General features: G+C 52.2%; 5 protein-coding genes across 5 annotated transcripts; all 5 read left to right on the top strand.

Moving 5' to 3' along the window:
• The first annotated feature begins 3786 nt into the window (after positions 1-3786).
• Positions 3787-8626, top strand: LOC125926538 (keratin, type I cytoskeletal 13). The gene is made up of 8 exons (XM_049636046.1): positions 3787-4314; positions 5767-5849; positions 6022-6178; positions 6355-6516; positions 6605-6730; positions 6826-7046; positions 7952-7977; positions 8318-8626. The coding sequence occupies exons 1-8, from the start codon at positions 3832-3834 to the stop codon at positions 8386-8388; spliced, it is 1329 nt and encodes a 442-aa protein (XP_049492003.1). The 5' UTR covers positions 3787-3831; the 3' UTR covers positions 8389-8626.
• A 9731-nt stretch (positions 8627-18357) lies between these two features.
• Positions 18358-22224, top strand: KRT36 (keratin 36). The gene is made up of 7 exons (XM_049636043.1): positions 18358-18900; positions 19621-19703; positions 19966-20122; positions 20662-20823; positions 20926-21051; positions 21230-21450; positions 21836-22224. Exons 1-7 carry the CDS (start codon positions 18442-18444, stop codon positions 22029-22031), a joined length of 1404 nt encoding a protein of 467 aa, XP_049492000.1. The 5' UTR covers positions 18358-18441; the 3' UTR covers positions 22032-22224.
• A 5744-nt stretch (positions 22225-27968) lies between these two features.
• KRT35 (keratin 35) lies at positions 27969-32621 on the top strand. Its single transcript, XM_049636044.1, has 7 exons — positions 27969-28873; positions 29735-29817; positions 30013-30169; positions 30304-30465; positions 30778-30903; positions 31330-31550; positions 31840-32621. The coding sequence occupies exons 1-7, from the start codon at positions 28403-28405 to the stop codon at positions 31985-31987; spliced, it is 1368 nt and encodes a 455-aa protein (XP_049492001.1). The 5' UTR covers positions 27969-28402; the 3' UTR covers positions 31988-32621.
• Positions 32622-37623: 5002 nt separating this feature from the next.
• KRT32 (keratin 32) lies at positions 37624-44315 on the top strand. Its single transcript, XM_049636042.1, has 7 exons — positions 37624-38050; positions 38728-38810; positions 38988-39144; positions 40429-40590; positions 40693-40818; positions 41532-41752; positions 43972-44315. The coding sequence occupies exons 1-7, from the start codon at positions 37652-37654 to the stop codon at positions 44099-44101; spliced, it is 1278 nt and encodes a 425-aa protein (XP_049491999.1). The 5' UTR covers positions 37624-37651; the 3' UTR covers positions 44102-44315.
• Positions 44316-56400: 12085 nt separating this feature from the next.
• On the top strand, positions 56401-60440 carry LOC125926533 (keratin, type I cuticular Ha8-like). Its single transcript, XM_049636041.1, has 7 exons — positions 56401-57096; positions 57289-57371; positions 58154-58310; positions 58701-58862; positions 58952-59077; positions 59526-59746; positions 60308-60440. Exons 1-7 carry the CDS (start codon positions 56605-56607, stop codon positions 60438-60440), a joined length of 1374 nt encoding a protein of 457 aa, XP_049491998.1. The 5' UTR covers positions 56401-56604.
• The last annotated feature ends 7218 nt before the right edge of the window (positions 60441-67658 follow it).

Raw genomic sequence — 67658 nt, 5'->3', positions numbered from 1 at the left:
AGGAGGATGACCACCGTCTGGGGAAGGTCTGCTTTTCATGAAAGGCTCCTCCACTGTGGGAGGTGGGTCGGCCATCCTGGGGTCTAGGCCCCTTGCGGTCCAGGGAAAGAGGGAAGGAGGGAGGAGCCTGATCCAAGAGCCAAGCGAGGAAGGCTGGATTAGGAGCTGGGGGACAGGATTTAAGCCTTAGCTGTGCAGGCGAACCATCTGGCAACTCTGGACAGATCTTTGAGAACCAGAGACTCAGAAAGCCGTTGCTGAAGGCAACGCAATTCAACGCAAAGCCCACAGTGAGCTGGTGCTGGAGCTGGAAACCCAGGCATTTCTCCTTGCTTCCCACCGCCTTGGGCCTTGGAATTCTGGGTCTTGGTTTCCTCACACGTGAGAAATGAGGGCATTGGGCCGGAAAGTTCCTATGACAATTCCGGCTTTGACATTCTGCACTGACTATCCTCGCAAGCCCCCAAGCTTCAGAGCTCATGCTAGGACAGACAGTAGACAGGCCGACCCATCAGGCCATCAGCTGCACAGGTCCAGCCACTGTGGGAAAACAGGACCATCCACCAGCTGGGCCTGCGGTGACAGGGAGCCCGGGAATGCAGAGAGTGACAGAGGACGCCCGTGCTTGGGTGGGGTGGCATTGATACTGGCCTGAAAGGGATTGAGCAGGCAGTAGTGAAGGGTGCAGACCCTGGAGACAGAGGTTCACAATGAATTTAAGCTTTCTGGACCTCAGTTTCCTCATCTGAGAAAAAGGGTGTGATAAAAACAGTAGAGTTGTTTGCGAGTTATGCACGTAGAGTGTTTACGAAATGTTAGCTAGTATTATTTTATTATCTTTGGTAAGTATGGAATGGAACCCTCAGAGATCACACACTGAGTTCACAGCAAGGCTCAGAGGCACCATCATTTGGGGTAGAGAGAGAGCCAGAGACAAGGTTTAAATCTTGACTTCATAGCGACCTCGAGCAAGTAGCTTGGCCTCCCTTCACCTCACTTGCCTCATCTGTAAAATGGGGCCAGTAAAAACCCTCCCCCGTTGTTGTGCGGACTCAGTGACAATGTGTGAAGCAAAGCCTTGATTGCAGGGGGTGCTTGTAAATGCAGCATTCCCCCCGCCCCCCGCCCTTGCTGAATTTGGTGTGATTTTGTCAGAAAGCAAAGAGGGAAGCTCAAGATGTGTGAGCAGTGCCTCAGCTCCCACACTCTGTCCTTCCTCATTTGGAGCAGGGCCAGTAGAAGCGAAACTGGGGCCCCAGGATGGGTCTCTGCCCAGCTTCTTCCAGGAGGGCCCTGGGGTTCACCATGGGTCAGAGGAAGGCATTCCTGCATCAGGCACCATAAGTACCTGCTCAGGAGGGGAGTGGTGGGGAGGGGCTGTGCCCTGACCCTGCGAGGGGAGGCATGTCATGGCCACCCTATGTTTGTACTACTGGGACTTTGGAGGATCTGTGGTATTGTTCCTCTAAGAGGCGTTGGCCTGAATCTGCTGTCAGCCCCGGGGGGAGGATCGTCACTCCAGGCCTGGCAGGTTTCATTAATCACCTTTTTGTCAGTTTTGATCCTCTCCCCGAGAGAGAGAAGAGAGAGACAGCCTGAGAGGTCCTACTTTGGGCTGAATCACAGCTTTTCAGAGAGAGAGAGAGACAGAGAGAGGGCAAGAGCGCTGAGCTATCAGTTTGGGGCAGGAGGGCTGGACAGGGTCAGAGGTCAGCCTTAACTACCCCCGCCCCAGCCTTTGTCTTCCCTGGGAGACCCCAAGCCTGCCCTGGCTCTCTCCCTGGTGCTGACACTCGCTGGATGAAACACAGGCCCTGCTTCCCTACTCACAGAAAACAAAGGGCAGGAAAGCGCTGACTCACAGTCCTCTTTCCTGGTCCGGGTTGCTGAATCAGCGAAGGGGTTTTGGGGAGAACCACAAACCTGTGTCACCCCACCCGAGCCCTTGGTCTAGTCCAGACCTCCTGGCTGCTGTGGGCCAGCAGTCTCCCCCTGAGAGGCCATTCATGACAATCCTGGCCCCCTTGGTGAGTGGGAGTTGGAGCCTGAGCCCACAGTCCTCCATTTTAGGCCTAGAAACTTCTCCTACCTTGGGCTCTGAGAGACCACTGCTAAGCCCTTTTATTCCAGCCTAAGGGCTCCTCGGGCAGGGTTACTAAGCAGTCTCCGAATTTTAGCTGCGTCCTAGGCTCCTTGGAGGAGACCCTGGCCCCAGGCCCTGGGTTACATCCTCCTATGGGGCCTCTTGGTCAAATGCTCACAAGCTGAGACAGGTGTCATGTGACTGGAGGGCTGGAGAGAGCCCTGTCAGGCATTATAAGACTCCCTTTCTGGACTTGACTGTGCCTCTAAGGCAGCTGGGATGATGGCATGATTGAACACATGGGTCAGGCTGATCCAGGGCTCCTCAGCCTCGACACTATCGACCTTTTGGGCTGGAGAATTCTTTATTGTGGGCTGTCCTGTGCGTGGTAGGATATTTAGCAGCATCCTTGGTCTCTGTCCTCTAGACAGCAGCAGCAACCCCCTGTGGTGACAACCAATGTCTCCAGACATTGTCAAATGTTCTCTAAGGAGCAAAAGAGTCCCTGGCTGAGATCTGCGGATTCATCTAGGGTAACAGTAGAGGGAATTGTGGTCTTCCTAGGGATATAGGGCACGGGTAGCTGACTGGGAAAAGGTATGGGGAGCTTTATGGAGTCCAGAAATGTTCTGGGTGATGGGTAAACTTCATACATAGGTAAAAATGCATTAAGCTGGGGGCACCTGGGGGGCTCAGTCAGTTGAGCATCTGACTTCGGCTCAGGTCGTGATCTCACAGCTCGTGAGTTCGAGCCCTATATTGGGCCAGCTTTGCATTCTCTGTCCCCCTTTCTCTCTGCCTCTCCCTGACTTGTGCTCTCTCCCAAAAATAAATACACATTTAAAAAATGCATTAAGTTGGACACAAATGATTTGTACAATTTACCGTATGAATAATATACCTAAAAAGGGAGTTTTAGTGTCAGACTGAACCAGACTTGGGTCTCAGGCCTGACTACCCTTAAGCCTCGGTTTCCCCATGTGTAAAATGGGGTTACGAGTAGGACCCACGTCATCAGGCTGTTGCAAAGATCGAATGACAAGTGAGTGTACTTAGTCCCGTGCCCACCCATGGCGAGGGGTCTGAGTGTGTTAGCTGTTATGATGTTCAGGGTTGCTTCCTTCCTCATTCTGTACCTCAGTCTCCCTGGGTTTTGATGGTCTTGGGAACTATTTTTTTCCCCCCAGTTTAAACACTTTCAAGGTAGTCGATTCTACAAGACCGAGCAGTTTGTCATCAGAGTCTCTGGGAGCACCGGAGTCGATGAAATGCTAAACAGGGGGCAGAACATTCCAGTCTGAAGTTTTAGAGACAGAAAGAAGGGAGTCGAGGGCTGCCGTGACCTCGTGAAGCACAGGGCCACCTTACGGCTCTGTCCCCATTCTAGTACTGGGTGGAGCTGAGAGCCCGTGGAGGGAGCTCCCACAGTACAGAGGTGAAGTTGAATTCAGCTGTCAAAAGGGTAGTCTCGGGCAGAACACCGTTCCCTCTGAATCATCCCTTTTGTTAAGGCTTAAAGCCACCCCCAAAGGCACAACCCACCTTGGAGAGCAGAGGTAACTGGCTTGTGGGAAACAGTACAGTTGGCACCAGTCAGAGGGTGGGGAAGGGAGGAGAGAAGATGGGGCAATCGTCCAACCTCGTAGAAGGCTGTATAAAAGGCCCCCCACTCCAGGGAAGAGCCACCGTCTTCGGCCCAGGCCAAGCCCAGCTGCTGTCCTCACCTGCTCCCCATCTTTGCTCTCACCATGAGCTGCCGCATACAGAGCTCCTCCGCCAGCTATGGAGGTGGATTCGGGGGTGGCTCTTGCCAGCTGGGAGGAGGCCGCAGTATCTCTACCTGCTCATCACGCTTTGTCTCTGGGGGATCAGCTGGGGGCTACGGGGGCGGCATGAGCTGTGGCTTCGGTGCAGGGGCTGGTAGTGGTTTTGGAGGAGGCTTCGGAGGGGGCTTTGGAGGTGGCCTTGGAGGTGGCTTTGGTGGGGGTTTTGGCGCTGGCTTTGGTGACTTTGGTGGCGGCGATGGCGGCCTCCTCTCCGGCAACGAGAAGCTCACCATGCAGAACCTCAACGACCGGCTGGCCTCCTACCTGGACAAGGTGCGCGCCCTGGAGGAGGCCAACGCCGACCTGGAGGTGAAGATCCGGGACTGGTACCAGAAGCAGAGCCCCAGCAGCCCTGAGCGGGACTACAGCCACTTCTACAAGACCATGGAGGACCTGCGGGACAAGGTGAGTCCTTGGATGTTGGCAAGGGTTCTTTTGTGCAGGCCAGAGCCGCAAAGGCCAGGAAATGCAGTATGGTAGAACCCTCACCCCCCGTAGGGGAAAATTCTAGTCTTTTACCAGCAAGTGTCTCTACTCCTGATAACCTTCCTTAGGCCACTGCTCCCCAAATACGTTTTCTCCTACTATCCATTTTTACTGTTATTACCACTCATGTCAACATTTTTACCACTTTTTACTGTCAACATTTACTGCTTTGTTATCAGTGACTGGATCCCTATAATTCTAACCCACTGAGTTGTTTCGAAACCATGACAGTTTAAAAAAATTTTTTTTTAATGTTTATTTATTTTCGAGAGAGAGAGAGAGAGAGGCAGAGCAAGAGCAGGGGAGGAGCAGAGAGAGAGGGAGACACAGAATCTGAAACAGGCTCCAGGCTCTGAGTTTTCAGCACAGAGCCTGACGCGGGGCTCGAACTCACAAACCGTGAGCTCATGACCTGAGCCAAAGCCGGACACAACAGACTGAGCCCCCCAGGCGCCCCAACCATGACAGTTTTAAAAGCTGCTAAGAATGACTCCAATCCTCAGAGAGGGATACGTGTTCATTCACTGGTCTCGGAATACTGGTTGATGTTGTAAGGGCCCCATTTAAACTGTTACACTCAATTAGCTTCGGCCAGGTGGGAAAGATGGAGAAGAGGCTCAGCCAACATTAAACTGAGATTCCTTCATCGAGGACTGTCCATCACGCTGGGACCCAGCTTGCTAGAACAGAAATCCACCTGCCTGGGCTATGTCCCAGCTATGTGCGGTGGAATTTGCTTTTTTAATTTAAATTCAAGTTAGTTAACATACAGTGTAGTCTTGGCTTCAGGAGTAGAACCCAGTGATTCATCTCTTACATATGACACCCAGTGCTCACCTGGAAAAGTGCCCTCCTTAATGCCTGTCCCCCATTTAACCCACCCCCACCCTCTCCTCTAGCGGCCTGCTTCAGAATATGGAAGTTTAGACAATAAATTCAAACCGTTGGGAGTATTTGTTAGATCTTTCCTCTGCTCAGCCCGGAGGCCAGCTCCAACGAAGTTACTATGAGCTGTCTGGAGCCAGGCTGACCCCCTCCTGACCTTAAGGTCACCTGCTCTCACAATGGTGGGCTTGCTAGTCTGGGGCCATTGAGACATGATGAACCAAAGATGTTCTCGGTAGGGTCATTCCCCTGAAATGTGCATCCCTATCTTCCCCACCATGACCAGGCGTAGAATGCCAGAGTGACTGGGCAAGCGGAAGGACTTGCCCCACCCCTCCCTTTACAAGAAGAGGAGAGAAGTGCCTTATTCTGGCTCGTGGGGACAGTACAGAGGCAGTCAGATGATGACAACCGTCCTGCCCACGCTGTCTCTTCCTCCTCCCCAAACTCGTGGACCCTCCGGTGATTACCTCCTATATTTTGCAGATCCTGGCGGCCACCATCGACAACAACCGGGTTGTTCTGGAGATCGACAATGCCAGGCTGGCTGCGGATGACTTTAGGCTCAAGTGAGTCCTGGCCTTTCCAAACTGTCTTTTATTTGACACAAATGCTCATCTGAACAGTGAGATCGGAGCATCCCAGGGGTGAAGGTCTTGGAGAAGTAGCAGAGTCCAGTACAGAATTAGGGGAGTGTCTAACTTCTGTGTTGCTTTTTACATTAAAAAAAAAATCATTTAGGTATGAGAACGAGCTGGCCCTGCGCCAGAGCGTGGAGGCCGACACCAACGGCCTGCGCAGGGTGCTGGACGAGCTGACCCTGACCAAGACCGACCTGGAGATGCAGATCGAGAGCCTGAACGAGGAGCTGGCCTTCCTGAAGAAGAACCACGAGGAGGTGAGGGCCGGCAGGGGCCTGCCATGGCTCAATGGCCTCCACTGAGAAAGGGGAGCAGCCAGACTTAGCCCTCCGTGGTGGGACCTGGAGGTGCTTCCTAGAACACGTTGGTAGCACACAGAGCCGAGGAGAGGGAGGTCAGGAGCTTCACACACCTTCCTTTTCCATCCCTACAGGAGATGAAGGAGTTCAGCAGCCAGCTGGCCGGCCAGGTCAACGTGGAGATGGACGCGGCCCCGGGCGTGGACCTGACCCGCGTGCTGGCCGAGATGAGGGAACAGTACGAGGCCATGGCCGAGAAGAACCGCCGGGACGCCGAGGAATGGTTCCACAGCAAGGTACCCGGCCCTCTCACCCAGTGGCGCCCAGGGATTCCAGGGCCTTCCACTGGGCTCCTCTGAAACCTTCTTCCTGCTCGGATTTCAGAGTGCAGAGCTGAACAAGGAGGTGTCTTCTAGTACCGCCATGATCCAGACCAGCAAGACAGAGATCACAGAGCTCAGACGCACCCTCCAGGGCCTGGAGATTGAGCTGCAGTCCCAGCTCAGCATGGTACACCTGCTGCCTCCTGCCCAGCAGCCAGCACCTCTAGGCCTCTGCCTGGCCTGGCTCCCCTTCTCACTTCTCTGTTACCCCCTCCCCCCCAGAAAGCCGGGCTGGAGAGCTCGCTGGCGGAGATGGAGTGCCGCTATGCCATGCAGCTGCAGCAGATCCAGGGGCTCATCGGCGGCATCGAGGCCCAGCTGAGCGAGCTCCGCAGCGAGATGGAGTGCCAGAACCAGGAGTACAGGATGCTGCTGGACATCAAGACGCGGCTGGAGCAGGAGATCGCCACCTACCGCAGCCTGCTGGAGGGCCAGGACGCCAGGTAGGCCCTCTCAAGCCTCTCTCTTGGGAAAGTGACCACAGGACCCTTGGACATTCGAACAGGCAAGGCCTTTAAGGATCAGGTCCTCATGTTCCATATGGAAGGGGACCTTCTGAGCTTAAACTGACTGGATGGAGATCCAGGACCAGGGCTTCCTGTTTTCTTGAGTCAGACTGCGGGGGGATTTCCTCAGCGGCCTGCGGGGTCAATACCTTTAAGCTTTCCGGGGCGCCTGGGTGGCGCAGTCGGTTAAGCGTCCGACTTCAGCCAGGTCACGATCTCGCGGTCTGTGAATTCGAGCCCCGCGTCAGGCTCTGGGTTGATGGCTCGGAGCCTGGAGCCTGTTTCTGATTCTGTGTCTCCCTCTCTCTCTGCCCCTCCCCCGTTCATGCTCTGTCTCTCTCTGTCCCAAAAAAAAAAAAAAAAAAAAAAAAAAAAACTTTGAAAAAAAAAAAAAATACCTTTAAGCTTTCCAATTTGGGCCTTTGGATTAGATTGGCAGGAATAGGGGCCATGGACAGAACGGCTCATATCGGAAGAATATTGCCTTGGGTTCAGGTCGGCTAAACAAAGCGATAAAAATGGCGATTTCACTGCCTTCAGACCATTTGCAGGGACCAGGCTGTCCTTGTGGGCTCGGTGGGAGTAGGGTGTAGGTTTCGAAGGAACCAGAGGGAGGACAAAAGATCTGGCAGATGTCCTGGATTTGGGGCCGGTACTATGTCCTCCTGAGGTCCCATAGGCCTGCCAGTTACCTGTGGTGGCCCTTGGGCTGGGGCACAGTTGGTAAGGAAGCCCAGCTTGGGGGCCTCTCAGTGACCTGAGTCGCTCGATCCAAGGGCAGATGAGGGAGCAGCTGTCCTTGGGGTGATTTGTGCTCACTTCACTCCTCTTCTCTCTCCCAGGATGGCTGGCTTACCCTCCTCAGGAGGTAAGGAAACAACCCAGTGGGAGAGGCGAGTTGGCTCCTGCTCGCTGCCCTGGGGGGGGCGGGTGGAGGCAGTGCCAGACTCCCCAGTGGACAGAGGGAGGGGGTTATGGTGGACGTGGTCATTTGCTCGTCTGTTTCTTTTCAGAATAGCTGGCTCTGCCCCACGGAGCCACTGGGAGGCTTTGGAGGCTTCCCCACCTTGGGGGACAATAACATGAGAGTCTCTATCAGCTAACGCCCAGCCTGACCAGTGAGGGGGCTTGGGGCCCTCCTAAGGGCCTTGACCTGCTGAGGTGGGTCTTCTCCAGCCTGAGTGTCTCTTGCCCCCTCTGTTTCTCAGGAAGCACCAGTGTCACTGTCACCACTGCCTCCCCTCCCAGTCGCCGCATTTCCGAACCCCGTAAGCCTTAAATCCACCTGGCTTCCTCTCCCTCTGTCTTCAGCACCCAGAGGAGAGAGATGACAGGTCCCTGCAGGAGAGAGGGAGGGACCGCAGGACGCTCAGGACACCGGCCCCCCGGCGCTCTCCCGAGGGCGGGCGCTCTGCGCTTCTCTCCCTGGGCACCTCCCCTTCTCCCTTATCTGGTTACTCTGATTTCTCAGCTTCTCTGCTAAAAAGAAAAGACGATTCAATAAAGTTTCCTGCCTTTCTGCATATGTATTTTTGACTCTGGCCTGATTTCTGAGGGCAGGACCTGCTGAGGCCCTGATTTGGGGTGACAGGTGGGCGGGTACTGTTGGGCCAAGTGGCTTACCCCAACAAGGCCTGGCCCAGGCAGCTCCCAGGTGGGCAGGACACGAGGCACCTGGGCCAACCATCAGGGCACAGACATGGGGGAAATGGGTGGCTCATGGGCCACGGTGCTCAGCAAACACGGACTAATGCAACAAACTGGAGACATGCGAGGCCACGTGAGCCAGTTCAACACCTTATAGGCTAGAAGGTGGCAACGGGACACTAATAGAGTCAGAGGATGGGGAGATTTGGGAAAGAGGTCCAGACGGCTCTGGGGAGGGCTTCGAGGGCCAGTGTTCCCTTGCAGAGAAACAGAAGGGGCAGGAGACACTGGGGCTGGTTTGGGGAAGGAGACCCAGGAAAGTTACCCCAAGCCCAACCTGCTGCCCCCTTTCTGCAAGGTGCTTCCTTTTAAGATGATGGACATCCGGACCTGCAGTTCCCCTCTACCCACTCCAAGGTCCTGCCATGCCAACCCGCTCAATGAATTGGCCACATGACTCAATGGGTGACCTCAATCTGAGCTGACTTTCCTCCCCAATTCCCCTCTGCACCCGTGTCCCCACCTCTCTCCATGTCACAGCTCTGATTTGCAGCCTCCTCTTGCTGGGTGCACTCCTTACATGGAGTCTGGTCCTCTGGATTCTGGCATGAGCATGCTTCTCTTTATCCTTTCAACCCTCCCCTTGGCTCATCTGGGACATGTCCATGGTCACAATTGCCAATACGTTCTGTTGGCACTCCAGTGAAGCCCCTCTCCTCTAGCCCAGACCCTCATGCCCGCTACCTCCTCTAAACCACTGTCCGAAGGAGCACCCTTCATGCTCCCAGATCTGTGCCATCCTGGCCCCCATCCCAGAGGCTCCGGAGGCCCAAGTCAGGAGCCCAGGAGCCACCTTGGCCTGCTCTCTCCCTGACTGCCCTCCCAGGTCCATCCTGTGGATGCTGGTAGCTTGTAATGTCCTCACAGCCGGCCCCCCTGGCCTCCCTGCCTCCAGTTTGAGCTTCCCCTGCGTCCTTGCTCCACACTCAATTGGGGATGATTCTTGGGACTGGGAAATCTTCCTCCTGGCCTAGTGATGCTTCCGTGGCTCCCCTGGCCACTGAAGAAAACCTGGACTCCTCCCTGGCAGAGGCCGCTACTGTCTGGCCTCTTCCTGCCTGTCTCTGGCCCTGAATTCTATAATCGCCCCCTCTTACAACTTGAGGCCCTGTTATGCAAACCGGTCTTGGTGACCCAGTCATGTGACTGGGAGCCTCGGGCCCTTGTTCAATGAGTGACCTCAGTCTGAGGTGACCTTCCTCCTCGCTTTCCCTCTGCGCCCCCACATTTGTGTTATTGGAAACTACCAGGTGTTTCTTTTCCGCATTTATTTATTTTTGCAGGGGGGGAGGGGCAGAGAGAGAGGGGAAGGGGGGGCAGATGATCCGAAGCAGGCTCCACGCCGACAGCAGAGAGCCCTCTGTGGGGCTCGACCCCGCAAAACGCGAGATCGTGACCTGAGCCGAAGTCAGACACTTAACTAAACTGAGCCACCCGCGTGTCCTGAACTACCGGGTTTTTATTCACCATTCAGACTGAGATGCACACCCCCTCCCCTGTGGCACCCGGACAGTGTGGGGTGCATTCAGGTGTGTGTGTGTCTGCACCTGCCTAGCCCGGTGTTGACCACGTGCTTGGGAGGGTGGGGCTGCCTTTCTCTCCCTGGACCAGCCTACCAACCGCTGGGGCACTGCTGTGGGCTCAGGTGGCTGGCTTAGTCCTACAAACATCACTGACATGCGGCCCACCCGGCTGACTAAGCCAGAGCATTCCAGATTCCTCCCCTCTCCCCGCCCACTGCAGAACGGGCTGGACTTAATTCTAGCTCACATGCCCAGGTCCGTGTGGTCCACGTGGAGCCACGAAATGAGCTGGACCCTGGGCCTGGTGGGGGCTCTGGTTGGGGACCCTTTCATCCAGGCGTCAGGGAGGCCATCGAAGCCGGACTCACACAAGGGCCTCTGTGGCCCTGTCGGGAGTCCCAGGGAAGCCAGAGAGGGAAGCCCAGGAGGGGCCGTCAAAGGCAACCCAGGAGCCTTCCTGAACCGGGAGAAGGTGGTCACCTCGGTAGGGTGGTGCGCGGGCTGGGAATCCGCCCTTTCCATCCAGGACTCAGTTTTTCCCCCTGTCATCTGTAGGGGGTGGCCATTTGAGGGAGGGCAGCTTTGAGGGAGGCCTGCAGGGTTGGTATTTCCCTCTCCCAGTTCGCTAGGTGCCCACACCCACCCCAGGCCCACACCTCTGCTTCCCAGGGCTGTGGTCACGAGCGTGTGGCTAATCACATGTGAATGCCAGAGGTGCCAAATCAGACGGGGTAAAAACAAAGGGGAAAGCGACAGTGTGTCTAGCGCCTGACTCTTTACAGAGCTCCTTTGCATTATTTCATTTTTGTCACAATCCCATGAGTCGGCACCATTGTGCCCATTTTACACGTCTAAAGACTGAGGCCCAGGCTGCTGAAGTGACCTGTCTATCGAGAGAGCTGGCATCCATGTTCCAATGTGCTTTTCGACACTGTGGTTGGCCTTTTGTCAAAGTCAAGCGTTCGGTTCCGGGCCTCTAGGGAAAGAAACGAGGCTCTCTTCTAAGCCCCAATGCTTAAGGGATAGAGGTGTCAACCATGCGATGCTCCTGTGGCGTCCCGTGCCTCAGAGCTAGTCAGGCTCTCGAGGCAAGCACCTCCATACAGTAGGTGCTGCACAAAGTTGGCTAATTTCTGTGCTGCCTCTGTGCCCTCTTCCTCCTCACCCTCAGCAAAGGTGCCTCCCTCTCTTTCAGGCTCCTCCCAATGGACGGGGCAGTCAACTTCTGCCCTCCCTGATGGGGGTGCGTGTCCTGTCTGGGTCCTGCAGGGGGCAGGCTCACCCCAGAAAGCAGATCAGTTCCTCTCGGCCACCTGCTGGGACCCAGGGCGGAGGGACAGAGCCCTAGACCTGATCCTACCTGGGTCCAGTGTCCACACCAGGCCTTGGCCAGTCCCCGGCCTCATGTTGGGCAGCTGGGCGCCCTGGTGAACGGGGCACGGCTGAGCCCCGAGACTCCTCGGGTGCCTGTTGTCTTTCTGTTTTGGGTGGTAACCTTTGAGGGTCCACAAAAGACTCAGAGTGTGAGGTGAAGGTGCCTGGGGCTTTCTGGGAAGGGGAGGCTCACGGTCCCTCCTAAGGGGAGCTTGAGGGAAGAGAAGGGAGGGATGTCACTCAAAGGCTGTGGTCAATGGCGTGTGATGATGTGCTGTTCCGGCTTTCCCGCGTCAGCCACTGGGGCCCTTCCTCTCTCCCTGCCTGGGTCAGCGTGCGTCTCGGGGCTGCCTGGGGACCTGCCTCCTATTGGATGGTGTTCCTGGGGCTTAGTGGCTGGAGTGGGGCAGGGTATGCGAGTGACACGCCTTTGAGCAGCTCCTCTGGGGGGTCCAGCATGAGCCGAGCACACATCAGACTCCATTCTGCAGAGTTTGGGAAGGATCAGGTTGCTGGGTGGGTCCTCAGACCCACACAGGCTCCTGTTGCGGGTGGGGAGGGGGGCGGGGGAGTTGGCCAAGAACTGGTATTCACTCTTCTGGCCCATTTTTATGAACGGCCGTGATGACTCTGTGGCTTCTTTCAACCAAGGATCTCAGCCTAGTTTGCAAGCAGAACCCACAGTATAAAGCCGAGTTAATTACAATCTGGAGCCCACAGTGCTTTGCAGACACGCCGTCGTCAGTAGGAAGTACTGAGACCGAGTGCACACGAGGCCCTGTAAATGCGGACGATGGAACTCAATTAAACAGGGTGTTTGGGAAATTTGCTTTGTAGTTCAGTTAAGTGGTACCTGAATCCAGTGGACGCGGGAGGCTGAGGTACCGCTTCTTTCTCCCACTGGGCCTGGCTCCGCATCTCCCACAAACCACAGGTTCTCCAGGCACTTGAGGGAAAGCAGTGACAGCTCTGGAATTTTCCATAAAAGCTGGGTGGGGGGAGTTAGGGGCTGAGTGGATCCGAGCAGGAGGCCCTGGACTCTTCCAGATGGGAGCTGTCAGCCGATGCAGCTGTGCAGGAAGGAAGAGCTGGCTGTAGGTGAGGGAAGTGGGTCCTGGGATGCAGGAACAGAGCCTGGTGACAGAGAACCGTGGAGAGGTATGGCCGCGGACTGGGGTCGGGGTGGCTCTCTGGGCCTCCCCCAAAGCAAGGGTAGTTTGGAGCAGAATCCAGAAGCCCCGGGCGATTGCCAAGTGACACCCGAGGGGGAGAGAAAGTACCTTTGTGTTTTGGGGGGAATGAGAGTTCTGGGGGAGTTCTGGAGCTGGTGAGGTGGGGGTTTCAAGTCCTGATCTGGGTGGGGCTCAGGCCCAGTGGGGATTCAGGGCCATACAAGGAGCAGCATGCTGGGAAGCCATGTCCCCGGGAGCCCGGTAGAGGCCTGGGTCCTCAGGAGGAGCCACTTCCCGGAGCCGTGGCCTCCTCGTCAGCTCTCCTGAGGTCCCAGGGCATGGGCTCCTGGTCCTATGGAGGGGCAGCCAGGGAGTGGGGAAAGACACCCCTCCCCTGCCCTTGTTCAATCAGTGTGTGTCCAGATTGTCCTGAGCCTGGCTAGGGCCGGATGGCAGCCTTGCCCAGTTAATGTGGAACCACAGACAGACAGTGAATGGTTTCAGGTACAAGTATGTCCCAATATTGTATGCAGTTTTGTTTGCTAATAAAATCTGGCAGCCCTGCCCTTAGCAGGTCTGGGAACAGCTCTGAGTCTCTTCCAGTCAAGACTAAAAAAGGCGAGACCTTTCTCTGATTCTTTGGATAAATCGAATTGGTGGCTCAAAATGTCTTAACTGAAAGATTCCCCCCCTCCCATAATGCTTCTGTCAACTTTGTGTACCTGTTACTGCGCGTCTGTACTAGAATCTCACAGCTGGCAGCAGAGTTGGCCTGGGGTTTTGATGTGGTTATTTGGCACAGAAATTTCTGGGAGGGGCCGGGAATCCCGGGTGCTTTGCCGCTTGAGTAAATTGAAAAAGCAGTTGTGTGGGGGGAAGAAATGGAGGTCAGTGTGGGTGTCCCCGTTTCTGGGTGGGTGGGTGCTGGGTGGGGTCTAAAAAGGTGAAGACTTGGGATCAGCATGTCCTAGATGCCTCAGAGTGAGAAATTCTGCAGGACCCGTGTGTATGGGTGTCAAAGATCAAACAGGTACCAGGAAAACCAGGAAGCTCAAGCCTAAGCCGAGAGAGAGAGAGAGAGAGAGAGAGAGAGAGAGAGAGAGATTGTATTTCTTGAGTGACCTTTTTCCTTTTGTGCCCTTTTGTGGAGACCTGGCTGCCCCATGGTCCATGGTCCGCTTCCTCCAATGCCTTTGGGGCACCATGTGATGGTGGAGGCTGGCTTCTAACTATAACACCAGCACCGAGAAGCAGGAAAAGAGGGACCCTGCTTTCCTCCTCGGGCCCACTGTGACAGGCCGTGCCCAGTCCCTTCTATGTTGAAGGGAATGATCAGCTGGGCAGCAGACTCATGCTTGATTTCTTAGGTCTTCGCCCACGGAGAACCTTGGCTATCAGATGGAAGCTCATTTGAGAACAGATACCCCTCCTCCTCCTCCTCTTCCTCCTCCTCCCCCTTCTTCTTCTTCTTCTTCTTCTTCTTCTTCTTCTTCTTCTTCTTCTCTTTCAACCAAAAAAGGATCCACAAACCCAGTGGTTGATTTTGAACTTGGTGGCCTTCCAAGGTGGGCTTGGGAAAAGCCAGGACATTTTATGTTCCTGCAGCAGCACCTCCCCTCCTCCCCTTGACCCTGAAGCTGGGGCCATAGTGGGCAGAGAGCATCCTGTCAGCTCTGTAGCCCTAAAGCCAGCACCGGTGCTGGCAGGAAGTGGGGGTAGCTTTTGGAAGGTGCTAGCTTCTCGTCAGAGGCCAGAGGGTCCTGGTCTAGGGGGCTCCTGCTGCTCTTTGATCAGCTGTCTTTCTTGCACAGCTGGGCTGCATCCCATGAAACCAGGGTGAGTGATTTGAGCCCCTGGATACAGCATTTGGCTGGAGCTTAGGCTATATGGGTTCTAAGAACAGTTTTGATCTCTCAAATCTGTGACACCAGTTTCTGTTCATCAAGCATGTTTACTTCTCACAATCCTGTGACCGTGGTTCCTCCTGGAAAAACTGAGGCTCAGAGTGGCTGAGTAGCTTCAACTACCCAGGTCTGCCTGAGTTCAGGCCTCAGGCCCCTGTGGGCCAGCCTGAGACCCTCTGAGCCCCTTCTTTGGCAAAGCTGTGTCCCTGGCTCAGTTGACCAGAGATGTCATTTCAGCCTGGACGTGCTGGGGTGCCGGCTCAACATCCCGGTGACTCTGTACCTCCAAATGGGGGCTTCTGGGGAACAGCCCCAGGAGGTGGGCTCATGTGGCCTCTGCCTACCAGGGCAGGCCCGGAGGAAGCCCATGCCTTTGCTCTGGTGGAGGCGTGGAAGCAAAGGGTGGCCTGAGGTCCAAGAGGGTTTGCAAAAACAAAAACAAAAAAATAAGAAAACTCAATCATGTCATAAGCTGGAATCTCTGTAACTCCTCTCCATTCTTTTATTCTCCAGGCTAGTGGCAAAGAAGCAGGATGGTGGCTGTGGGGGGTGGTGAATGAGTCATGGACACGTGCAGGTGACTCCTGGCCCCCTCCACAGGAAATGCCTAGGCCTCAAATCCTATAATGTCTGAGATGGAAGAGGGCCTCAAGCTTGCCTTGTCTGGGCACTTCCTGTTCAGGTTGGGGCTTTGGGGCCCGGAATGGACGGGGGTCACTTGGGAAGTTTGGGGCAGAGCTTGGCTTGGAGTCCAGGCCCCTGACCCTTAGCCCAGTGTATTGTATTGTATTGTATTGTATTGTATTGTATTGTATTTATTTATTTTGAGGAGAGAGAGAGAAAGCAAGAGAGCAGGAGCAGGGGAAGGGCAGAGAGAAGGAGAGAGAGAATACCAAGCAGGCTCCACACCATCAATGCAGAGCCCAATATAGGGCTTGAGCTCATGAACCGCGAGATCATGACCTGAGCTGAAACCAAGAGTCAGACGCTTAACCGACTGAGCCACCCAGGCGCTCCTTTAGATTAATGTTAGAAAGAATGGTCTTGAAATGGACTCTATTTTGAAATAAAACCTGAAGAATGGGCACTCCTGGTTTACTTGATGCCGAACAGGGGGGATTTTCTCTAAGGCTAGGGCGCCATGGGGAGTGGGGTGGGCAGATCCCTGGGGCTGTGTTGGGAGACGAGTGGCTCTGTGAGTCCTGGGTTCTCTTCCCTGATGCAGGCAGGGCATCTGTTCCGCATGGGCCTCACTTCCATCCTGTCATGGCCCCGGCTTCTGGGTGGAAGAGAGCAGAGCAATTCCTCCCGTGAAGCCCCCTCCACACTTCCCTCCGAGGGGTGGCCTCGCAGTTTGCAACATGGAGAAAGGCAGAGGACCAAGCGCGACCAAAAGCCCTTCTCTGACCCGCTTGTCACCCGCTTCAGGAGAGGTACGTGCCTCTCCTCATAGCCTGGGAGACACCTGCCTGGACTCTGGCCCTTGGTGGCCACCCTGATGCACAGGCTGGGAGCGATGGGAACAGAGCATCAGACACCTGCCCACTCGGTTGCCCTGAAGGAAACCTGGAATCATCTTCAGATATGGATTGTTTAGCAGAGGGGTGAGAAAACCCAGAAACTTCAGATGCCTGGCAGCCAGAGGCCCCGGAGAAGAGCCGTGCCAGGCCTTGGAAGGGCTGCCCTTGGAAGAGCATGCTGTGTCCCACATAAGGTAAGTTGAATCATGGGTGCTTTAGGGACAGCCAGACTCTGCGTGAGTTGTCCTAGAAATCAGAGGGGGGCATTTATGGGAGGTGTGGTCAGAGCCCCTGTGCTGATGGTCAGTGGTTGTCAACTGGGGGGGGGGGGTTTGGCCTCCCAGGGGATATTTGGCAGTGTCTGGGGACATCTCAGGTTGCCACAACTGGGGGAGGGGGTTGCTACTGGCATCTGGTCATAGAATCCAGGGACGCTGCTGACATTTTACGATGTACCGGAAGCCTCCCCGCCCATAAGGAATTATGTAGTCTACGATGTCAGTGCTGAGGTTGAGAAACCCCGGGGACAGCCCCATCCTAGGCTCTGCTGGAAGACGGGGCTGCTGTGAGGACCTGGTTCCGTGGCATCCAGAGCTCTGGGGGCCTAATGTCCCCCTTTCCGCTCCCGGTGGGGGGGGGGCCGCTGTCAGGCATCCTGCGAGGTGTCTGCCGAAGTGGGTGAGGCATGGGCATCACAGCCAACCCTCCTGAGTAATTTCAGAGAGAAGCTTATAAAGCGTTTTAAGAGGTTGCTAAATTACAACTTCAGTATCACATAAATGCTTCCATAAACGCCAGTCTTGCAAACCAAGTCTGTGTGGGAGAAGAGTGAGCGGGTCGCCTGAGCCTTGGGAAATCCCACTTTGTGAGGCGGCAGACGGAGTTTACTTTTGGTGGTTAAATTCTCAGGTGCTCCTCCCAGCTTGCTTAATTATCTGGCGGTGCTTTGTTTATTCTCATTTTTTCCTTCCCTGTCCAACGCGTCTGCATTGACCATCTCCTGTCATCTGCACTGAGCCGTCTCTCAGGGCCTAGGGGGATGGTGGAGGCTGCCCAGGGTCCTGATTCTACTCTCCCAGGTTCAGAGACTTGCAGGTCACAAAGGACACTGCCCTCCAGGGCAGCCCCTTGGAGGGCTCACACGTGCGATCCTTTGCCGGCCACAGCCACAAACCATCATCAAAGACTGTCCTGTGTAAGCAGTGTTTCTAGAGCGCACAGGGGTTTTCAAAATACTCTTACCTCTGTTCTCGATTCTTCTCGTATCTGTGGGAAGCAGGCAGGGCAGACTGATGACCTGCACTGTCCTGATGAGGACACTGAGGTACACCACAGTCATGTGCTCACATCGCAGGACCGATTATCCGCAGAGCCATCATTTGGACCTAGGTCTCTGGGTCCCAGATTCTGGGTGCCTGCACTTGACCTTGGTTGTGTGAGAGAAGCAGCGGGAACACAGGAGTATAGGATTTGGGGCCTGGGAGACCTGGTCTCCATTCCAAGCTCTGTCACTCGCTGCCTGTTCACCTTGAGCAAGCTTATTTTTAGCTGTTCGGAGTCTCCACGTCGGTGCCGTGGAGACAGGACCGGCCGCTTCCCAGGATTGTTGTGTGGTGTAAATGAAGTGACTACGGGTCCTGAACACAGTAGCTCTGGGAATTGTCCTTCCCTTTTAGCCGTCCCAGGGGCCCAGGCGCAGAGGAGCACCTGTGAGGCCGGGGAAGTGGACAGGGGGTGACGAGTGGACAGACTGGGCTGCTCCGGGGAAGGCACGCAGAGAGAGCAGGAACCAAATGTCATTTGTGAGGCCACTCCCGATTTATGGGATCTGGTGCAAAGACTTTGAAGACGCAATAAAATTCATATTCTGACAGGAAATGACAACACACGAGAGTCCTGACTTAGCAAACAAAATTCAAATTTTTTTTTTTAATTTTTTACAAGCTAAGAAATTCTGGATGGGTAGCAAAAAAATCACATTCTGATGAGATTAGCTTTCTGGAATAGGAATAGGCTTTCCCAAGAGAAACACGCCAACACCCCATGAAGACTGTATATAAACACCCCGGAGAGGCCTTGAGAGTCTAGAACCTGAGCTCCTTGCTTCACTGTGACCTGCCTCTGCTAGGATCATGGCCACCCAGGTCTGCTCCCCGGTCTTCTCCTCTGGGTCTGTCAAGGGCCTGTGTGGCACGGCAGGCGGCGTCTCTCGGGTGTCCTCCGTCCGCTCTGTGGGCTCCTGCAGGGTCCCCAGTCTTGCTGGTGCTGTGGGGTCTGCCTCCTCCATCAGGCTGGGCCTCTCCAGCCTCGGGAGCTGCTTGCCCGGCTCCTACCTGGCCGCTGGCTGCTACCCCTCTGGCTTTGTTGGGAGCGGGGGCTGGTTCTGCGAGGGCGCCTTCAATGGCAACGAGAAGGAGACCATGCAGTTCCTGAACGACCGCCTGGCCAACTACCTGGAGAAGGTGCGCCAGCTGGAGCGGGAGAACGCGGAGCTGGAGACCAGGATCCGGGAGTGGTATGAGTCTCAGATCCCGTACATCTGCCCAGACTACCAGTCGTATTTCAAGACCATCGAGGACCTCCAGCAGAAGGTAATGGGGACCTGGCCCCTCCCCAGCGTCCCCAGCCCTGGCTGGGAGTGGGGTGGTGGGGCGGGGGAGGGTCCTGTCTCATTCCAAGGGACTACAGACGGATGAGAATTCTTAGGACCTCTTAGGGAATTCTCTGTTCAGGGCAAGATTTTCTCTGGGGGTTCTGGTTTTCTGGGGCGGGGGAGGGGACCCAGACCTCTCTGTGAGTCTCTTGCTAAGAGCATCTATGCCAGCCATCCCTCTCCTTCCCTGGCTGTCTTAGCTATAGGAAGGGCAATAACATGTACCCAGCCTCTACCAAATGCAGGCACAGCGCCTGATGCTTTCCCATCTGTTAGATTACTTGGAGAGATGGGTAATACTCACCTTGGAGATCTCACCTTGGAGAGATGCGTATTACTGGGCCCATTTAACAGAGGCAGAAGTTAAGTATCCGGGAGGTTCAGCAAACTTGCCCGAGATCGCACAGCCTGTGAGTGTGAGATGCAGAATCTGAATCCGGGTTGGCTTGGATCTTTGCACCTCAGCCTGAGGCCTCCCGCCGTGCCATTCTGGGGCCTACTTCTAGTGATGCCCTTCCTGGGACTGATGCTCCTTCCATGTCTGGGCTCAGGGCTCAGGACTCAGGGCTGGGCGTGCTGAAGGTGCCGGTGGTACTTAGAAGCATGCCCTCTGTGAGCTGGGCCTTTCCTAGCTCCCGGGACGCCCCTTGTTCCCCAGATCCTGCTGACCAAGGCTGAGAACGCCAGGCTAGTCCTGCAGATTGACAATGCCAAGCTGGCTGCCGACGACTTCCGGACCAAGTGAGTGGGCCTCATCGGGGAAGGTCCGTTGTGCCTTCCTTCGCCTCTGCCCCCCTGGCCTTGGGAGCTGGGGAGGTGGGAGTGAGGCCAGACCGAACCGTAAGCGGGAATACGGCACAGGCCCTGGATCCCTTCCGGGTCAAAGGAAAGGCCCAGCGTGCTGCTGACCCCAAATCAGCCACCGCAGCTGATGGAGGGCGGGGGACCCTGCCTGTGCGTGGCTCCTTCGCTGCAGACCCAGCAGGGTTGTGTGTGTGTGCAGGTATGAGACGGAGCTGTCCATGCGGCAGCTGGTGGAGGCCGACACCAACGGCCTGCGCAGGATCCTGGACGAGCTGACCCTGTGCAAGGCCGACCTGGAGGCCCAGGTGGAGTCCCTGAAGGAGGAGCTGCTGTGCCTCAAGAAGAACCACGAGGAGGTGAGGCTCGTGTTGTGCGACTTTCCGGAGTTTCCCACCCGGCAGGGAGCCCCCGGTGACCCTTGGGGCTAACAACTGTGACAACTACCCTCCCCCCCCCAGGAGCTCCAGCTGACATTTGTTGACATCACACTGTGTGCCCGGAGCTGTTTGAAACACTTTGCATTTTGTTCTCGCTTCATTTCGTCCTCAAGATGATCCCATTTTACGGATGAGAAAAGCGAGGCACGGAGGGGTTCAGCCACGTGCCTAAGGTCACAGAGATCCCACACTCCTGCCCATGACACTAGATCTCCCTCTGGATGCTAGTGCCTGATAACATTTATTCTATTTGCCTGACGTTTGCCTCATGTCACCCTACCCTCCCAAATCCCCAGAGGAGGCAGGTGTATGCCCGTGAGGCGACTGAGGCTCAGAGAAGTTGATATGCTAACGTTACCCAGCCGGCACCTGCGGGAGGAGGGTTTGAACCCAGCCACTGGAACCCTCAATCCGGCACCCTTTTCCCAACCGTGTGCCATCCTGCCTCCCCTCTGCAGGAAGTCAACACACTCCGTTGCCAACTCGGGGACCGACTGAACGTGGAGGTGGATGCCGCCCCCCCAGTGGATCTCAACAAGATTCTGGATGATATGAGATGCCAGTATGAGGCCCTGGTGGAGAATAACCGTCGAGACGTGGAGGCCTGGTTCAACGCCCAGGTGGGGCTGGGGCCGCTGGGCTGGGGCGGGCACCAGCTCCCGGGGCAGGGGGTTCCCCTTTAAAGTAGCTTCACTTGGTCTGACCATGCTCTGGGCCCTCAGACCGAGGAGCTGAACCAGCAGGTGGTGTCCAGCTCGGAGCAGCTGCAGTGTTGCCAGACGGAGATCATCGAGCTGAGACGCACGGTCAACGCCCTGGAGATCGAGCTGCAGGCCCAGCACGGCATGGTGGGTGGCTTCTGCCCCAGTCACTGGCCACAGCTCCTGGCAAAGCCCTGACCCCCCCAGCCTCAGCATGCGGGCTCATGATGGGGCGTGATCACACAGGATATGCACATACCCAGGGCTACAGGGTCTCTGGTTGGGACTCCCTTCCACTGGCGGCTCTTCCTCTCTCCCCTTCCAGAGGAACTCCCTGGAATCCACCCTGGCGGAGACCGAGGCGCGCTACAGCTCCCAGCTGGCCCAGATGCAGTGCCTGATCAGCAACGTGGAGGCCCAGTTGGCCGAGATCCGCTGTGACCTGGAGCGGCAGAACCAGGAGTACCAGGTGCTGCTGGACGTCAAGGCCCGGCTGGAGTCGGAGATCGCCACCTACCGCCGCCTGCTGGAGGGCGAGGACTGCAAGTGAGTGGCTGTGAGCCCCAGAGAGCCAGGCGTGGGGACAGGGCTCCCGGGGACCAGCCCTCAGTGCCTCAGAGAGGGTGTCAGTCTGCAGTGGGTGACAGCGATTGATCCAAAACCTCTCCCTTGAGATCCCTTCTTGTCCCAGCTTCGTCATCACAGGGGCACAAGCTGCACCGCCCCCCTCCCCCCACAGTGCCTTCCCACCATGGTGCTTAGCTGGGAGTTCCTCGTCTTCCCCCCTGCAGCCCTTGGGGGGTTTCAGAGGCACCGAAGCCATCGGTTGTTGTCATCCTAAACTGTACTCTATCCCCTAAGTCCGCTTAACATGAATCTCAGTCCCATGCCCCGATGCCAAATGCACTCTGATATGATTTCATTTCCTCAGGCTGCCTGCCCACCCTTGTGCCACGGAATGCAAGCCTTCCGTTAGGGTACCTTACGTCTCGACTGTGCCCTGTGCTCCGGCTGTGCCCTGCGGCCCGGCTCCCCAGGTCAGCACCCAGATCCGCACCATCACTGAGGAGATCAGAGACGGGAAGGTCGTCTCCTCCAGGGAGCACCTGCAGCCCTGCCCACTGTAGCCAGCCCCCCGGAGGGACACCCCTGTGGCTCCTGGCTCTAAATGACCCCCCCTCCATTCCCTAGAGGGGCTCCCCGCTCAGCAGATTTTTTTTCTACCAAAATAACTTCTTACATTGTTTTTCTGGACTTAACTGCTTTTATGCAAAACTAGGTTCCCCTGGAATTCTACCCAATAAAGTGTGTTCTCTTGGCATTGCAAACGTGACTCTGTCTATTCTTATGAGGTTAGTTAGTGGGGATGTTTGGTCAAGGGTCACAGTAAAGTTGTGGGCTTTGGTTTCACGTCTGTCTTCTCTGGGTCTGAGTGGTAGGAAGTGATAGGGTGATTAAAGATATTTAATAACGGGGACACCTCATGCCCTGGCTCATGAAAACAGACACCCACCCAATCCAGACAGGCACAGCCATTACCCACAGCCTCAGCCCTGCCCATGGGTACCCACCTGGTGGCCCTGCAAAGGCTCCCAAGCCAGCCCTCCTTGGTCACCCTGCCTGGATCTGGTGGCTCCCTGTCCTTCCCTTTAGCTTCTCCTCCTTAGTCCAGCTTCCACTGACCTGTTGGCTCACCCTCAGGCCTAACACTGGTGCCAGTTTGGGAGAGGGACTAACCAGGGAGAGGCAAACGGCAGGCAGCCAGCCTGGGCAGACCACTTCGGGGAGGGGAGCTGGAAGATGAAGGTAGGAGGGCCAGGTGACCCTCTGTCCCCAGACCTGGATACAGGGCTGAATGAAGGGCAACAGGGACAGTGAAGTGTTGGGGGTGAAACATGAAGCAGGCGGGAGGGAACCTCACTGTGGGGCAGAGGTCAGAGTGCCCCAAAGTCTACTGGCTGAGCTCTGCCCTTCTGGGCATCCAGCCTAACGGTGCCGGGCCCTGGACACCACTCTGGTCAGAGACGCATGGCCTGTGAGAAGTCTGAGGGCCCCATGTCTTCTTTGCCCCCCTGATTTATTCTTTAGTTGAGAAGACAGGCCCAGAGTGGACAGTGACTTTCCTTAGGCCACACAGCAGTGAGTGGCAGAGAAGAGGCCATCGTCCAGCTATTCTGATTCTGACTCTGGTCCTCTTCCCAGTGCGTAGTGTCTCTCCCCACCTCCACCCAACCTGAATCATTGCTACCTACTGGTCAGGCCCCGCTTCCCCCGGTACTCCATGCTCCTGCTCTGGGGGCTGATGTCTGCCACTCCCTGCTCTGGCCTGAGGCTCTGGAGACGGTGGGCCGCAGGGTGTGCACAGAGCACATCCCAGCCCTGCTTGCTGGTGTGTGGAGATGGCCAGGGAGCGGGAGGTGGACTGAGCCCTCTGTTCTGGCCACCGCTCGAGCTGCCCTGCTATTGCAGGCAGACAGACCACACCGGGTCGTGTATCCTGGCAAATAATCACACTGTCAGCGCCTCACTCTGTCGTACAGCGTGTCCCCTTTATGTACGCCCTCTACAGCTTATGGGGTGCACTCACAGCCTCGTCTCAGGCACTCAGACTGCCCTGTGTGGTTGTAGGTGCTTTCTTTTCTTCTTTTTGTAAAGTTTATTTATTTTGAGAGAGAGAGAGAACACGAGTGGGGGAGGGACAGAGAGAGAGAGAGAGAGGGAGAGACAGAATCCCAAGCAGGCTCCACCCTCAGTGAGGGGCCTAATGTGGGCTCAATCCCACAACCACATGATCATGACCTGAGCGGAAATCAAGAGTCAGTCACTGGGACACCTGGGGGGCTCAGTCGGTTAAGCGTCCGACTTTGGCTCAGGTCATGATCTCATGATTGGTGAGTTCGAGCCCCGTGTTGGGCTTTGTGCTGACAGCTCAGAGCCTGGGGCCTGCTTTGGATTCTGTGTCTCTGTCTCTCTCTGCCCCTCCCCTGCTCACGCTCTGTCTGTCTCTCTCTCTTTCTCAAAATTAAACATTAAAAAAAAAAAAGAGTCAGTCGCTTAACTGACTGAGCCACCCAGGTGCCCCTGTAGGCACTTTCTTTATGTAGCTTTGTCTAGCTGTTTATGACATTTCAGAGCATCAGGGCACCTGGGTGGCTCAGTCCAAGAGTGTAACATAGAGATCCTGCTGAGTTCCCAGCTGCCAGCCTGTCCTATGGATCTAAGATTTGCAAGCCTCTCCACAACTACGTGAGTCCATATATATATATATACACACACACACACACACACACATATATATATATATACACATATATATATATATATTTTTTTTCTTTCCATCCTATTGGTTCTGTTTCTCTGGAGAAACCTGACTGATAACACCCGTTAAGCGTTGGACTTCAACTCAGGTCATTATCTCGAGTTGGTGGGTTCAAGCCCTGTGTTGGGCTCGGTGCTGACAGCTTAGAGCCTGGAGCCTACTTTGTATTCTGTGTCTCCCTCTCTCTCTGCTCCTCCCCCACTTGGGCTCTGTCTCTTTCTCTCTCTCTCTAAAATAAATAAACATTAAAAAAATTAAAAAAAAAAAAGAAATTTCAGAGTATCTGCACTGGTTAAGGAACCCCTCCTATCCTCGACCTCACACCCACACTTAACTGGGTTCCAGTTTAAATCACTAACTGCTGTGTAAACCAGAACTCAGCACTTTTGCTCAGCACTGCTGGGGACCGGCACCGGCACAGTAAAGGGCAGACAGGACACCCTTGCAGGCCTTTTGACTCCTATGTCATTGCTCTTTTTTGACACCAAGGGAGAGATGATATCACACATTACATTTTATCAAATTCCTCCAGAGTGAACATAATCCTTTATTTCAAGGTGGTTCTGATCTTGTTTATACTTGCAGAGCTGCTATCTGGCTATCTTTCTCATGCTCCAATCAATTAATCAACCAACACCTTATGCATGAAAAAAGTGCTAATGCAGGGGAACATCCAGGGAGAAGAGGGGGTGCGGGGGAAGCAGCTGGATCAAACGGTGGGTCACGGGCCCTCCAGTCTTCTAGAAGCTGATGGTCCATGCCGTACCAGACATGGCGGGTGTGGGTGTGGGGCAGGCTCTCAGGTTCTCAGGATGGGGAGAGGTCATTGAGAGCTGGGGGTTTAGGGGAGATTTGGAATTAATGGAAGCTTCGAAGGATGGGCAGAGCAGGAAGGAGGAGGGCAAAGGTATTTTAAAGTATGGCCAAGTGCACCCACGGCATGTTCTGGGGACAGCACAGACTCTACCTTGGTGGGGTGCACAGGTCCTCTCGGAAAATAATTAGGATACTTACTAACAAGATTGGTTCTTGCTGATAAGGCGTTCTAGGTCATTATTTCGTTTTAGTAAAAAGAATGCTGAGGAAGAATGGAAATAGACCAGAATGATTTAGAGGCTACTTCATAGCTTTAAAAATATTACTTATATGTCTTATAAAATTATCTAAAAAAACTTATCAAGAATTTTTAGCCACAGAATAGGCTTATGGGCCTGTCTCCCTTTGGCAGAATGGCTTTTGGCCCAGAGAACACTTTGTTAGTGTTAGTCTGGGCAGTGCTGCTCCCCTACACAGAGCTGCCCAATCTCTGAGCCTCAGTTTCCCCATCTATAACAGTAGGGATAGTAAGTCTGACTTTGGAAGTGTTTTTTCCCTCCCAGCTCCCTACCCACTTTTTCCCCCCTCCCTTCCTTATCCCCCCTGCCCCCGTTTTTAATGTTCCTTTTCTCTCAAAATCCTTTCTTTTCTTTCTCACTTAGCACAACTTACCATGGGCCAAGCATTCATTCACTCATTCATTCATTCATTCATTCATTCTTCCTTTCATTTATTCTTTCATTCTGAGACATCTGGGAGCCTAGCTCCATGCTTGAACTATAGAGATTTCAAAAGAAGTAGGAGGTCTGTCCTTGCCTCCAAAACAGTCTCCCCGGGAACACACGGTTCAAACACAAGACAATTGGAGGGTATCAGTGAAGGGAGGGCTAGCAGATCAACCACCAGTCACTGCCATGGGCGTTCAGAGCCAGGAGGGCAAAGCTGGGCTGGAGTGGAGTAGGCTTCTGAGACATTCCAAGTCTCAGTTTATTCATCTACTAAATGGGGGATATTGGCGATGCCAATCTCATGAGACTGTTGTGAGCAATGAATGAGAGAATGCTTGGAGAGAGCTCAGCATGGGGCCTGGCAGGTACTAAGTGCTTAGTGACTAATGGCTGGTACCATCAGCCTTGCCTTTAACAGGGCTGTGTCGGGGAGGCAAACCCGTTCTGGGCAGCATAGGTGTGGAGCCCTTTCTAGGAACCCATGTGACCCCCCCCTCCCTCGGGGTCACAGGTATAAACAGCATGGGGCTTCCCAGGCCTTTTGTTGCTGTGGCTTCTCTGGGCCCTGTGGATCCAGGGTGGCCCTTGAGCCCAGAGCACAGGAGGCTTAGCAGGGCTGGGGTGGAGCCCTGTGCTCACATGGATGGGAAATCCGAACACCAGAGGAGGCTCATCTAGGCTCTTAGCTCAGCCGCATCCTTTGCACTGAGGCATGGATTTCCAGGGAGGAGAAGGTGAGGCAGCCAACTGGCCCTGGAACTGTGCTGGGCGGGTGCTGGTCACACCAGGCTCCTGGGTGTGGGAAGGGCATGGTGACTCACGAGAGTTCTATATCTGAGGGCCCCCAAACGCATGCACCTGGCCTATGGGATGGTGGCCTAGGTGCTCAGAGCCCATCTACACTCCCTAGTGACAGCTTCTTAGCGTTGTCAGTCTGAGCACAGCAAGACTCCACCCATCACAGCGGTTGGCGTTCCCGAGCACTTCCCGTGAGCAGGTGCTGTTTCTGCTTTTTAATCCTCAGAGCAGCCCTAGGAAGTAGGTGTTGTTATCTTCTGCCACTTTACAGAGGAGGAAACAGAGAGATGGGGAGAAATTCAAGCACACGGTTGGTACATGTTGGGACTGGGATTGGAACCCGCAGAGTTCACATGCTTCTGAGCTGCTTCTCCTGGGACACCAGAGGCTATTGGTCATCCCCTTGTGGAGCCCACAGTATTCGTTCTTTCTGTCCTTTGCAGAGCCCAGCCGTACCTGGCAGCCCGGGAGGGGTTCCCAGCAGAGGCGGAGGCGGGTGGTGTGGTGGAGAGGGCATCTTGGCTCTGACGGTCACTAGGTGGTGGCACTTTGGCAAGCTCTTATCATCCCTGGGTCTTGGGTTCCTCAGCTCTGAGGTGGGGATGACAAGCCTGGGCTCACAGGGCAACATGGGGGTGAAGCGAGACCATGTACCGGGAAGGCTGCTGGCGCTCAGCTCACGGCCGTTCTCCCGATGGGAGGGTGAAACGTGTCTCCAGAAGAGTCGGCAGGGCCACGAACTGCAGGGCAGACTGGAAGGCAAATCCCACAGGGCTCCGCTTGCCCTCTGGCTCAGCTCCCAGACCCTCTCCCAGGCCTCACTCACTTGGCAGATGGGATGTTCTGGAAAAATACACTCCACCCCTAGTCAAGCTTTCTGGACATCAGTCCAGACAGCTCCTGCAGCAGAGATAAAACTCTGAAGATCCGACTGTGTCTTCTGATGAGGTCTGTGAATCATGTCTCCGTTCTCCCCCTCAGTCCCGAGGCAGCCAGCAAGAAAGGCTTCTCCACTTTTTGGCCGGGGTGTGGGAAGACATACCTTCCTACACATGGTAAGTGTGACCATGGACAGGCGCTCAGTAGGCTAACCTCTAGTTGTTTTGGCTGATGGTAGGGCTATACAACCAGCCATATTTCCTGGTGAGGGAAGGAGTGGGGGTCTCACCCCAAGGCTCTGCTCTGTCTGGGGTGACCAACTCTCCCATTTTGCAGGGGACTTAGGGGTTCTCAGAGATATGGGGCTTTTAGCACTAAATCGAGAACAGTCCTGAGGAAACTGGGATAGTGGTCACCATTGCCACATTTCTGGGCCATTCTAGAGCCTTCTGTGTCTCCTTGGGCACGAGGTCTTTGTTTCCTGCAACAGCCGGGCTTGCTTTTCCAACACCCAGGGGCCAACCCAGAGGCCTCCTCTACTCCCTTGGGCCCATAAAAGGAGATAATGCTGGAGAAAATCAAGATCGTGGCTGTGGGTTCCCACACCTCCTAAGGCAGAGGCTGATGAGGTCTGGGCTCGGATGACAGGCCCCTTTGAAGAACTGACGGATACTTGGTCTTCCCGGCAACACGGGGCGGAGGAGACATCTCGTCGTGGCCACCAGTTCAACGGGGCTCCCGATTTACGAGGCCGGAAAACGTTCACGGGAAGCTAAATAACAGGGTAATGAGGGGTTCTTCTAGAAAGTGGTATTAACTTTAATGAGGAGAAAACCCTTTGTAAAGGCCAACGCCCACTGGGGCAGAGATATAAACGCGGGGTGAAGGGCTGCTTGTCCACACTGGGGGGGCGCCTGGCCTCGAAGACCGATCCCTCGTGTCTGGGAGGCTGAGGTCAATGGCTTCCAAGTGCCTGAAGGCCAGCTTCTCTTCGGGGTCTCTCAAGGGCCCGGGAGCGGCCGGCGGAGGCTCCGCTCGCGTGTCCGCGATGTACTCCAGTGGCTCCTGCAAGCTCCCCAGCCTCTCCCCTGGGGCCCGGAGCTTCTCTGCGTGCTCCGTGGGGCTGGGCCGGAGCGGCTGCAGGGCGGCCAGCTGCCTGCCCGCTCTCTGCCTCCCGTACGGAGCCTTTGCCACCAGCTCCAGCGTGGGCGGGGGCTGGTTCGGGGAAGGCGTCCTCGCCGGCAGCGAGAAGGAGACCATGCAGTCCCTGAACGACCGCCTGGCCAGCTACCTGGAGAAGGTGCGCCAGCTGGAGCGGGACAACGCCAGCCTGGAGAGCCGCATCCGGGAGTGGTGTGAGCAGCAGGTGCCCTACCTGTGCCCCGACTACCAGTCCTACTTCCGGACCATCGAGGAGCTCCAGAAGAAGGTGAGACGTCCAGAGTGGCTTTGGCTGCCCGGGAGTCTGCTGTCACCAGCACTGGACGGGGAAGCCAGAGCAGCTGTGGCGGTAGCCCTGCTCCCACGGGGTACTTGAGAGAGGTCGCAGGGCACGTTCACATCTGTGGCCTCATTTGCTCCTCCCTGTCATCTGATGAGAGAGGTATCGTTAGCCCATTTTACAGAAGAGAACAACTGAAGCTGAGGCTGGTTAAGTGACTTATTCTGGGTGGTCCAGCTGGCAGTTGGTGGAGCCAGAGTTTGAACGCAGGCTCCGTGAACCGACGGACTGTGTAACCTTTGCTAGCATGGCCTACCTCTTTGAGTTTTAATTTCTTCTTCTTCTTCTTCTTCTTCTTTTTTTTTTTTTTAAGGTGAGGGGCTTGGACTTGATTTGTTTGGTGCACATCAGGTTTTCTATAAAGAACTCAGGGAAGAAAGGGCCCGTCAGATGTTTCCTTCTTGCCCAGCCCACATCCCCTGAAAGTCCCAGCTGCCTCTTGGGAGGGACCATTTGTGACCAAGGAATCACAGAGTACGCTGTTGTTCATGACCCACCCTGAGCCCCCAGTGGTCTGGAGACAGGAAGACAAGAGACAGCCACCATGCCAGTCTTTGCTGGAGCCTTTCCCCATCTGCCCCTGTCCAAGCCAGGTTACGGGTCTCAAAGGCTGTCGTGGCCTCCTTCTCTGACCCCCTCTGCGTGCCCATAATAAGCCTTCAAGGAGCCTCAGCTGCCGGGAGTCCCGGGATGGCTGACTCCCTCCGGAGGTGGCCCTTGGCAGCTTTGGGGAGCTCCAGCTGACAGAATGTCCTTCCTTGCCCTGATGTCACTTCTCTATTGCCTCAGACCCTGTGCACCAAGGCAGAGAACGCCAGGCTCGTGGTGCAGATCGACAACGCCAAGCTGGCCGCAGACGACTTCAGAACCAAGTGAGTGTTCTGCTGGCTCCTCGGCCGGGGGCTGGTAGAAATGGACATGGGTGAGGCCAGGACTCAGTGTTTTGGCCGCACTAAAGTCGCTGAGGCATTAAGATGGGACACACAGAACCAGGCCAGCCTGGGGTGGGGTCTGACTTGGACATAAAAGGAGACGTAGCTTCAGGCACCCTGTTATGCGCCTGCCAGGTACGAGACGGAGCTGTCCATGAGGCAGCTGGTGGAGTCAGACATGAACGGCCTGCGCAGGATCCTGGACGATCTGACCCTGTGCAAGGCCGACCTGGAGGCCCAGGTGGAGTCCCTGAAGGAGGAGCTGCTGTGCCTCAAGAAGAACCACGAGGAGGTGAGCACAGGGGAGGAGGTGGGCAGGTGAGCGTGGGGAAGAAGGTGAACATCGGGAGCAGGTAGGCACAGGGGAGGAGGGTGAGCGAGGCAGCCAGCTGGGAAAGTTAGTGCTCACCCTGATCTGTGCCACAGGAAGTGAACTCACTTCGGTGCCAGCTTGGTGACCGGCTCAATGTCGAGGTGGACGCTGCCCCGCCTGTTGACCTGAACCGTGTCCTGGATGAGATGAGATGCCAGTATGAGACCCTGGTGGAGAATAACCGCCGTGATGCTGAAGAATGGTTCAACACCCAGGTACGTGCCTGGAAACAGTCAGTGCAATGGAGACACAAGGTGGGTCAAACAGAATTGACCTTGGGGCTCTGAACCAAGAAGCTGAGTCTGAGCCCCAGCTCTGTTTCGACCTCACTATGCACGTTGGGCAGGTTGCTGTCCTCTAAGCAATAATGTCCTCAGGGACGTTACTGAAATGGGGATGAAATGAAGGGGATGGACTGGTGTTCTGGAGGGTCCTTCTTGGCTCATGATTCTGTGTGGACTCTGTAGACCTCTTCATGAAGCTGAGTCCCGACGTTCCTGACCAGGTCCTGTGTGTGTATGTTTCAGACGGAGGAGCTGAACCAGCAGGTGGTGTCCAGCTCGGAGCAGCTGCAGTCCTGCCAGGCGGAGATCATCGAGCTGAGACGCACGGTCAATGCCCTGGAGATCGAGCTGCAGGCCCAGCAGAGCATGGTGAGCCCGGGCCTTGAGCAAGGCTGCTGGGGGATCAAACCTGGCAGCACATGAGCCCCCGGGCTTCCATGCTCTGAACACACAGGCAGGCTCCAGGGGTTCAAGGTCTTAAGCATCAGGGACTTTCTGTGTAGAGGGAATGAGGTCCCAGCCCCCATTCACAAATGTCCCAGAGGTAAAACACAGGAGACCTATAGCAACCGACATGTCCTGGCAGCAGCTTTTGTAGATTCATTCTGAGTAATTGTCAGTTACTCGGAGGTGTTGTTAATAGGGGAGCTACTCTCCAGATCAGGGGGGCTACGGGGGCTCATTGGCTATCTCAAATGAGATGCCCAGTGGTGGTGCATCTTGGCTCAAAGTGATTCCCTGCTCCTTCTTGGACCTCCCACCTTTGTCTTCCCTCCCCAATCCTTGTCCTCACAGAGAGATGCTTTGGAATCCACCCTGGCGGAGACCGAGGCGCGCTACAGCTCCCAGCTGGCCCAGATGCAGTGCCTGATCAGCAACGTGGAGGCCCAGCTGGCCGACATCCGGGCTGACCTGGAGCGGCAGAACCAGGAGTACCAGGTGCTGCTGGACGTGCGGGCCCGGCTGGAGGGCGAGATCAACACGTACCGGGGCCTGCTGGAGAGCGAGGACTGCAAGTGAGTGGCGCCACAGGCTCCCCCGTCTTCCGAATGCGGTCTGCAAAATCTGGGGAGACGGCACGGTGCCTGGGAAGGGCCTGGTATTTGGAATCGGGAGCCCTGGGGCTTTAGTTCTGGTCTTATTACAAATTCATCACGTGACCCTGGCAAGTCCTTTTTCTCTCTGGGACTCTGTTTCCCCATTGATAAAACTGGGGGGTAGGACTAGGTGATTTTTAAGGTGCTCTGAGTTACTGAAAACAGCGACTGGGAAATCATAGTAATCGGAACTTTTTCTTCCTCTTAGGCTGCCCTGTAACCCGTGTGCTCCTGACCACTCGCCTTCCAAGGCCTGCCTCCCCTGTCTTCCTGCGGCCTCCTGTGGTCCGGGCGCTGTCCGCACAACCTGCAGCCCCCGCCCCATCTGTGTGCCCTGCCCCGGGGGCCGGTTCTGAGAGTGACTGGCCATTGTCTCCAGGGCTTAGGCTTGGCCTCTTTTCAACCCTAACCCTAAAGCCCAATCCCCTCTCTCTGTGCGGAGCCCAGGGCCCTGGGGCCTGGCCCTGAGCGGTCTCACTGCAAATACATGCCTCAAAGTCTCTCAAAGCCTGTCATTAAGGCTGGTCACCCCCGAAAGCCTCAACTCATCATTTCAATGGGTGCCAGCCAGGCTCTCTGTTCTCAGGCTGCCTCCTGGGTCAGGTTTTCCTTCTGGGCGCTCTTTAGTGGGTTCTGAAATGCAGTAGAGGGCTTGTGTGGGCAGAATAATAAAGTGCATTTGCTTTGGCTCTCGACGCCTGACTGGCACCACGTTGGTATCGTTGTTTCGTGTCTCTGCTGGGTGAAGAGGGCTGACCCCTGGGCTGACAAATAGGGCTGTTGGACCATGTATGACCCTGGGGATGACAGGGTCCCTGTGATCCTGTTTGGGGTGGATAAGGGTGTACAGTGGGGTTTCTTGCTCAGCTGCTCTGCTTTCCTGATGAAGAAGACGCTTCTCCAAGTTTCTGATGTGGTGACCCGTGTTACCAGCCCCTTCCCACTACCCTTCTTAGTCTATTCAGGAGACTACATCCCAGAGGAGGGAGGATAAAGCCGAGGCCAGTGCGGTGTGAAGCATCTTAGGCTGCTTTTCATTTCATGTCTGGGGTTCTCATAAGAGCAGCAACATGTAAATCCCACACCCAGGGGACTTTCGTTTCTTTCTTCCGCTGCAGAACTTTCCCACAGCCCCCCGGTCCAGCAAGCACCCTAAAAACCCACACCCCATCAAAAGCAGGAGATGGGAGAGTGAGCCCGCCTTTGTGACTTCCACCCACGATTTAGAGATTCTTGTCCATAAGAGGCTCATCATGTGCTGTGTGCCTTTGGAACCTGTCACCACACGCAGCACCTTTGGGCCTCAGAGCATTTCCGCGTGGCAGTGGGCGCTCCCAGCATCTTGGCCCAAAGGCTCTCATTTATGTCCAGTCCAGGTAAATACCAAGCTCTGTGGATCCCAATGGGAAATGGAGACGAAGGTAAAACTTTCTCAGGCAGAAAGGAAGGCCGGTTTCTCCAGATAGCCCTGTGCTATTCATAAGATGCCAAGAGCACCACTATGAAATGCTAGCGATGTTTAGAGAGTTGTAATAGCACAGGAGGTGGAGAACTGATCGGGGAAAGATGCTGACAAAGGTGGGCCTGAGACCCCCACCTCTTAAAAGGGCCTGGTATAATTCACCCTGATTCTACTTTAGAGTTATCCCCTCTTTTTTTTTAAATTTAAAAAAAAATATTTTTTTCAGAGAGAGAGAGAGAGAGCAGGGGAGGGGCAGAGAGAGAGGGAGACACAGAATCTGAAGCAGGCTCCAGGCTCTGAGCTGTCAGCACAAAGCCCAATGTGGGGCCTGAACTCACAAACTGTGAAATCATGGCCTGAGCTGAAGTCAGATGCTCAACCGACTGAGCCACCCAGGTGCCCCTAGAGTCGCCCCTTTCTAACCCCCTGTAAAGGAGGGCCCGGGGCTTTGGTTTCTCCCAGCCCCCTGACTCCTGGAATCCTGACCACCCCCATGTTGGCCTTCTTGGAACACCTTGGCTGCTTTTGTTGAGGCTCAGCCCCCCGAAGAGGCTGATGGTCTCGCGATCATTTAGTTTATTCAACACGTCTTTACTGGGTGCCTCCCTGGGTTGGACAGTGTGTCAGGTGCCAGGAGCAGGACTGACCCTCATCAGAGGGAGGCCTTGGGATGGGAAAGCAAGGGCACCCACTCCCTGCCTCAGTGGCAGGACGAGGCCCGGCAAAGGGGCCTTGGCGTTAGTGTGATGAAATTGGGCTCTGAACGTGGAGTCAGACTGACCTGGGGTTCATATCCCGACCCCGCCACTTACCGCCAGTGGGAGCTTTGGCACGGGGCAGCCCCTTGCCGAGCCTCAGTTTCCTCATCAGTAAAACAGAGGCCATGACACTTACTGTACTATAAGGTCCATCCTGCTTTGCCGAGCCTTTGCTGGGCCTTGGAAAAGGGCTCGTGTTGTTGACTGTCTATGCTAGCTGGAGGCCTGGATCGCTGTGAGGGTGGGCGTCTACATTCTCCCTGCCCGGAGTTGCATTTCTGAGCTTTTGTTCCAAGCAGCAACGCCTAGCAGCCGAGGTGGAGAGGCAGGTCCATGACTTATTATTTTTTCTGACTCGGAAGAAAGTCGGGCGTAGGGGAGCCACAGTTAGCAAGCAATGCGTGGGCGCCGTCTCGAGCGCACAGGCTCCAGGTAACTCCGTTTACCATCAGCCACACGTCCTCTTTAGGACATTCCTTGTGGTACAAACCCCTTCCAAACCCATCAGAATTCCCCTCTCCAGATGGAGAGAACCAGATCCTGCGTAGCCTTGCCACTTACTATTATTTATTTATTCCTATTATTAGTTACTTCAACTTTGAATATAATGCTGATTCCATTAGGTCAGAGATTCTCAACCTTGGCCGCACATTGCAATGACCTGGGGGGCATATGGGATGTGTGGTCTGACCCCCAGCAATCCTGACTTAGTTGGACTGGGATATGGCCTGGTGTTGGGATATTAGAAAGCTCCCCGAGTGATTCCGGGGTGCAGCCAGGATTGAGGGCTCCTCCATTAGCGGGAGGGCCTTTTGGCAAGGCAGTTGGGAGCTCAGGGCAGCTCTGACGTCACCCTGAGGGCTAGCGGATTCCTGAACTGTACTTTTTGACTAGTCCTCAGCTCCGGCTTTACTCTCTCCTTTAATTTCAAACACCCGCACTGAAGTTTAAATTTCAGTTCCCACAGTTTTAATTTCAAAGAGTTATGTTTTTGCTGTTCTCTCTTCCTCTTCCATAACACTGTCTCAAGACTGCCATTTTTATCCCTGAGGTTATTAAAAAACAGACACGCACGTACGTATGTATTAATAGATTGTCTTAAATTCTGCCTTGCTTCAGTCTCCCCCAGTTTCCTCTTCAGCAATTTGTTTGTTGGCTTGTTTTGTTTTGTCTCTCTTTGCGATGCTGGAAACTTCCCTCAAACGTCTGGTGATCCTTCCGCTTATATTTGAAGACATGACACTAAAAAGCTGATGGAAAGTGCTGTGTGTATGGGCGGGTTGGCAAACTGGCTTTTTTTTTTTAAGTTTATGTATTTATTTTGAGAGAGAGAGGCAGAGAAAGAGAGAGAGAGAGAGAGAGAGGCAGAGGGAGACAGAGGGAGAGAATCCCAAGCAGGCTCCGCACAGTCAGAGGAGAGCCCAATGTGGGGCTCGAACCCATGAACCGTGAGATCATGACTGAAACTGAGTCAGATGTCCAACCGACTGAGCCACCCAGGCACCCCCAAACTGGCTTGTTGGATGGTAGAACTACCTAAATTCAGCTTTTATAATCTTTTGTCTGGAATCATTCTGGTTTTTCAAAGAACGGAGACAGTCTTGGGCCAGACCCCTGCATGCATCCCACCTACCTTTATTTATTTATTTATTTATTTATTTTTTTAATGTTTATTTATTTTTGAGAGAGAGCGAGCGAGAGTGTGAGCAGTGGAGGGGCAGAGACAGAGGGAGAGCTCTGTCAGCGCAGAGCCCGATGCGGGGCTCGATCTCACAGTGAGATCGTGACCTGAGCTGAAATCAAGAGTCAGACGCTTAACTGACTAAGCCACCCAGACGCCCCCAGGAATTGCATTTCTAACATGTTCCTGAGCGATGCTGATGCTGCTGGTCTGGAGGCCACATTTTGAGAGCCACTGCTATACTTTATTACAATAATAATTTTTTACAGTTTTTTTTTTTTGGATGAGGATTAAGTGGGCAAATTAATGCCCAGCACCCAGCACAGTGCCTGGTACTTGCATAGATTCAATAAATGCTAGTTATGATTTTGAAGACTGGTCCAATGCGCCTCATTCCATTTGGCTGGTATCGCCATCATACCTCCTCCCATCTGATGCTACTGTCTTCTCTAAATAGCTCATCCAGACAAAGGACCTGGAATTGATGGTTGGTGCAGGAATTCTAACTGAGAGATGATTTAGTCTAACCCTTTCGATATGCATGAGGAAATGGAAACCCAGAGAGGTAAAGCAATTTTCCCGAGGTCACACAGCAAATTAGAAGGTTAGCATCTCTATCTTTTTTTTTTTTTAAAAAACTCAAGAATTCTTCCTTTTATTTGAAGACCTTTTAAAACCGAATTGTCAGCCTTGTTTCTTGCTTTCCTCCCATAGACCGAAGCCGTTCTTGCCTATTTATCGGTGTGTATTGCAGCCAGATCACTGGCTCTATGTAGCATTCTCGATCTTGACTTCTCTCAAGCAACAGATTTCAGGGAACAGGGCTGAGTGGCATTTTCCCTTCCCTACCCTTTCGCCAATACTTCTAGAAATATATGAAAGAAAAAGACAAGCACTCACACCCCAGTGTTATATTGAGAGGATTAATGAATAAAAAGTGGCCATGTAACACCCATAGATTAAACGTGAAGTGTCAGCCCACGGGTATCGCAGGCAGGACAGGAAACCACTGGTCTTGCCTGTCACTTTCTTAAGGAATACCCGAGGCTTCTATAATTGGAGACGCCTGCTCCAGTCCCCTGGCTTAGCTCACACCAGGGCTGCAGGGTGCCACTTCTCCAGGGAGCTGATTCACACTGCCTCCCATCTCTGAGGTCCCGCGGGGAGCCCTGCGCTGTAGAAAGCAAAAGTAGAGCCTGTTCCAGCCTGTCCACCCCTGTCCTTTTAACAGCCATGAACTCTCGACATCTCTGTCTATGGGGGCGGTGATTCACGAAGGGAGGATCCAGAGATGGTCAAGATAGAGCGTCTGCCCCACCGGGATGATCACGACACTTTCCCGAGAGCTGGATCCCCACGTCTCTCTTTCTTAGTAGCATCCAGCTGCAAAGATGCCCCTTCTGTCTGGGTCTCGAGTTCTGTCTGGATCTCTCCTCCCCGAGATCACTTCTCCCCCTAGGTAGGGCGGTGATGCAGGTTTAGAAGGCTCTGAGGTTCTGTTTCCCAGCTCCTTCGATTTATAGCACTGCCAGTATCGGTGAAGCTTCTGGCACCCACACATTTCCTCCTTAAGGGGCAGGCCTCTTCCCACAGGGAATGCTCTCATTAAAAGGAAGAGCTACCCCACGGAACTGCGGCCCTTTCTCAGGGCCCGAGAGGGCGGGGGCGCAGCGGGCATTGGCGGCACGGGGCCAGGTGCTGTGGTGTCCGGGTGGCCCCGCCCGGGTAATGAGGGCCCAAGCCCAAAGCTGATCCTTTGAAGATGTGTCCTGAAGCTCTCCCCTGGTGATCAATGACAGGAGCCCAGAGTCCTGCTTTAGCCAAATGACTAGCTTAGCCTCTTTTACAAGGAAAGGAACTCCTTATTGGAAACCAAATTATAAATTAATTAGCAGCTTCCTCTGGGGCTGTGTATAAACATCCACACCACCCCATGGTGACTTTCTAGCGTGAGCCCCCTCATTCCAGGGGTATAAAAAGGCCCGAGCAGGATGGGGTCTGTGGACACTGACAATCCAGGTAGCTGTAGCTGCGAAGGGGCCTCCCTGACTTGGTATCCAACTGCTCACCAGCTTCCGTCAAGAGCTGCCCGCGGCCCCCCTCTGTCTGCTCCAGCAGCATGAGCTGCCGGCCCGAGCTGTGCCTGGGTTACGTCTGCCAGCCCATGACGTACGTGCCTTCTGTCTGCACTCCCACCACCTACCGGCCAGCCAGCTGCCTCTCCAAGACCTACCTATCCAGCTCCTGCTGGCCCAGCAGCTGCCGGCCAGCCAGTGGTATCGCCAGTTCCGTGGGCACCTGCAGCTGGTACTGTGAAGGGACCTTCAATGGCAACGAGAAGGAGACCATGCAGTTCCTGAACGACCGCCTGGCCAGCTACCTGGAGAAGGTGCGCCAGCTGGAGCGGGAGAATGCGGAGCTGGAGACCAGGATCCGAGAGGCCTGCCAGTCTCAAGTGCCCACCCTGTGTCCTGACTACCAGTCTTATTTCAGGACCATCGAGGAGCTCCAGCAGAAGGTGAGGGCAAGCGGTGAACGGACTCACCGGGAAGGCAACCGGAAGGCCTGGAGCTCCAGATTTGAATCTCATTAGCTTATTAAGCCTCATTCAGGGGAAAGAGACTTCCCCAGGGCATAGGATTGTCTCACAGTTTGAGGGTTCAGCTAGAGTCCTTAACATGGAAAGAGGTCTGGGATCTAGACTCAGTTCTACCACGTTGTGGCTTTGGGAGGGGGGCCTTCCCTTCCCTAGGCCCCAGTGTCCTCATCGGTAAACTGGTTGCAGTAATGGTTCGCACCTAAGGGGTCTGTCCAGAGGATTCCATGAGTTGATGCACGTGAAGTGTTTAACACAGCCTCTGGCACACGGTGAGTTTTTAGTCAATGTTAGCGCTTGTTAAGGATCTGCCTGTCCCACGAAGGACTTCGGACTTAACGACGTTGTTTCCTTCCACATTGTTCACTGCGACCAAAGTGGGGCGTTTGGATTTATGAAGAACCTAGGTGCTTCAAATATAAACCCTCGTAGTTCTCCGAGGACTAGCAGTTCACCAAATATTCCCCAGAGTCCCAGAGAAGAGGGGCTCCTGAAGGGATGGTCACCAGGCTGCTGAGTCCCTTCAGCTGCCAGCTTTTCCTCTGGGCTCTTTTTCCTTCTTATTCTGAACGCACCCCCTCTTGTGCCTTGGCCCCCAGGTTCTGTGCACCAAGGCAGAGAACGCCAGGATGGTCGTGCACATTGATAACGCCAAGCTGGCCGCCGATGACTTTAGGACCAAGTGAGTCTGGTCCGGGGATGGTGGGGTACCACCCCCTCCCCCCTGACTCCCCGCACATCTTTGGGGGCAGCTCTCCGTGAGTTTCAGGGAGGGTTGGAAAAGTGCCAGTAGCTGTGGGTCTTCCCTGAGTGCTGTATTCAGTTTCAGCCCTCGGCTGCTGACCCTGTCCCTGTGCAGGTACGAGACGGAACTGGCCATGCGGCAGCTGGTGGAGGCCGACACCAACGGCCTGCGCAGGATCCTGGACGAGCTGACCCTGTGCAAGGCCGACCTGGAGGCCCAGGTGGAGTCCCTGAAGGAGGAGCTGCTGTGCCTCAAGAAGAACCACGAGGAGGTGAGCCCTAAAATCAAGCTGACGTGGCCCCGGGAAGCGGAATGGGAAGCACGTGAGGTTTTGGGTTGGATAGACTTGGGTTGAAATTCCCAGGCTTGCTGTGTGTTGTTTCTGTGACTTGCCCAACTCACTGAATCTTTCTGAGCCTCCTCACCTGTAAAACGGAGCAGCACTATGACACGGGGCTACTGCAAGCATTCCATGAGGTCATGGGTGTGAAACACCCGTCACTTGGTCCCTGCTCAGAAATGCAAGCAACCTTCTCTTCTGCATTTCCTGGTCTTGTGTGACTGCCAGATGCTTGTGTTTTTCTCATGAGAATCACTTTCTGGGGGCAGAGTGGTGCCTGAGGCCCAGAGGGGGTTGTGTTCCAGAACTCACATGGAATGGCCTGTCCCTCTCCGGAAGGCTCGGCCGCTGGGGCTCTTCCAAGGGAGAGTCAACTGCAGTGGTTTTCTTTCTTCTTACCCCATTCTGTCCTTCTTTGCTCCTGTTTGCATATAATATACTTAATCCAAAATCTATCGGTCGACACTTTATTTTCTGACTTTCCTCTTCATCTCCCGCACGTCCGCGGAGGGAGATCACTCCCTCCCGGGCACCTGTGTGCTGCATAGACCACCGGACCTCTGGTGCTACGCACCCCCACCCTCCACCTTCTCTGCGTTGACTCTCAACCTCTTGAGTGGGGATTTGAAAGAACAAGTGCCTCTGAAACCTGGCTGGGTTTCCTTAGGCTTAAATGCAAAGTAACAATCAGTCACCATGTACTCACTGGGTGCCCTAAGGTACCTGACTCATCCTACTTAAATCAGAGAACTGGGAACGGCACCAAGAGGCCACTAATGAGGCATTATCGCACACTCGGGCAGCCTCTGAGACAACTTTCTCTCTTTGGCAGCCAAGCCTGGGGAGGCGTCTGCTCTCACTCAGGCCTTGAACCAAGTGAAGCCAGGCTCCTGCTGTCCCCCTCCCAGACGAACACAGGCTGGGAGGGTGGCTGGGAATACGGGGGCATGGGTTTCCCATTCTGGCCCGAGGAGATCAGACAAACCCTGGCATTGCTCTTGGCTTCTGCCAAAGTGACAGGAAGTGTGATGGAGCGCTGCCGCCACCATGGGAACATCTGGTCGGAGCTGGAAGACCACAGAGCTTCTGCAGAGTGGACGGCAAGCCTCAAAGGGCCCCTGTAACATAGACATCCTAGCATCTTTCGTCCCACCATTTTGTGTCTCCCTGGGGTGGTGAGTGGGATCACGTGACCTCACACTCGTGCCTTTTCAGGAAGTCAGTGCCCTCCGGTGCCAGCTGGGGGACCGCCTTAATATCGAGGTCGACGCTGCACCGCCTGTGGACCTGAACAGGATGCTGGAGGAGATGCGGTGTCAGTATGAGACTGTGGTGGAGACCAACCTCAGGGACGTGGAGGAATGGTTCAACATGCAGGTGGGCCTCTCGCAGGTGGGCCGGCCTCCCTAGGGTCCCTGAGAAGAAGAATGGGGTCCCTGAGAAGGCTCTCCTGCCCTTCTCCTGTCTCCCCCTTTGCAGATGGAGGAGCTCAACCAGCAGGTGGCCACGAGCTCCGAGCAGCTTCAGAGCTACCAGTCGGACATCATCGATCTGAGACGAACGGTCAACACGCTGGAGATCGAGCTGCAGGCCCAGCACAGCCTGGTGGGTGCTGCTGGGTGGTCTCTGGATCCCAGGCGGCAAATGCGCTTAGGTGCCGGCATCCAGGCGGGGGGAGGGGGCCCCGATTCAGCCACCACGGACGTTTGCCCAGCTGACCTCTCCTAGGCTGAGGTTGCTCCCAAGACCCATCCCAGAGATCAAAGGGGCTTGTCTCAACCCTGACATGGGTTAGCTGGACACTGTCAAACACAACTCCCCAGGAAGGCGTGTTCTCTGCTTGGTCTGAACCTTCTAAACCCAGGCTTCCTACTGGAGTTTTAAAAACTCCCCATGCTTAGTTCCTCTCTGGATGAGTGAAATCAGAGTCTCTTGGAGGTGGGGGCCGGGCACAAGGACCTTTTAAAGGCACTCATGTGACTTCAAAGCACAGCCAGGGCTGAAGGCCACAGATCTTGACGATGCTGTCGGGGAGGAGCCTGGGGAACCTCAGATCCAAAGTCTGAAGCCAGACCGAGGCTGAAGAAGGAATAAGGGGTTTAGGGTCACAGGGACCTGGGTTCACATCCCAGTCTGTTACCTGCCAGCTGCTTAAGCTTGAACAAGTCATTCAACCTTCCTGGGCCTCAGTTTCCACCGTGACTTAGGTAGGGAGGGGTCATTCCCAAGCCCAAAGAGAGACCTGGTTTTTCTTGGTTCTTTCTGAACCAGGAGGATAGGTCTGCTCCTCAGCTACTGTGTCTTTCCTTTTGCCATAGAGGGACTCTCTCGAAAACACCCTGGCGGAGACCGAGGCGCGCTACAGCTCCCAGCTGGCCCAGATGCAGTGCCTGATCAGCAACGTGGAGGCCCAGCTGGCCGACATCCGGGCTGACCTGGAGCGGCAGAACCAGGAGTACCAGGTGCTGCTGGACGTGCGGGCCCGGCTGGAGGGTGAGATCAACACGTACCGGGGCCTGCTGGAGAGCGAGGACTGCAAGTGAGTGGGCCCAGTTGAGGCTGTACACATGGGTGCAAACTTGGGTTTGGAGAAGGCTATAGGAGGCTATAGGAGAAGGCTATAAGGGCTTACCCAGGAGATAGAGCCCTGTCGTGATTAAGAAGCAGTTAGGAAGCTGGTATGATCCAAAGAAAGTCAGGCAGGTGTTCATGCTATCATCCCAAACCTGGCCCACTGGAGGCCACTGCGCTCCTTCCCAAGTCAGCAAACTCCTTCCAAGGGCTTCCCATGTACCCGGTGCCATTAGGGATGTGGAGACAGATGACGACAAGGCATCTGCTCTCAGGTTGTTTCTGTCTGGTTAGGGAGACGGGCAACTGGAGATCATACTTGGGGGAAAGATTTTTCTGCACTTGAGAGGACCAATAGGTGGCTTAACGTGATTGGGCTGTGGCGGGAAGGAAGGAAGACACAAGAGGTCAGTGGGGCCCATTCATGGGGAACCATAAAGGCCATGCTGGGGAAGGAGGACCTTATTTAATAGGCAGTGGGATGTCCTCATTTTTGTTTTGTTTTGTTTTGTTTGGAGGAGGAAATGATAGAGTTTGCTTAACGGCCTATCTCTCCAGTGAGATGGTAATCATCTAGAACTCAGAGATCATAGAAACTATTTTTATCTCCTTCACCTGGCATGTAGTAGATGCTTAGTAAATGTTTCCTGAGTGAGTCAGTGAAAGCTCAAAGCTGTTCTTCAGGAAGACGGCACAGGTGGTTGCAGGAAGTAGAGGGAAGAGGGTCCAGGCAGGGAAACTGTCCAGGAGGTCCTGGTCATGTGAGCAGTGGGGAGAGGAGGAATCTGGGTGGGGCAGGCACTCAGCAAGGCCTGGCAGTCACCTGGGCACAGGACACCTCGGGTCCATGGACACCCACTGGGCTGATTACTGTTGTAGATAGTTTCTTTTTTTTGTTTGTTTTTGTTTAAAAAAATTTGTTTAAACATTTTATCTTATGTTTTGAGAAACAGAGAGAGACAGAGCATGAGCAGGGGAGAGGCAGAGAGAGAGGGAGACACAGGATTGCGAGCAGGCTCCAGGCTCTGACCTGTCAGCACAGAGCCCGACGTGGGGCTTGAACCCATGAACTGTGAGATCATGACCTGAGCTGAAGTCGGATGCTCAACTGACTGAGCCACCCAGGCGCTCCCTCTAGGCGGTTTCTTAGTCCACATTTAGCTTTGCTTGTCTGTCATTCAGTTTCATCCTCTGGGGCAAGGGTTGCAAAATCAAATGCTTTTCAAGGAACAGGGTGCTGAGGCACATGTGTGACGTGGGTCACGGTGGGACTCTGGGGAACCAGAGAGCGATGTCTACTCCGGCGAGGGCGCCACCCCCGAGGAGGACCGTTTCTACCGTGTGAGAGGCACATCCAGTATGGTTGGATCTTCTGATTGCTCAAGAGAAACTGGGAATCTAGATGTCTTTCAAATGTTAAATTCTTAATTTTTTTTTTTAAATTTTTAAATATTTTCAACAAATGAAAAAAGAATATGGTGCTGGCCACACAAAACATATTTCAGGCTGGATGTGGTCCCTGGGCTCCCTGTCCAGTTTCTGGGCTGTTTGGTTCCCATCTACTGTCCAGGCTGTGGTTTCTGGTTTTGAGCCCACACCTGTTGGTCTCTGAGATCATCCTTTCTCCTTTTGCCATGTCTTCCTTCTGTTTTAATTACTGAGTTCACCTTATCCAACACATTCTTATTAAGTGCCTGCTCCAGGCCAGGTATGCAGAATGTGTATGCATACACGGCTGCTGACCTCACTGTTTAATGGGGAGACAGACCGTAACAGGACAATCACACATCACTCTGGGAGGGGACACACGGTACCGTTGGGGGATTTGACACAGAGAGATCATGGAGGGCTTCAAGGAGGTTGTGACAGTTGAGTTAAAGGAAGCTGCTCTCCATCCTGGCCCAAATGGGAGCCACCGAACGTTTTAGGCAGGGAGTGGCATACTTATATTTGTGTCTGTGGAAGATCACTCTGGCCACGAAGCTGACAGTGGTTAGGAGGGGCCAGGGTGGGGCTGGGGAGGCCAGTTAAGGGTTACACAGGCAAAGATGACGGAGGTGGGATTAGGGAAGCTGAGTGGAGAAGGTGAGCAGCGGGTGAGTTTGCGAGGCATCTGGGGCAGAGCCACGCACTCGTTGCTGCCTTGGGCTTTTCTCTAATCCTGCCCCCTGTGCCTGTCTTCCGCAGGTTGCCCTGTAACCCGTGCTCCACTCCCTCCTGTCCCCCTTGTGCACCTTCCCCCAGCGTGCCCCGCACCATCTGTGTGCCCCGCACCGTCTGTGTGCCTTGCGTGCCCTGTCCTCAGGTCCGCTACTGAAAGTCCCTCAGGGTCGGTGGATCCTGGACAGACCGGAGCTGGGAGGCTGGAGCCTCCTCAGGTGGAGTCTGACCCCCATTCAGTGGTCAGCAAGGAAGCCCTCCAGCTGGGAGGTGGGCTGTGTGCTACACGCTCGGATCTGCAGGGGGCGCCCCGGGCCCCCACGTCTTGGAAAACTGCCTCTCACTTCCACAGCCAGACTGTTCTCTTGGCTGATGTTTCTGGTTGTCTGTGCTGCCTCAAGGGCACGTGCTCTTAGTAAACTGGCGAATAAAGCCTCATCCAGTGGCCCTGCAAACGCATCTTTCTCTATTTGTCGCCTTTGCTGCTGTATCCACCAGCCAGTTCTACTCAGTTGGGCTCAAGAGGAAAGTGGCCAAATTCTATACTTATTTTTGGGCCCTGTCTGTTTCCACGGAGGCTTGGGAGGCATTCGCTAGAAAGGCCCGCATGCCATAAGCCAGTTAAAGCCAGGCAATCAGTCCAGAGCCAAGTCATAAAGGAATAAAGAGAAGAGGGAGATAATTATGCCTGAAACCTAGGCCAAACTACTGTAATTGAGAAGAATACTGTTATGACCCCACCTCCCCACCTCATTACAGCTGTTACAATGGGATCATTCATTCATTCATTCAAAACGTCTTCACTAATGGCCTACTTACATGTAGATACCCCCAGGGTCATCCCCCAGATACTTCCTTAGTGCCCCATTTAAACATTGCAACAACTTGTGAAAAAAGGTACCATTATTTCTCCCCTTTGTAAATGAGGAAGCTGAGAGCCAGAGAGGTTAAGAAACTTGCCCAAAGGTCATCCAACTAGTATGTAGTGGACCCAGGACTCAGTATAGGCTGTTAGGCCCCAGGGATAAATCAAGCAATTCGTATTCTGAGTCCTCGTATTTGCAAACTACAGCTCTATGCAGGGAGGGGCTACCAAAAAAAAAATGCAAGTGATCCCCACTGTCCGGAAGCCTATGATTGGCGACGGAGCTGGGGCCAGTGTAAATAATAATAACCATGACTACCGCTTCCTGAGCACATCTATGGTGCACGCATAGACCGGCCTATGCGGCTTGCACAACCACCGTGTAAGGTAGGCCTCATGTCCATTTTAGAAATGGAAAACCGAGGAGTGCAGAATGGGTTAGTCAGTTGCCCAAAGTTACATGCAAGGACCAAGATTCGGACCCAGGTCCAGCTGTGTGCCCTGAAGCACTTACTCGAAGCACTCCACTACATGGCAAATTGCCACCTAGAAAGAGCACATGCTAACAAAGGCTGGGACAAAGTACTAGCCTGGAGAGAGCAGGGAAGGCTTCCTGCAGCTGGTGGCATTTGAGATGGGCCTGAATGTCTACTGAGCAAAAAAGAGATAGAGCCGCGTGGGGCCTGCGTGGAAGCCAAGGTCTGGCTCCAGACGCCTTGAGTGGCCTTGCCGGCTGGAGCAGCGGGTCCCTGTGGAAGGTTGGTGGGAATAAATCTCATGTGGTAGGAAGGTGTCAGACCACGGGGAGGCCCCAGGTATCTCTGATGGAGCCTGGACTCCATCCGGAAAGCTGTGGGAGGGCTGCTGTAGGTTCTGAGCCCAAGGATGGCATGGCCGGAGTGGCCTTTTAGAAAGTTTCACCGAGGAGTATAAAAAAGATGGCTGAGGGGCAGGGACAGAGCTGATAACTAGTATGTGGAAGAAGCTAATGGGGCCTCAGCTCAGGCTGTGACAGTGGGAAGGAAAAAATCAGGGTTCAATCTGAGAGGCTCAGCAGAGGACCTGACTTAGCAAGACTGGCCATGGCGGATTAAGAGGAAAGGGCCAGAAACAGGAACCTTGTACACCTTTCTGAACCTCAACCTCTAAACACACTGTTCTTCCTTAATGAGCTGAGGTGATGTTTCTATTAAAGATCTGCCCTCCGGACTTGCCAAGAAATGATGAGAAGTGAATTGGCTCTTGGAGCCGCCTGGGGCTCTCGGGACAGGATCCGGCATGCAGGCTTGGCAGGCGAGGCTGTGAGCCCGATGGGAGACACAAACACACTGCTTAGCCAGCTGTGGTTCCTGAGTGGGGAGGTGAGGGTAGCATTTCGGTGATCTGGAATGCCGAGAGAGAGGAGCTTCTGGCCATGTGGATATTCTCATAACTGAGTGCAAACTGGCAATCCCTCTTAATTTCAGTCCCCATGCGGGGCGCCTGGGTGGCTTGGTCGGTTAAGCGTCCGACTTCAGCTCAGGTCATGATCTCACGGTCCGTGGGTTCAAGCTCTGCGTCGGGCTCTGTGCTGACAGCTCAGAGCCTGGAGCCTGTTTCAGATTCTGTGTCTCCCTCTCTCTCTGACCCTCCCCCATTCATGCTCTGTCTCTCTCTGTCTCAAAAATAAATAAACGTTAAAAAAAAAATTTTCAGTCCCCAGGCAAATTTGTCTAGAATGTGCTTAGCTTGATAAACACAATAGACTGAACAGAACCAGATCTATGGTTCTAAAATCCTAGGCCTCTTCTGTCTTGTCCGGTATGGTAGCCACAGACTACATGTGGCTATTGAATTTTTAATGAAATAAAATTGAAAAATTCAGTTCAATACACTAGCCACATTTCAAGTGCTCAGTACCTACATGTGGTTAGGGGTACTATACTAGAGTGCAGATGTAGAATATTTCCGTTATTCCAGAAAGTTCTATTCAACAACACTATCCTAAGCTATCAGAATCATAAGGAGCCTTCCAGATGATGTCGCCCAGCCTCTCCCATTTATGGATGGGGAGTCTAAGGCCCAGAGAGCTGGAAAGATGCACTCACCAACCAACAGGTGGGAATCAAAGTAAGTGCTCTCACGCCAAGCCTAGCGGGTCTCCCTGATGTTTTCTCCAAGCACGAAAGTTTATTATTATTTCAGGCTAATAAATACTTTTCCTTTTGCCTTCTTTCCTGTCCCTAAGAACAGAGATATTTTCTCTGAGATGCTGAAACTCCTTCCCAGGACCGTAGTTCCCAATTAAAAAAATACCTGGAAACCACCAAATTCAGAATCTCCTTATCCTTGGAGCCTTTGGCTCAATAAGAGGACAGACTCAGGCTGTGGCCAGGAGCAATGACACAGGGGTTGTAGGCCAGGAGTCCAGGTCCCCTGGGCCCTTTGGGGACTTGTGCAGGCTCCTTTTCCCTCAGAGCATACTGTCCGATCCAACCTGGTTCCTCTTTCCACCTTGTGTGTCATCTGACTTGCCAGGACCCGTCTGACAACCCAAATGCCTATTAAAGCTTTTTATAGGATACCAAGCCCCAAGGCTCAGGCGCAGTTAGCGCTGCCCCCTCTGCTGGCCATGGATGGTCGCCATCCTCTGTGTTGGGATGATGCTTCCAAGCTAGAGAGGTTGACAGCTATCCTCCCTCCTGGTCCATCTCCACTTTGTGAGGGATGCAGAAGCCACGGATGTAGCCGCTGGGGAATATTTCTGCCCACCAGCACTGGGACCGCCTGGAAAGTGGACCTCGTGTTACACATATGGGGATCCTCAGAGGAAGTCTGTCCTCATATCAAAGCATTTGGATTTCATTAACTCCACTTTACAGGAAAACTTAGGACCACGGTAAAGTAATAAAACCTCTGTCATATTTGATGTTTGGGAGAAACTCCCACAGGTAGCAGGATCCTCCCTGAGTGGGGACTGAAAAAGAAAGAGGACGTGTGTTTCAAAGATGAGACTTTCCCTGAGGCATTAAGGAGACTGGTGCGCAGCCTTGGGTCTGTCTCTCACTGTGCAAGGGCAAGGCCTCCTCCTGGGCGTGGGAGTGAGGGCCCACAGGGCAGAGCTGGGTTCGGGGAAGCTTGGCCAGAGGGTGACGGCTTCCAGAGAGAAAGGCCCAGCAGTCGGACACAGTGACTGGCAGAGTCACCAGGACAGCTCGTGGACTGAATGACACTGACTAGCACCCTCCCTATAATATTGGGAAGACTTCTCCAGTATGATCAAAAAAAGGATATGCTGAGCGGTAACTGGGAAGATCATTAACAATAAAACAATTCTCGTCTGGTGTTTCATAAATTTTAGCACATGAGTGTGATGATTTCAGTTTTGCTAAATAGAAATGTCCTAAGATCGTTTGCATTCTATCCTTTTGAACAACTGGTCGAGGCAAATTTATTTCCAAATAGTCCCTGCCCCTTAGCCCTAAGTAAGTAACCAAATACCCGGATGAGCCTCTTGCCATTATGGAAACCATCAGTGACTCCGGCTTCAAAAAACATCTCCTGGAATCCTAGTTCCGCCACCACACGCGGTGTGATTTCTGCGGGTCCCCTAACCTCTGTAAACTGCAAGCTCCTCCCCTTTGGAAAGGGGGGTAATTCTACCTCCTTCACTGCGTTACTGGCACAGAATGCATCTGAACTATCGTGATATCCGGCATAGTATAAGTGCTCAATTAATGCCAATTAAAGAAAATCTGCTTTGGCTGGCACACAAGTCCCCCCACTTCCCCGTTCTGACTTTCCCCCCAGTGACTTCGGCAGCTGAGTTACTTTCTGGAGCCTTTGGACACCTAAGTTTCAGAAAGAACAGAAATAGCAGCAGTAACGAGGCCACCACACCAACCACCCCCCCCCCCCCCCCCCCCCCGGGCGCTTTTGCTTTGCTCTGAGGTTAAAGAGCATCTGGACGGACTGCTGGTCTCGGTCTAAATGTCTTGGGGCAGGGGACGGTGCAGTGCCCACTTCTGGAGTCCACCTGGGCAATGCCCTTCCCCTGCCCCAGCGCTTTGGCTCTAGGGCAGGCTAAGGGTCTCCCCACGTGCTGTGAGGGGTCCAATTCTCAGGCCTCATTCGTTGTGTCGTGTAGAGTGGGGTTAGCGAGCTGCAGCTCACAGGTCACACCCAGCTGCTGTCTGTTTTGGTGAATACACTTTCACCGGGACACAGCCACACTGTCTGCGTCTGCCCCGCGCTGCAAGTTTAGCGCAAACAGCCTGTATGGCCTGCGAAGCACAAAATGTTTACCGCTTGGCCTTTTAACAGGACAGGTTTGGTGTAGAGGGAGAGAACGTGCTGGAGTCAGGAGCGCCAGGCCGCAGTCCGGACCCTGTGGCTGACTTGCTCTGGGTCCCCGGGGAGCGCACAGCCCCTCTGGTCTCTGGTTGGGGCAGGAAGGGGTCGAAGCCACTCTAATTTTCCTTTAGTTCCAACACGTCGGCACCCCTCTGTTCTACTGCCCCGTCTCTCTGGGCGCCGGCGCTGAGACCAGAGGCCCCCGCGCTCACCGAGCTCTACCTCTTCCAGGTGACTGTTGCATCTTCAAGGCCGTGCCCCTCTAGGGAGACGCCAGATGGTCGCTCGGGGAACAGAACTCAGCTTCTCCAAAGAGATGACATGAAACCTCCCTTTTAGCAACAGAGGGCACTGGCAAGGAGCGCATTTAGCCCTCTCTGATTTGAGGGTGGGGAGCTACTCATGGGGCCGGCCACTGCCTAAGGGCGGTTTCGCAGGACAGGCCTGGGTCCGGTTACCACCGGAACCGGCGGTGATCCAGCTACTGATGGGCAGCGCGGAGGCCCAGCTGGCCGAGGAGCAGCCGAACCGGCAGTATCGGGTGCTGCTGGAAGTCAAGGCCAGGCTGGAGGGCGAGATCACCACGTGCTGGAACCTTCTGGAGAGCAAGGACTGTGGGTACGTGTGAGGCTGAGGAGGGCCAGTGTTTGTAGCATCTCCAGGACGCTGATGCGTGTCTTGTGACCATCCTACATCACACACCTGCCCAGAGCTCTTGAGTTCCTTCCTTCTCGGCCACGGGTGCCACCCTGTCCCAGCGGACACTTGGGGTTCTGTTTCCTCAGGGTGCCCAACTGCTCTCATGCCTGGCCCTTAATTTTGGTTCTTTCCTTTTAGCCGGTGGCCTTGGGCCATGAGCAGGGTGAGGGAGAAGGAGGAATATCTGTGGTCAGAACGTTTCTGATGCTCTGGGCACTTTGTCTTCCTTCACTGAATCCATGCAACATGATAAAGCCTACCTTAAATTTTTCTTTCTTTTCTTTCTTTCTTCTTTCTTTCTTTCTTTCTTCTTTCTTTCTTTCTTTCAGATATGCCACTTTGATTCCATGTCTCCCCCCCTCTCTGTCCCTCCCCTGCTCATGCTCTGTCTCTCTCTGTCTCAAAAATAAGTAAAAACAGGGGCACCTGGGTGGCTCAGTCGGTTAAGCGCCCGACTTCGGCTCAGGTCATGATCTCGCAGTTTGTGAGTTCGAGCCCCGCATCGGGCTCTGTGCTGACAGCTCAGAGCCTGAGCCTGACTTCGGATTCTGTGTCTCCCCCTCTCTCTGCCCCTCGCCTGCTCATGCTCTGTCTCTCTCTGTCTCTCAATAATAAATAAACATCTAAAAAAAATTAAAAAAAAAATAAAAACATTAAAAAAAAAGGGGGGGCGCCTGGGTGGCTCATTCGGTTAAGCGTCTGACTTCGTCTCAGGTCATGATCTCACGGTTTGTGGGTTCGAGCCTTGCATCAGGCTCTGTGCTGACAGCTCAGAGCCTGGAGCCTGCTTCGGATTCTGTGTCTCCCCCGCTCTCTGCCCCTCCCCTGCTTATGCTCTGTCTCTGTCTCAAAAATAAATAAAAACATTTAAAAAAATTAAAATAAAGATATGCCACTTTTCTTTAAAAAAAAAAAATCTGACTGGACTCCCCTCATCTCTATCAGGCCTAGTCAATTTTGCTTGTGCCATAGCTGAAGGAGTATGTGAGGGTACTAGGGGCCCCAGTTTGTAATCGAGGAAACTGAGGCTCAGAGAATGATGGCAGCAAAGAACTCATGTGGCAGGAAAGTATTTGGAGTGTTGCATGTGGGAAGAGCACCTATGTGTGAACAGAAGATCCAGTCCTCTCTGATGAGCCCTGTTGTCTCTCTTCCTATGGATTTCAGCATTATTTTCCCTAAGACTTAATAGCAGGCCATGCAGTTAACATTACCGTCCTTGTTATTGTAGATGAAGATACAGGGCTCAAAGAACGTAATTGGCCCCGGGGCCTGAGCTAGTAAGGCAGGAGGGCAGGGACTCAGGCCAAGTCTGTCTTTTCTTAGCTGCTGGGCTTGAGGATGGACGTCTCTGTGCATCTGGGTTGCAGAATGCCTTCAATCCACATGCCGCTCCCTCGGGCGACCCACAAGTGTGTCCCGTGACCTGCACCCCACAAGCCCCACACGGCACCTCCTCCTTGAGCTCACCCTGTGAGCCCAAGGCTGCCATGGTAGCAGCAGATCCTGTACACAGGGCAGTGGGGACCTTCCTGTCGCCGCACATGACACACACGGGAAGCCGGAGACTCCCCCGTGGCTGACACCCACCTTACAGACGGCTCGTCTCTGGGGTGGGGTGTCCCTGAGGCCCTGCGGCTTCTCGCGACTTCCGCCTGTGTTTTGACGTTCAAGTTCTCTCAGCGGGGCCATTTTCCTTCTGCAGCACTTGGGGAGCTATATCTCTCTTCTGGTTCCTGGCCAATAAGTTAAAAGAATAAATTAATAAATGAAGCTGCCTGTTGTGTGTGTCTATTGTTGTCAGGTTATTTCACCGAGTTACAGTGGGCACCTGTGTGGTGTATTTTAAACTATGGCTGTGATCCGTTGATGGTCTGTGAAGTCATTTTAGTGGATTTTGATCAGCTAGAGAGAGGGCAAGAGAGAGAGAGCAAGAGAGTGAGAGAAAGAGAGAACAGAATAGAAAATAATATGTATGTGTGTCTAGCACATATATAGTTGCAAAATGTTCAGTGTAATTCTTACTTGGGTTGTGCTCAAGAGTTCAAGCCCATGGTCTGTTCCAGAGCTTGTATTTTCAGTGGGGAACCAGGGACCAGAAGAGCTGGCTGACTTGCTCTGGGCCACCTGGCTAGTGAGGGGCAGCGCTGGGAGCAGAGGCTGTCCAGAAATACCCGCTCCTTAAATGAAAACACAGCCCTAATCCTGCCTTGTCAGCCCTAGGAGGCTCTCCTGGGGTGCAGAAGGGGCCAAATAATTAGGTCCTGCCTTTTGGGTCACCTGTCCTCAGGCACTAAGTTCCATGGCCAGGACTTGGAGCATTCTGTCACTCTGATACTGGTCAAGAGTGCATAAAGGACCCCAGATTCCCTGTGGCTGGGTGGAGGATGGGTGGTTGAGAGGGGATTCAGCTCCACCTTGATAATAGCAAAAGGGATCTATGGGACATGAGTCTAGAAGACCCAACTTACAGCCTGCTTGTGGGGCACACAGACCTGTCCAATCTCATGGTTCTGGGAGGAAAGGGATCTTGTCTGACACCCTCTCCTTCTAGCTCCCATTTCCCTCTGTCTGCTGGATACCGTACCCAGCCCCTGGGCTCCCAGGAGCTCCTTCCCAGACGCTAGGCCAAGGAGGACCTAAGCCCTTGAATGCCTCTTTCCTTTCTGTGAATGCCCCTCCTCTGCAGGTGAGGGATATATTGGATGGGTCTCCACGTTGCCCAGGGGAGTGGCTCTACTCTCACAGGCTTCAACCACACACCAGATTCAACATTATGACCCTGGCCATCCCTTTATAGGTACCCGAAGATTATGAGACTATACTCATACTCATATACTATACTATACTATACTATACTCACATACTCAAGGTATAAAGAGTACCTTTATAGGTACCCAAAGAATATGAGAAGGTGGATTCCTCGCAGAGTCCCCCTCCCTACCTTCCCCCAGCCCCCTGGTGGCTGGGTGCTCTTTCTCCCAGACCTCTGAGCTTCTGGGGAAGCTCTTGTGAACAAACTCCTTACTGATTCTGCCATGAAGTGTATGGAAAGTTCTGCTGAGTAGGATACATAAACACTGTACAAAGACAAACGCATGGAGGTGCAGGGAGCCTGGCTCGTTCAGAGAGGGCATGAAAGTTCTGCACCCCTCCCCACATATCTTGCCCTATGTGTCTCTTTATCAGGCTATCCTTCGTGTCCTTTATCATATCCTTGATGCTAAACTGGTAAACATGAATGTTTCCCTGAGTTCTGGGAGTCATTCCAGCAAATTATCAAACCCAAGGAAGGGGTCACGGGAACACTGAGTTATAGCCAGTCATTCAGAAGGACAGGTGACAACCTGGAACTTACGATTGGTGTCTGAAGAAGGGCAGCCTTGTGGGACTGAGCCTTTGCCTTGTGAGATTTGATGCTAAATCCAGGTGGGTAACATAGGGATTAAATTGAACTATAGGACACCCAGCTGATGCCACAGAGAATTACTTGGTATACGGAATAGACAGCTGCAAGGGAAAAGTGGATTCTGCTCTGGGGCCATCCGCAGGGTAATGGGTAATGGGGAGAAAGATGATAACATGTCTGAAGGCCTCAGAGTGAGTGTGGCACCACCTCCACAGGCCACTGTGGTGCCGTGTCACAAATGTCTCCCCTACTCTAAGGCAGGGACTGCGTCTTTTATAGACGCACTCCTAGTGTCTAGATGATGTCATGGTAGGAGGAAAACAACATTGATTAAGTGGATAAACTTTGTGGATTATGGAGCTGGATCTAAGAAACCTGATGGCAAAATCCTATCTAATTTGAATAAAAGTGTGGTTTTTCCATTCATCAAAGCCTCAAGAGTTGTACACCTAGAATAATAGATCATTTATTACTTATTATTATTATTTATTACTCTTCTTTTAAGAGTCTTCATAATTTTCTTGACCTACAGTTTTCTCTGGCACCACTTCCTAACACCCAGAGGACACAGCAGTATGAGGCTCCACACACAGGAGCTGTCTTCGACGTTTGCACCCCCTATATTATGTGATGGGCGAGGTTCCCTTACAGGGCACAAACCCTTGGATGCCTCACACATCTTCCTGCAGCAGGAGCCACAGCATAAAAAAAGTAGGTTGTGGGCTAGGCACGATTCCTGGGGGCTAGTCTACAGGTCCACACCTTTCCCTCCCGCTGGTTGAGATGCATCCATCTGTAACACCACCATGTTTGAAAACAGCATCCCAAGACCACAGCTCTGCCTTTCCATCTGCAGTAGGCTTCCTGCTTCTAGAGACTGGTATTTTTGAAGTCAGACTCAGTGAGAGAACTGTGTGCACACAGGTGAGTGAAGGAGGGCTACAGGCTTCTGTCTCTCACACTCTGTCTTCGCCACTTCTTGTCACTGACTCTGGCTCATGTTTGGTTACCAAGGGCCACAGGGACTCTTTTTAAAGGGTTGGGAAGAAAGGCAGTCTTAGATATGAGGGCAAGGATCTTCACCCCACACTCACCTCCTTTGAGAAAAATGCAACTCAGTGGAACCAAGCAGCTTTACAAAGAGACACGCAACATCAGTGTCATTATGCAAAACAGCACACTCGGTTGAAGCCCAAGCCAGGACCATGATGAAGCTTCAGTACAGAGGAGCGTCACCCCGACATAGAAAGCCTCAGCGGCGATGTTATGCAGTAACAAGTGTTGTGTATTTTGAGATGGAGGAAATCATGAGTTTTAGCTAATGGAATGAATCCTGCCAGAGAATAAAGTCAAAAGATAGATTCGATTTAGCGGGTCAAAAGAAATGACTTTATAAGTCTAGTTCCCTGGTTTATAGAGAAGCTTGTTGCTATGTGATGAGACAGAGGAGAGTAACAAAGCAGTGTTTGAAGATGTAACCTATGCAGATTGCACCCAAAGGCCTCTGAAGGATGAGATGGGCTGGCCTGGTGAGGTCTTCTAATTATGATGTCTATAAAGAGTTATTCATTGATGAGCTCTGAGTAACCCTTAGGACAGAGCTGACCACTAGTTACCCTTCCTGGGAAACCCATTCTGAACAGAAGTCTCAGACTTCTGTATTTCTTCTTGATAGAACCCCAATAGTTTGTTTCATATATACAGATCTGGTCCCTATAGAGATGTCTATTCCGCTTTTGCTGAATGCTTAGAGCACTGGAAAATATTCATTTTCACGAAGATTTAGTTATAACCTCCATACTGACTCTGATAACTTAGTTTTACTCCATATTAGGTCTTTCTCAGTCCTAGGGGGCAATCTATCTCCTGCCACAAATTTTAAAAGAGAACTTTTGGGACCTTAGTAGTCAGCAGTCTTGGCTCTCTGATGCCAAGAGCTAGTGGGGTATGAGATGTAGTATAATAATTTTGGGGATGGAGATTTCTCCTGGGCATCCTTCTGCATGGTCCTTGGAGAAGCCTTGCCCTATTGTTCTGGTATCTCAACACTTGTATTTTCTGAGACACAAAGAATAATATAGAATGTTAAATTCTTATTTTATCTCTTAATTTCAACTTCTTATACAATTTCTAGACTTTATAATCCTTCTTAATTCTGGCAATGACACACTTATTCCCCTATTGGGGGGTGTGCAAGGTGAAGAGAACAAGAATGGGCTCTGGAGTTGAAAGAAACTGATATTAACAACAGGCTTTGCCACTTTATAAGGGGGTTGATCTTAGAAAAACAACTTCACGTCTCTGGTCCTCAATGTCTTTTCTTTCTTTTGTAAAGTTATGGTAAGAATATCCACCTTACAGGATGGTAGGAAGGATTAAACAATATTGTTGATAAGCCCCCTAACACATATGTTAAGTGCTCAGTAAAGAATTTTAGAATCAAGGAAGTAGGGCAGGAAAAACCACCATACTGACTCTGATAACTCAATGTCCATTGAGTTTCACAGTCTTGGAACGTAAAAAGATTATTGTTCATTTTTGCTTGTTTCTGGCTTATTGAGCTTATCTTTCCTGGTCCAGATCAGGCAAGGTTCAAGGTCACCCTTGTACTGATGATCTTTGCAGACAACTTATTTAAAACATCCATGGCTACCTAAGTTTGGGTTGCTTCCTGATGGACAGGAACTATGTCAGGCTTAACTAGTTGTATGACAGGGGCATGGCATAGTGCCTGGCACATGGGATGTGCCACGAGATGAATGTTGAATGAATGGACTTACCAAAGTCTTATTGCTCCTCAAAGTGAGTTTGAAAGGCAGAGAGAAGAAAGAAGAAATGTGAAGTTTTTGATAACCAAAACCCATAACATCTATCAGCCCGAAACCAGGCTCTTCCCTGGATAGAGAAGGCTGATTTAGTCTTAACCCAGGTGGGCACCATTGTTCTCATAGGGTTTATCCTATGACCAACAGGAACAGTCATGCCTTCAGTGTGGGCACATCAGCTCTAGTCAAGGTATGAACATCTGATGGCTAAAAGGATTTTGTTCTTTGAAAAATAATAAAAGTTTCTTACTTCCCATCAACAGACAACCTGATATCAAAGAGCCAGGAGGCACCTCAAATTCATCAACATTCCTTTAATGAGGCGAGGAACTCTTAATGGTAAACCAACAGCTGAGTAACAGGATGACAGTACAACAGTAGGTAGAAAATCAAGGCGCTGAGGTCAAAGCATTGAGCCAACACCCACCTGGGATGGGGTATAAAAGGCCTAGCAGGGAAAGGGGTTGTCACACTCAGTGTCTCGGCCTTCACAGCTGCTCCGAAGCTCCTGTGCTACCTCAGCCTACACCATGACCTCCTGCTACATCAGCTCATCCCGCTGTCTGGGCAGCACTCAGATGCCCGAAGCTGCAAATGTCTGCGGTTCCTGCATTGACGTTGGGGGCCAGCCTGGGGCAGAGGCCAAGGCTGCCTCCCTGTGCCTGTCTGCCACCCTGGCACATGCCAACCGGGTGCGTGTGGGGACAACTCCTCTGGGCCGACCCAGCCTCTGTGTACCCTACAGCTGCCAAACCGCTTGCCCCTTGCCAGGGACCCGCGACATTCCCGGTAACATCGGAGTGTGTGGGAACTATGGGGAAGGCGCCCCGAACGGGCACGAGAAGGTGACCATGCAGTTCCTGAACGACCGCCTGGCCAACTACCTGGAGAAGGTACGTCAGCTGGAGCGGGAGAACGCGGAGCTGGAGACCAAGATCCGAGAGTCGAGCAAATGCCACGAGTCCAGCGTGTGTCCAGACTACCAGTCGTACTTCCGGACCATTGAGGAGCTCCAGCAGAAGGTGAGGTCTGAAGTAGCCTGGGGTACGCTGGGTCTGAGGAAGGTGGAAGGGCATGGCAGTCAAAGGGCCATTGAAGACTCAAGGGTGTTTGTGCTCTTGGGTTCTCTTGAGCATGAGCGTAGATGTCACCCATAGAGCTGGAGCCCAGAGTATGATGTTTTGTGCATGAACTGTCTTCCTGGTTTTCCACAGATCCTGTGCAGCAAGGCTGAGAATACCAGGCTCATTATTCAAGTTGACAATGCCAAGCTGGCTGCCGATGACTTTAGAATCAAGTAAGTAGGGCTGGAAGAGGTCTCAGAGTGACTCCTTCCTCTACCCTAAGTCACAATGGCCAACTACTTAATTGACTGAATTACTGTCCTGTTTCTTCTTTCCTAAATTCTCCAAATAAAAATTTTTATTACAAACAAAACTAATAGAAAGTGGCTGAGGAAAAAAAAATACATCAAATTCAGTATGTATGGTGTAGCCTAGAGTTATGCCTCCTTCATTTACTTCTCTAAAATGGAAGGTAAGGCTGCTTGAGCTCACTCATCAGGAGCAGAATAAGGTGATTTCAAGAATAAACTGAGCAAGGACAGTCACTGAATTTCACATGTAAGTTAGAGGAACCATTTACAGATAGGTCAGGGTCCAAATTTATCTATGGGGACCTCAAATACCAGGCATTTCTACCAGACAAAGGTCAGAGATAGACAAGTAGCCCAACACAAGGAATAAGGGAGCAAATCATTGACCAGGTACCTGGATGTTGCTTAACCTAGCGGTGTGAGTCCTGTACTGGATCCTGAAATACATGATCTCATGCAAGCTAATTCATCTTTTGGAACAAAAGTTTCTTCAATGCTCAATGGTAAAAATGATACCTACTATGAATACCTTGCTAGACCATGAGCTGATTGAGTAGAGGGGTTGAGTCTAATTAATCTCTGAAGCCAGTGCTGAGCACAGTGAGCAAATGAGGATCCTAATTGGTGAAGGAAATGGAAACTGGGGGCAGCTGAAAGGGGCTGTCCTTGTCATCCTGCTGACCTTTCATCTCCTGTCCTGGAAGGCACGAGAGTGAGCTGTCCCTACGCCAGGTGGTGGAGGCGGACATGTGTGGGATGCACAAGCTCCTGGATGACCTGAGCCTGGCCAAGGCCGACCTGGAGGCCCAGCAGGAGTCCCTGAAGGAGGAGATGCTCTGCCTCAAGAGCAACCACGAGCAGGTCTGGGCTTGGGGCTGCAGACCCATGGGAGAGGGCACTGAGCAGAGAAGGGAGCACCGCCCACCCTGTGGCTGTAGGATTAGAAGCCAGGCTCAGCTGGCATCAGGATGAGGGGTTGATCTGGGTGTGGGAGTCAGGCTGACTCTGTAGGACGTAGCAGAGGTAGCGGTGGGGGTGGGGGGGGGTGGTTCCTTGTCTCTAAAGGTTTGCCTTGTGAATTTAGGAAGGCGACCCACTGGGCTCTTCCCAGTGGATCCTGGACAAGATCTTTCACATCGTGCACAAGTGGGCTCACCCCTCATGCTGCTCATCAGAGAAGGGGTTCAGGTGCCATCTGCTCTGTCCAAAGCCCTTTCCTCACTCAGAGTGTTGGTCCTTCTGTGCCCACAGGAAGTCCACATCCTGAGGGGCCAGCTAGGGGACAAGCTCCAGATTAAGCTGGACGCGGAGCCCACCGTGGACCTGAGCAGGGTGCTGGACGAGATGCGGTGCCACTACGAGGCCATGATGCAGACCGGCCACAACGACGTGGAGCAGTGGTTCCAAGATCAGGTAAGGGTGCCACCTTGGAGCAGGGAGGGTCCCCCGGCTTCCACCTGGGCAGGGGGGTGATATGATATCTCTGTGCACTTGTGCTTCAGTGCGAGAGCATCAGCAAGCAGGACATGTCCTGCTCTGAGGAGCTGCAGTGCTGCCAGTCGGAGATCCTGGAGTTGAGGCGCACGGTGAACGCCCTGGAGGTGGAGCTTCAGGCCCAGCACAGCCTGGTACGGTCCTCTGCCCTCACTGTGCTGCTGGTGCCATGGGCCATGGCCTGGCAGCAGCATGTCTTAGAAGTCCCACTCATCAGTCCCACTAACAATCAGAACTCAGGGGCTGGGTCCCTCTCTCCCTGGGGGAGATGCCTTGTCATCAAGGTTGGTTTGATCCCCAAAACCGGTTCCTTTAAAAAGCCAACTCCACTTCCTTTACAATAAAGGGTGGCGGTTCAGGCCCTCGTTCCACAAGACGTCACTGGGTGTCTACTTGGTCAGGTACTGGGAATATTGGGATGAACACTTCCTCCAGGTAGAATTTTGTGAAAAGTCGTGGTGATATGGGCAGTGATTTCTCCAGAGTTCTGGGCATGTCCTATGACATGGTGAGGTTGGCCATGATTCCTACTGCTGAATTTTGGGACACCTCGGTCTCTTACCCGGTTATTTGCCACTACAGAAGGACTGTCTGCAGAACTCCCTGTGTGAGTCGGATGCACGCTTTGGCACGGAGCTGGCCCAGATGCAGATCCTGATCCGTGATGTGGAGGAGCAGCTGTCTGAGATCCGGGCTGACCTGGAGCGGCAGAACCAGGAGTACCAGGTGCTGCTGGACGTCAAGGCCCGGCTGGAGAGCGAGATTGCCACATACCGGAAACTTCTGGAGAGTGAGGATTGCAAGTATGTGTGATCTAGGCACTCTTGGCCAATCATTTGCCCAATTCTTATGAGTTCCTTACGGTAACAGTAGTGTTGTCTACAAACCAGAAGGCAGTCTATGCTCCTGTTGAGTGACCCATTGCCCCTCACACTCTGCCTCATTGACAGAATATGAAGGGAGTGACCATCCATTAGGATCCATTGCCAGGTCTCCAGTGGGGCTTCTTGGCTAGCCATTCACTGGTGAGAGTAGAAACATGGCTGTATCTTGAACAGGCAATTTGAGTATAGATCCCAGCAGGTTTGTTGAACTCACTTTTGCTCTCTTTTTAATCTTTGTTTGTATTTTTTATCTTGTAGGCTAGAACCCGGTTCTCGTCTAGAAAACCTTAATTCTGGATGACATTGTAGATAGAGATCCCTCAGTCTAGCACTAGGGGTGCACAATAGGGGGTCAATGGCTAGGGCATCTGTTGGGTCCCCGTCTTGTAGTTTTAAAGAGGGGGACTCCTTCCTTGTGCTCTATCACACATCATTCATTTCCCATCCCTCACTTCATTCACCTTTTCTCTCTCTCCACAGACTCCCTTGCAATCCATGCTCCACCTCTGCTGCCTGTGTGACTCCCCCCTGTGCGCCTCGTCCAAGCTGTGCCCCCCGCACCACTTGCGGGCCTGGGTCGACCTGTGGAGTCAGCTCCGGGAGCCGATTCTGAGTGCCCGTGTACCAGCAAGGGTGGTTAGAGCAAGGGGATGCCTAAAGAGAAATACTTGTTATACATCCAGAAAATATGGCTTCTAACTATTGCTGACTTTCTGCATGCAGAGCCTGTCCAAAGGCCACAAGATATCAGGAGAAGTGGAATCTTGGTCAGGAGGCTTCTTTCCCAGCTGCAGATTTTCCCAGATTAGCTCCATGCTCTCAGTGGCCGGATCCCAGCCACCACTGGTGGGACTATCTACATTGGAGAGACTCAGGCATTGGATCAGATTGAAGAAGTATCATGGGGCGAGGATGGGGCAGGACCTGAAACTGCATTTGCATTTCAAGCACCAACTTTAGCTTGAAAAATTTCCAGTTTGTGGCCAGGAAAGTGAGAAAAAAACTTCACTGCTTGGGCTCCCCCTCCCCCCCGATGTACTGATTCCATTTCTAACATCTGCGGCCCCAGATAATGGCCCCAGTGAGGGGGGCAATGAAACTAGATATGACATATGTGAACAATTCCTCATCCACTTCCTTCCTCCTGTCCTTCTGCCGCCCTGCCTTGGAAGTGGCTTCATTTCCTCTCTAGTAAGGTGGGAGTTCCCTGTATCAGATCTGAGCTCTCTTCACTCAGAGTTCCTTTCTTTGACAAAGGACCAGGCTGGCCTCTTGCTATGTAAAGAGAACTTTCAGATTAAGAAATCTCTCTTCTCTAGAAATCTGGACTCTCATAACTATTGTCTGGCTATACTTCTCTCTTCATCTAATTTTACAGTAAAATTTGGACAATGACTTTATTTTTTTCTAGTAGTTTCTCCTGGAATATTAAACCATTGCTAAGCCTGATGATTTAGGGTGATGGAAAATATATTATTACAATATTTTCAAAGTTTTTATTCTTATTTACCTTCTCTGCTCCCACCTCGTGTCTTCCCACCCTCCCCCTTCCTGACCACAATGCCACCACATTTGGCCAGTATGTTCCATTGGACATCCCTGAGACCGGACCCTGTTCTTCCTCCTTCCTGGAATGCTTCCCCTCTCTTTCTTGTTATTCAGGCCTCGGCAGAAATGTTACTGCTTCTGAGAGCTCTTGCTTGGCCATCAGTCCACATACTCAACAGCCTCGTCACTCTCTGTCTTGCTTATTGTCATCATCAACAGCTAAAATTGCCAGCTCTTGCATTGTTTCCTCACTGAAATGCTTACTGGAGATTAGCATTCGTGCACTGCTGCTTCCCCGGAGCCTAGCTCACTGCTTGGTACAGAGTAGATGCTTAATAAACATCTGTTGAAAGAATGAATGTGTCTTCCTGACTTTATCTCTGACTTGTTACGGGGCTTGAGAATCATCACTTAACTCAGCGTTTTCCCCTGCCATACAGTGAGGGTTATGTCATCTTTCCCACTCACATCCTAGAATTGTTATGGATTCTAGGATTAAGTGAGATGATAGAAATTTAAAAAGTCTGAAAAGGAGAAAGCACCATATTGACCTCATGCAGAGCCAGTGTCATATAATTAGGAGTGTGGGTACTGAGCCAGACTGCTCACAATTCACCTGTGGCCTCAGGCTATTTCCTCTGGGCAGCTAGAATTAGTTTCCTTTAGCAGCTATAGGCGATCAGAAATGAAATTGTGTACTTAATAACTTGTTTTCCAGAGCAAATTTGATTTGAGTATCTGCATTAGTTCAAAGAATGAGAAAATTTTGCTTCGGGGGTAGGAGGCAGAGGCTTCTTAGCAACTCCCTTATATTGAATCCATCCAAGAAGACAGGGCCCAGTTGTATGGGTGCTCTCATTTCTTTTTTCCCCCTTTGGGTCCACCAGTGGTGACGTGATGTGCAAATATACCTTACTGCCCTGGGCACTCAGTAATTCTAAGAGCCACTGTGATTCTTGTAGAACTTCATTTTGGTGGCTACGTTTTGGAAGGAGTGCAGATTATGCCTATTTGCAGTCCTGATTTCTGAATGTGGTTGATAGCTGCTTGAAAAAAATAGCTCCTGTTAGCCTCCCTTCTCAGATCTTGTGCCATCAGACGAGAAAGGGCAATATGGGGAAATGAAATCACTTTACCCACCCAGAGTAAGACTGGGTAAGTCAGAGTAAGACTGGGATGGCTCAAGGCAGCTTCATCTTCATGGGGACAAAATGCTTCTTGGCATTTAGGAGCTACAACTTCCAGTGTTGAATGTGGTCTTGGTGGTGAGGGGTGACTTTCAGGAAGAACTTCTCATGATAACAAGGCACCATCTTGCCTGATGTTGATTGACTGGCTTGGGTTGGGGGCAGGAACAGGAGTCTTTCCAGAAACTGGCTTGGTTTTTGTCCATGATTTGAGCTAGAAAGCTTCGTCTGCAACCTTGGCTTTTTCTGAGAAGCAAAATGAATGAGATGGGGCCTGTTGTGTTGGGGCCCACCTTTGGAGCGCTGCCTTTTAGAAAGACCCAGGCTCCTGCTTCTGGTCAACTTTAAGTCCCCTGACTCTGTGTCTGGTGCATTTCTTTGCTTCTTGTGAACAGCAACATCTATGTCAAACACAGAACCTGCTTTGCTCTCTTCCTCTTTGATGGTTAAACATTTGAATAGAACTGCACAATTTTTAAATTGAGGTTTAAAAAATTTTTTTTAAATGTTTATTTTTGAGAGAGAGAGAGAGAGAGAGAGCACGAGCAGAAGGGCAGAGAGAGAGGGAGACACTGAATCCAAAGCAGGTTCCAGGCTCTGAGCTGTCAGCACAGAACCCGACTTGGGGCTCAAACTCACGAACTGTGAGATTATGACCTGAGCCAAGGTTGGATACTTAACCGACTGATCCACCCAGGTGCCCCCAAATGGAATTTTATATAGTGGTAGCTTCCTCCTGCCTGATGTTAAGTGCTGCCGCTTCTTCCTGAGAAGCTAATACCACTCTCTAGCATTCTTACATGGTAGGCATTGTAACTGCTTTTAAAATATGAAGTAGTAAAGCTCACAGAGGTTAAATAGCTTGTCTAAAGATATGATTTGGCAAGTGGCTGAGCCAGGACTCAGACCTAGATTGCTTGGCTACAAAGCAACTCTCATTATATCACTTACGTATTTATCCTCTGTTCCTTTGAGTGATTGAGCTGCCTTTTAAAGAGAGACCCTTCTTCCTCAAAAAACTAAAAATAGAATTATCATGTGATTCAGTAATTCCACTACTGGGTATTCACCCAAAGAAAATGAAAACACTGATTTGAAAAGATATATGTACCCCTAAGTTTATCACAACATTATTTACCATAGCCAAGACATGGAAGCAGCCTAAATGTCCATCAATAGATGAATGGATGGAGATATTCCATATATAATGGAATATTGTTCAGTCATAAAAAGATTGAAATCTTTTTATTGCCATTTGCAACAACATGGATGGACCTAAAGGGTATAATGCTAAGTGAACTAAATCAGTCAGAGAAAGACAAATACTGTATGACTTCATTCATATGTGGAATTTAAGAAACAAAACAGATGAACAAAGAAAAAAAAAAGACAAAAAATCAGACCCTTAAATACAGAGAATAAACCAGTGGTTGCCAGAAGGGAGATAGATGGGAGGGGGAGGGGTGGTGAAATAGAGGCGATTAAGAGTACACTTATCATGATGAGCACTGAGTACTCTAAGAATTGTTAGATCACTATATTGTACACCTGAAACTAATATTACACCGTATGTTAACTATACTTGAATAAAAATACAAAATAGGAAGACCCTGCAATGTGAGACTTGGATGTCCCTATTTTTCACACTCAGGGTCACTGACAGTGTAATTTGGAAAGGGTCGCTGAAATCATGTCATTTGCTTGATCAATTTAGTACAAGCCTTACCGGACAGTGTATTGTCAGTTCCTGAACCAGCTAGTCTGCCCCCAGCTCACTGCTAACTCCTCCTGAATGCCTTGTCTGTGTTGAACATTTCATGGGTCAATGTCAGTATCTGAGAAGGGACAGAAGATGACTTTTGAGGGAAGAGTACATCATTAGCAGAGAAGGACTAATACCAGTACAACCAAAGCGACTGATGCTGTCATTAAATAATTCTATTCTTTTCCCAAAAGGACATGAGTTAAACACATAATTCAGTGTGATCTACTTTTGAATGCTCTGTAGGACTTTTCATAGAAATACATTCCTAGATGAAAACATGTCAACCTGATTTTGATTTGATTTAGGACTACAGGGTTTAGAAGTCAAGGATTTTCTATCATTGGAACAACAAGCTATTGTTTGGTTTCATATCACGTTTGTTCGTTCATTCATTCATTCATTCATTCATTCATTCAACACACACTTGCTGAGCATCACCATGCACTAGGCACTGTGGAGGGTAAAACTGGGTATGATTTGCTCCATAGCTGAGCTCATTTGGTTCTTTCTTTCATGTTTACATTGACTGGGTATTTTGTGTGAGTCAGATGCCATGTTGGAAATTACAGAGATGAACAAGATAGTCAAGCAACTGAGCCACCCAGGTGCCCCCAGAGATGAACAAGACAAAAGTAAGTCAAAATCCTTGCTTACAAGGGTCTTCTTCATAAGCCAACAACAAAGCACACTACCAGGACGTAAACTGAGGATTCAGTATGAGTGGAAGCTTTCACTTGAAGGCAGTTCTTGAGCTGAAAAATATGAACTCCCAGGGATGGACTTGACCTTCAGAATGTTTCAGAATTAGGGTATTTAATAATGGATTGTCAATGTGCAAAATAAAGCAGAGTTGTCAATATTTCCCTATTTTTATTGCATAAAATCTGTGAAGTGGGCCAAGTAAGTAATTCTATAATGACTTACTCAGAATTTCATATTTTCCCGACTTCCTAAATCATCTACTCTACAAGTTTCTACAATTGCATTTTCCTCCTTTTCATTCAGCACACCTTTGTCCCAGGACTGTCTCCAGCCAGATCAGGGAGAGATTTATTAGCATCACATCCACAAGATGTGGTCCCCTGAGAAGCTCAGAGGAATGGACTCCTACATTGAGGGGAAATCCACAAATTTTGGGGGGCACAGAACAAAGGAGATGGCTCCTAATCCAGTGCCTCAGGGACCTCATCAGCCAGAATCAAAGATGAGGCTGTGGGGCTGTGGAGAGCTGAACTCTGGGACAGGGCACATCTGAACCCAACTGGTTCAGCACAAAAGACATAGACCCCTGAAAGGGGAAATGGAGCCCAAGTGTGTCCAAACTCTCACAAAATACCAAGCATTTTTATTTTTGTTTGTAGAGGTCTTCTTTAAAAAAGCCTAGCTTACAGAAATTATACACATAGAACACACATCTTGCAAAAACTTGAAACAGAAGTGAAGGCTACACTAAGCCAATAGTCCTCCTCCACAAATTAGTTTCCATATGTATACAAGGGAAGGGGGGGGTATTGTGAGGTTCTAACAGACGATTCTCACTGTATTTCTCACTGTACACCAGGGCCCTTCTAGTAGCTATAGCCCAAGCAGCACTCAGTGATTTGGGAGAGGGATGGCAGAGTAGAAGGCAGGGAAGAGGGTTTTGAGTCTCACAAGTCCAAGCCCTGAAATGACAAGAGAATGGACTTGGATGAGATGAGTAAGGGGAAATGTTCTGCCCTCTGGTTAGAGGAAGGCACGCTGGGATCAGGGAATGAAAAGGAGGGGAAGGGAAGAGAATTTAGATGCTGGTGGGTCCTGCTTGCCCTACCCCTTCTCCTGGGCTGGGATACAGAGTCAAGGGCAGGAGGATAATAGGTTCAGGATGTAGGAGCAGAGGGCATATGTCCTCCCTTTCCCAGGTAGAATGTGGAGAGGCACCAAGACCCCAGGGGAGTCTGGACAGAAGGTCCTGAGAAAAAAATCATAGACTATCCTGAGACCTGGGGTGGTACCGAATCTGAAAGATGACCCTGTGCATCAGAGAGTAGCATGAACAGAGCAAAAGGAAATCTGACAGCTCAAGAGCCACATGGGTAAGAATGAGGACACCTTGGCCACACTGGGAGCTCTGGCAGCCAAGAACTGAGCAGGAGGACCCACGTGGGTCTCTGTGGCCGTGTGGATGGATGCAAATGCCAAGGGCTGAGCCCTGCCCACCTCCTGTCTCCCAACATCCTGGAGGAAAGGCCTTTGGCACTTGGGGTGACCTCTTGGAAAGGGGTCCTCAAGATGACTGAGATTAAGGTTCTGCTACCTGGTGTAGTGTGGGATGAAGATTAAAAGTACAATTTGGTTTAAGTATAAGAAAATAAAGGTATATATTTTTCACACCTGACTTTATGGTCTGAGATTCATTTTTGCTATAAATGTAATCTCACATATGTCCTTCTTTGGGTAAATATAAAAAGTAGCATACTGGGTATCTTGTTGTGCATTTTGCCTTTTCTTCACTGAAAATTCCATTGTAGTTGTCATTTCTATGGTAGTATATATCTATGTCTATGTCTATATCTATGTCTGTCTATGTCTATGTCTATATCTATGACTACGTCTAGATCTAGAGCTGTGTCTATATCTACCTTAGTATCTGTGATGGCTACAAGCTTTTCACTATATTCATGCACTGCAATTCACTTAACCAGGCTTCTTTTGGTAGGCGTTTCATTTTCTCTTCGGTCTGCTATGACCCCCCAGATATTGCCATAAATACTCTTATTATCCTTGTACGCGTGTAAGTGCGTCTGTGGGATAAATTCCTGGAAGTGGAATTATCGGGTCACGGGGTAGGTGCAATTGTCATTTGCATAGATATTGCTAAACTGCCTTGAAGAGGCTGCATGTTTCACCCCCCACCCCAACAGTGTTTGACGATGCCTGTTTTCTTACATCTTGCCAACATTGTGCCACTAGCCTTTTTGATCTTTGTTAATTTAACCTAAATAGGTACAAAATGGTAATTTAATAAGCATTTTTGAATTGTAAATGATGTGAGCATCTAGACCCGTGATTAAAAGCCACTTGAAAAAAAACAGCCAACACTTATTTAGTGTTTACGGTGCCACGTGCTGGCCATTATTTTCAATGATTTACAGAGATCAAATTCTTTAATGGTTAAAACAAATCTGTGGGCTAGGTGCTATTACTGCCTCCGTTTTGCGTGTGCAGAAACCACAGCACAGTGAGGTCAAGCCATCAGGCCAAGTTTTCACAGCTAGTAAATGGTGGAACCAGAATCTGAATCCAGGCAGGCTGACCCCAGGGTTCTTGGCCTTGACCATACTACTATGCT

Source organism: Panthera uncia, chromosome E1, assembly GCF_023721935.1.
Source record: "Panthera uncia isolate 11264 chromosome E1, Puncia_PCG_1.0, whole genome shotgun sequence".
Taxonomy (NCBI): Eukaryota; Metazoa; Chordata; class Mammalia; order Carnivora; family Felidae; genus Panthera; species Panthera uncia.
This window is presented reverse-complemented; position numbering and strand designations above follow the sequence as displayed.

What these genes read in the sequence shown, in the direction of transcription:
- LOC125926538 (XM_049636046.1), top strand. Translation starts at nt 3,832, where the DNA reads ATGAGCTGCCGCATACAGAGCTCCTCCGCCAGCTATGGAGGTGGATTC. An exon ending in TGAAGAAGAACCACGAGGAG is followed by an intron (nt 6,179 to 6,354) that starts GTGAGGGCCGGC and finishes CCATCCCTACAG; the next exon opens with GAGATGAAGGAGTTCAGCAG. An exon ending in TGGCTTACCCTCCTCAGGAG is followed by an intron (nt 7,978 to 8,317) that starts GTAAGGAAACAA and finishes TCTGTTTCTCAG; the next exon opens with GAAGCACCAGTGTCACTGTC.
- KRT36 (XM_049636043.1), top strand. Translation starts at nt 18,442, where the DNA reads ATGGCCACCCAGGTCTGCTCCCCGGTCTTCTCCTCTGGGTCTGTCAAG. An exon ending in TCGAGGACCTCCAGCAGAAG is followed by an intron (nt 18,901 to 19,620) that starts GTAATGGGGACC and finishes CTTGTTCCCCAG; the next exon opens with ATCCTGCTGACCAAGGCTGA. An exon ending in AGGCCTGGTTCAACGCCCAG is followed by an intron (nt 20,824 to 20,925) that starts GTGGGGCTGGGG and finishes CTGGGCCCTCAG; the next exon opens with ACCGAGGAGCTGAACCAGCA.
- KRT35 (XM_049636044.1), top strand. Translation starts at nt 28,403, where the DNA reads ATGGCTTCCAAGTGCCTGAAGGCCAGCTTCTCTTCGGGGTCTCTCAAG. An exon ending in TCAAGAAGAACCACGAGGAG is followed by an intron (nt 30,170 to 30,303) that starts GTGAGCACAGGG and finishes TCTGTGCCACAG; the next exon opens with GAAGTGAACTCACTTCGGTG. An exon ending in TGCAGGCCCAGCAGAGCATG is followed by an intron (nt 30,904 to 31,329) that starts GTGAGCCCGGGC and finishes TTGTCCTCACAG; the next exon opens with AGAGATGCTTTGGAATCCAC.
- KRT32 (XM_049636042.1), top strand. Translation starts at nt 37,652, where the DNA reads ATGAGCTGCCGGCCCGAGCTGTGCCTGGGTTACGTCTGCCAGCCCATG. An exon ending in TCAAGAAGAACCACGAGGAG is followed by an intron (nt 39,145 to 40,428) that starts GTGAGCCCTAAA and finishes GTGCCTTTTCAG; the next exon opens with GAAGTCAGTGCCCTCCGGTG. An exon ending in CTGGAGAGCGAGGACTGCAA is followed by an intron (nt 41,753 to 43,971) that starts GTGAGTGGGCCC and finishes TGTCTTCCGCAG; the next exon opens with GTTGCCCTGTAACCCGTGCT.
- LOC125926533 (XM_049636041.1), top strand. Translation starts at nt 56,605, where the DNA reads ATGACCTCCTGCTACATCAGCTCATCCCGCTGTCTGGGCAGCACTCAG. An exon ending in TTGAGGAGCTCCAGCAGAAG is followed by an intron (nt 57,097 to 57,288) that starts GTGAGGTCTGAA and finishes GGTTTTCCACAG; the next exon opens with ATCCTGTGCAGCAAGGCTGA. An exon ending in AGCAGTGGTTCCAAGATCAG is followed by an intron (nt 58,863 to 58,951) that starts GTAAGGGTGCCA and finishes CTTGTGCTTCAG; the next exon opens with TGCGAGAGCATCAGCAAGCA.